Here is a 72,089-nt window from a genome sequence, read left to right as displayed (position 1 = left end):
TGCGGGCGGCACTGAATGCCAAAAAGGGAGCACTTCATGCATGTGTGTGTGCTCGTCGCATGGGCACAACGAGGAAGAGGAGTTGCTCGGGGGGCATACACATGCCATAAAATGTACTTCCAGGTTCTGATGCGTGCATGTGCGCTGGCCAGCAAGTCTTCCAGTTACTGATGCGTATGCACATGCATCAATCAGCTGGTCGGTGCACATGTGCATGCTGGAAAGCGGAAGACCAGCTTTTCGGTTTCCGGCACAGCTGCATGAACGAAGATCAGCTGATCATCATGTGTACATGTGCGGCAAAAACCCAGAAGAGGAACAGACGCTGCCGAGGGTGCCATCAGTTCGCCATCACGGGTCTAGTGGTTAAGGCACCAGATAGAAACTGGATTGTACTGTCACCAGAGACAGGAAAGTTAACTGGGTGACTTCGGGCCAGTAACTCTCAGCCCAACCCAACAATGGATTAACTTTTAACTCCCACATTCGTTTAACGACTGTTCACATAAAAGGTTGTAAAATTGGGTCCAGTCACCTGGTGGCCGTTTTTACAACCGTCACTACAGCAACCATAATTGCAGGGCTCAATTACACTTACAACTTGAGGATTACCTGTGCAGGCAGTTCTTAGCTTATGACCACAATTGAGCTTAAAATTCATGTTGCTAAGTGAGACAGTTAAAGGAACTGTTGTAACTGTCGAGGACTACCTGCCTTTCCATTTCGCACTGGTCTTCATCAAAATCAGGAACAGTCTTAAACCTTGAGCAAATGCTTCCTAGTTTAATTAAATGCATTACCATGTTTCCCTAAAAATAAGGCAGGGTCTTATTTTCTTTTGACCTCTGAAATAAGCGCTTGGCTTTATTTTCGGTGAGGCTTTATTATTTTTGAGGTGCAGGGGGCAGTGAGCGTGGTCACCTCATTGCTGTTGCTGTGTTGCAATATTTTGGGGGAGGTCTTATTTTCAGGGAAACAGGGTATTTCACAGAGGAGGTAAGAAATTATGGCATAGTCTGTCACTGACCAACTCCCATCTATTCCTGGAAGATGCTCCCTGTGGAGAGGCTGGATTAAAAGAGCCCAAAAAGTGAAATTTTGCTCTCTGTGAACTTTTCGTTTCTCGTGTATTTGTAGGCACATCTGGGGCTTCAACAGACGAAGATATGGAGGTGGATGCTGTCAGTGAAATCTTAGAAGATATTCCGGAACATGAAGAAGATTACTTGGACTTAACTTTGGAAGAAGAGGAAATTGTCATTAATGAGTACCTGTCCTATATAAGACACCTGCAGATCCCTTCCAAGTAGAAACAAGACTTTGGAAGGCTGCATCTCACTTACGCACTTCAGGGTCTTTTGGGCTAGATCAGGCAGAGTTAGTTGCTTTTAAGTCTCGTGGAACTCAAGAACTCAGCTCACTTAACTGGAACTAATTTAGTCTCGATCCAGAGCTTAAGGTTAGGTCGCTTTCTTATATTTTGCCAGATGCCTTAAGTAGCTGCATAGTTTTGAAACGTTGGCATGCAAAATAAGTCCATTTAACCGCAATCTGAAGCCACTCCTGGACAGTATTGTCAGTTGTAGAACAGAAATATTTACAGAAATATTTTTGTAGAACACTTCAGCATATATATATATATGTTGATGTAAAATTGATTTATTTAAATCATAGCTTGAATAAAATCCATTTTGCACCCCTTCACAGCAATAGAAGTTTTTTAAAAAACAGCCAATGATCTCAGTAGGGCAGCCCTTGAGTAGGATCCCATGAAGATTAGCCCTGATATTTTCTCATTAGAAATAAGGATTTGTGCGTAGAGCCGTTTTCAATGGAGTTTTTATTTCCTTCCTTTTTTAATACTATTGTAAACCTATTGTGTGTGGAATTGAAATACCTTCCTTTTCTAAACAGTCTTGCTAATACACTACTAACCAATAAAAAACACATTTATCACGGCTACAGTGTTTTTTAAAAGCTAAAAAATACTAGCAGGAACAAAGGTGGTCTTGAAAACGCAGAAAAGAATGAGTGTGCTTGTGAGAGGGGGTGTGGGAGAATATGTGTATTTTTTAGAATATAAGGTGCACCAAAATTTTGAAGAGGCAAACTTTTAAAAAAAAGTTTTGCACTCTGCAGACCTCCCAAAAACGGCCCGTTTCTCGCGAAAACAGGCCCATTTTTTTAAAAGGGTATGAATAGCCTTTAGGAGGCTTGTAGAGTGCTTCTGGAGGGGTGCCCCCCCAAAAAACAAATGAGCAAAAAATGGCTCGTTTTTCATGAAAACGAGCCTGTTTTTTGTCAAAAAAAGGGGGCATGCATAGCCTTTAGGAGGCTTATAGAGTGCTCTGGGGGGGGCAAGATTGAGCAAAAAAACAGCCCGTTTTTCTCTCATTTCTGCCCTCCCCAGCCCCCAGGAGCACTTTGGAAGTCTCCTAAATGCTATGCACGGCCATCTTGGTGAAGGGGGCGGGGTTTTGGGAGGCAAAAAATGCTGTATTCAGTCTATAAGACACACCCAGATTTTCAGCCTCTTTTTTTGAGGGAAAAAAGTACGTCTTATACTCTAAAAAATACGGTATGTGTCTGAGAGAGAGAAAATGTCTCTGAAATGTCTTTGTAGCAATTCTCAGTCATGGTTGTCCCAAAGGTGCTTTTTCAGGAGGCAACTGGACTTCCTTGTTTGTATTTCTTTTTCTTTTGAAGACGTTTCACTTCTCATCCAAGAAGCTTCTTTAGCTCTGACCGGATTCCATTCACCACCACCCAGTCAGAGCTGAAGAATCTTCTTGGATGAGAAGTGAAACATCTTCAAAAGAAAAAGAAATAAAAACCAGAAAGTCCAGTTGATGAAAACTCTCCTGAAAAAGAGTCATATTCATATGGCCTTCCCTTTCACTAGAACCTGACACCGGCTGGTGATTTGCCTCAACTTTGAAGCCCCGGGTTTACTAATGTCTGCGATCTTTAAAGAAAGTGACATTTATTTGTTTCTTTGTTTGTTTTGTCCCATGTTTGTTTTTATAAATAAGGCAGCAAACATATTTCCTGCTCCTATTTTCCCCAAGGCAACAAACACCCTGTGGAGGCTGAGAGGAACTGGCTGGCTTTGATGTCTGTGGTGGGACTAGAACTGGCGGTTTCCCCAGTTTTTAGCCCAATGCTTTAATCATTAGACAAAACTAATTCTCTTTTCCAGCTTCCTTTATTATTTTAAGCATCTACAGGAGGGCGAAAGACAAAATACACCATTATTAATACAAACTTGCAATTCACATACATGTGTGCACCATCAGAATTGGACCAGAATTTCCATGTAAGTAAGGCAGTTGTTAAGTGAATCAGACCCAATTTTACCAGCATTTCATCATGGGTGTTAAGAAGATTGGTTATTAAATGAATCATGGTATCATTAAGTGAATCCAGCTCCCCTGAGATTCACTTAATCTGGCTGGGATGGTTGCAAATGACAATCGTATGAACCTGGGTCACTGCAGCCATCCCAAATATATGCCAGTTGCCAAATTCCCAAATGTTGATGAGGTGGCCATGGGAATTCTGCAGCTGTCGTAAATGTGAGGAGTGGTCATAAGTCACCCTTTCCAGTGCTGTAACTTCAAATGGTTGCTAAACATAAGTTGAGGACTACCTGAAATTTAGGAAATAAAATATGATATGCATTCTTTGTCATGTATAAGATAATAAATAAAAATATGAGATTTCTGCATGTACCCAAGACAATAGGCTCCTTTTTGGAAAAAGGATGCCCCGTTACTGCCATTCGGATATCTTTTTTCATGTATGTTAATCAGGTGTGCAAAGATGTGAAACAAATGGGCAGTAGGATTTTCATGGTAAAGCGAACAGGTTTTCCTGGTCTGTATAAATACATATACATATAACATACATACATACATACATACATACATACATACACACACACACACACACACACACATACATACAGTAAAGGTAAAGGTTCCCCTTGCACATATATGCTAGTCGTTCCCGACTCTAGGGGGCGGTGCTCATCTCCGTTTCAAAAACGAAGAGCCAGCACTATCAAAGACATCTCCATGGTCATGTGGCCGGCATGACTAAACACTAAAGGTGCACGGAATGCTGTTACTTTCCCACCAAAGGTGGTCCCTATTTTTCTACTTGCATTTTTTACATGCTTTCGAACTGCTAGGTTGGCAAAAGCTGGGACAAGTAATGGGAGCTCACTCTGTTACGTGGCGCTAGGGATTCGAACCACTGAACTGCCAACCTTTCTGATTGACAAGCTCAGCCACTGAGCCACCCTACATAAGTGCAGTGAATTTAGATTATCTGCTTCTGTTCTACAGTGTTTAGTGGATATAGGCCTTCTCAATTGAAACTTTACAAGCGTGACTCTTAATATGTCAGCTTAGTTCTCTTGCATGTTGAAGAACCACTTTTGAGTGCGAGAAGAATCACACTTCTGTGGAGGAAAAAAATGAAAAATGGGATTCTTTTGAGTCTTGACCAAATGAAAACTAATAAAACAACGCAACCATTAGAGGGCAGACAAAGCTTGTCTACATTTTCAGATCTTCCAAAGCATCATATTTCCTAACTGAGGTTTCTTCCTTGCGTTATTGAATGGACCATCCTTAGAATTGTTTAGTCTGGAAAAGAAATGACTGGAGCATTAGTTGTCCACATGCACCAAAGCAACAGTCAAGTTTGCTCCCTGCTTTCCAGTCAAAATATTTTTTGAAGCTAACCGACTACAGGCCTAGACTTCGATGTGTGGCAGCGTTTCTTGCTTTTTTCAAGCGCTATCATCAGCAAAGCTAGTCCCAATTTGGTTCTGTGCTTCCTGTTTACAAGTACAAACCAACATCTGGAACACCAAACGTCACCACAATGGAGGGCTAGAGTTGCTCCCTATTAGTGTCATTGTTCTGCTTTGCAGCTGGCAGCTTACAGTAGCTTTTTTATTTTAACAGTGTGGGTCCAGCAGTCATAGGAATTCATGCCAGGGAGAAACAAACACTGAGATACGGCGGGAAAGAGGGAACAACTTAACCAGACCCCTGAGAATGAAGCTGTAAGTCATTCTGGAAGAGATTCCTGCAGACAGATCTCTAGATTTTTATGGACTTGGGACTGCAAGATCCAGAAGAGGTGCAAATGAATTCAGCCTTATATAAAATTGATCTGCCAAAAGTCAGAAGAGTCAGCAACAAATGGACGTCTAAAATGTGCGATTGAATCAGGGTAGATCTAAGGGGAGACATACAGTGTGTACCCACCTAATTTTAGGGGTTTTTACTAGAGATCCAGGCAGCTATTAACTTGCATTTATAAACACTGTATATTTCTCAGTTGCTTGGCCTTAGGAGGGAAAATCAATGTACAATGAATCCAGAAGCCCCATCTTCCAATGGGCATACAATTGACGGTTAATCTTAGGGGGTGGGAAATGTTTGAGGTCAGGTATGCACCCCTAATATTCATATCAAAATTATTCACATATTTGTCGGTGATCCAGTTTTGTTTTGCTTTTAAGAGTTTCTGAGTCAACTTTGGCAAGCTGGCAAATTCTTCATTTTTCAACTTCAGTCTCTCCCATGTTTCTCCATTTCAACAACTTTCTGAGGTGTAGACTTCAATTCCCAGATTTCCCTAGTCAGCTCCATAGAGCCATTTGGGTTTAATAGTACCAAATTGGAAAGGAAGAGGCTGTGAGTTCTAGTCCTGCCTTAGGCATGAAAGTGATTTGAGGCCAATCCCTCTCTCAGCCTAACCCATCTCACAGGGTTGTTCTGAGGAAAATAGGAGGATGAAGGAATATTAGGGCTGTTCATCACCTAGATATAATCATCATCATCATATGACTTACCTGTATCCAAAAAGTCATGGGAACATAAAGTTGAAAAAGTTACCAAAAATGAGAAGGTGAAGATCTTGTGGGACTTTTGAATACAGACGGATCGTCATTTGGAGCACAACACACCAGACATCACGGTTGTAGAGGGCCAAAACATACAATTTATTGACATTGCAGTACCAGGAGATGCCAGCGTCAAAGAAAAAGAACTAGAAAAAATAATGAAATATTGCGACCTGGCCATCGAAACTACACAGCTATGGATGAAGCATGTAACAGGGATACCCATTGTCATCGGGGCACTTGGCACCATGTCCAAGAATTTTACAAGATACATCAACAAATTGCAGCTTCCTGCAATAACTCCAGCAGAGCTGCAAAAAACTGCGCTACTCGGAACATCTTATATTTTAAGAAGGTCCTTGGTTGATACCTAGGACGCTGGCAGCAAACCGTATCAACCATTAGCACCAGTCACTGGTATTTGTAATGCATTTTTGAATGTTCAGTTGACTGTTTCATGTTCAATGAATAAACAACAACAACAACAATAATAATGGAATAATAAATAAAAATAAAAATCAGGAGTGATTACATTGATCTGATGCTCCCTTTTCTATGAGGAGAAATTCTCACACTGATTAACAGAGGTGGTAACTATTATATTAGCAAGGCCCAGATACAATCCATCACATATTTACAAAGTGATATATTGACGTCTGTATAGATTCACATTTGAAGACAAAGGTATGGGTTAGAAGGTGCTGTCACCTTCACCTTCTCATAGTAATTTTAAATAATTGGAAACTCACTTCCTTTCTCCCAGTTTAGGATTTTGTTACAATGTTGTGGTAGTTTTTTTCATACTATCATTTTGGGGACGGGACGCAGTGGCTCAGTGGCTAAGACGCTGAGCTTCTTGATGAGAAAGGTCAGCAGTTTGGTGGTTCGAATCCCTCGTGCTGCATAATGGGGTGAGGTCCTGTTACTTGTCCCAGCTTCTGCCAACCTAGCAGTTCGAAAGCACATAAAAATGCAAGTAGAAAAATAGGAACCACTTTTGGTGGGAAGGAAACAGTGTTCTGTGTGCCTTCGGGCGTATAGTCATGCCAGTCACATGATCACGGAGACGCCTTCGGACAGCGCTGGCTCTTTGGCTTTGAAATGAAGATGAGCACCGCCCCCTAGAGTCGAGAACTACGAGCACATATTTGCAAGGGGAACCTTTACCTATCATTTTGGTGAATTCTGAGTTTGAGTTTGATGAATGTTAATTACCTCAGAAAAGCCTTGCATTTCTTCTTTGAAAGTTGACGCCTAAAAACCTGCCACTCCAAGGAAAAATTCTGCTCAAGTGTTTGGAATTAGCAAAGAAAAGGTATTGACAGAAACATTAATCATGCACTCGGCTCAGAAACAGAAAATAATACACGAAAAAATCACCCATCCACCTCAGTCAAAGCAAGCATAAGAATTGTGTGAAGCTACCTCAGTTCTCCTTTTCATTGTGGCAAAGGAAATAACCCAAACAATGTCACTTTTGTTTTGCCAATCTTCATCTTCACTGTAATTTGTCAAAGCAAACGGAGAGCTTCGGGCTGAACTGAAATTCTTTAAGTCAAAACTAGGCTCTAAAGGGAAGAGAACAGATGAGATCTACTGTGATGGAAATTTCCCATTTTAACCATTGTGCATATCTTCAGGATTAGAAGTCCTGAAGAATACGGTTAGCCCTCCATAGTTACATCCACAATTGGAACAAGAATTTCTGTTGTTCAGGAAAATTACTTATTAAGTGCCCAATTTTACAACTATTTCTGCCATGTTTGACAAGTGAATCACATCTTCATTAAGCAAATCTGGCTTTCTCTGTTGACTTGGTGTCAGGCCTGAAATCCATCATTTCCTTTTTGAACTTTAGGCCCGCTACACTTTCTATTATTCTATTATGCATTTTCTATAGTGCTAAAATGGGTGGAGTGACATGTAGCCATAACAAAATTCTTTCCAGGAAGCCAAGGTCATCCTTTGTCTCTGCACCTGGCCAGAACTGGATGGGTGGAAGCTGCCAGTGTGGCAGTGGAAGATTGGACCATGTGATGGACTTGTGGGTGTGGGGGCAAGATCTTGAACTTTCAACTGGGTGGGAAAACCTGGAAGCTTTCAGATCCGGGCTTTCCCAGATGTGCCAACATGGCTTTCTTAATAAATTGGAACTTTGAGGAATCCTTTGCCTTGGACTCTGATTTACTTTTGGATGCTATTTGGAGCCCTGACACATGGCTTGTCAGGCATCCACTGGGAAGGGTCTATATGACAATTCGCCACAGGCAACTTGCTGCGGGACACTCATTACAATACAAGAGTTACACTGATATCAAAGAAATGGCGGAATAGAATCATTAAAGAAAGGATGGAAAAGGAGGGACAAAAAGAAATGTGAAAGACAAAAAAAATTACATGTGTGTTATTTTGAATAATTAAATTGAATTGTTAAATTGTCCTGTGGCAAATTGGCCGTGGCGAGTTGGTCACGGTGAAATATTCTATTCTGAACGGGAAAGTTCACAAACTATCGTAAATATATCCCAGTTACCAAGTGCCCAAATTCTGAATATGTAACCGGGGCTGCTACGACAGTTGCTCAATGTGAGGATTGGACACAAGTTACTTTTTTCAATGTCATAATCTCAAATGATTGCTAAATAAATTGTTTTAACTCAAGAACTACCTGTATTATAATCAGAAGACAGTAACTGAAGAACGGTTGCTGGAACTGGATATGTCTACTCTTATGAAAAGAAGGACTAGGGGAGACATGATAGCAGTGCTCCAATATCTCAGGGGTTGCCACAAAGAAGAGGGAGTCAAACTATTTTCCAAAGCAACTGAGGGTAGAACAAGAAGCAATGGGTGGAAACTAAACCTGGAGAGAAGCAACTTAGAACTAAGGAGAAATTTTTTGACAGTGAGAACAATTACTGTATTTTTCAGAATATAAGGTGCACCCTTTTCCCTCAAAAAAGAGGCTGAAAATCTGGGTGTGTCTTATACACTGAATACAGCATTTTTTTGTCTCCTAAAACCCCTCCTCCTTCACTAAAATGGCCGTGCATAGCCTTTAAGAGGCTTTCAGAGTGCTCCTGGGGGCTGGGGAGGGCAGAAATGAGTGAAAAACAGCCCATTTGTTGCTCAATTCTGCACACCCCCCGCCCCCGTTCCCAGGTACACTCTACAACCCTCCTAAAGGCTATACATGCCCTTTTTTTGGAAAAAAAAAAACCCGGCCTGTTTTCAGGAAAAACGGGCGGTTTTGGGGAGGTCTGCAGAGTGCAAAAACTTTTTTTTAATTTGCCTCTTCAACATCTTGGTGTGTCTTATACTCAGGTGCATCTTACACTCCAAAAATATGGTAATCAGTGAAACAATTTGCCTCCAGAAATTGTAAATGCTCCAACACTGGACATTTTAAAGAAGATGTTGGATATGCATTTGTCTGGTTTCCTGCCTAAGTAGGGGGTTGGACTAGAAGACCTCCATTGTCCCTTCCAACTCTGTTATTCTATTCTAACTGTGATCTATTCAAGCAAGATGGCTGATACTTTAACAGGCTTCATCAGGTAATTATGCACAACGGACTGGGCATTTCACCTCCCCCAATTAAGATTCATTTAAAATTACCCAAATTCTTGAGAGATCTTTCAAATCTTCTGTTTGAAGCCATCACACCCTTTAGCTCTCGTGTGATTTTGAAGAAGATTGCTGAAATCTCACAGACATTTGGCAATTATTTACATTTGGATGCCATCTTGACAAATCAGAAAAGTGTTGACACCTGCAGGTATTAACTGAGATCATTTGTGGTTTAGCAAAGATCTGGAAACCTCAAAAACGTTCCCCCTTACCATCTAAGCAACAATAGAATAGTTATTGTGACAAAGGTATTGAGAGGTATTCTTTCTCAGTTTCTTTTCATCAGCTAGCAAGCAAATTTCATTAATTTCCAAGTTTTGAAGAAGGTCGAGTATATAACACTGTAAAATGCAGCTTGGAAATAAATGACCCTCCTAAAGTTGCTGAACTTTAGTAGTAGAACTTTAGTAGGTAGTATGCCATATCAAGGTCTCTACTCATGGCGTAGACACAACTATATGGAATGCTAATATTATAGCAATGAGAAGACAAGTTAGGATGGCTATTCATCGATGGTCATTCAGATTCTTCTCCTCCTCCCCCTTCTCCTTTATATTCCTTCCCTTCATATCCCTCCCCCCTCTTCCTCCCCCCACTCCTCCTCCTCCTCCTCCTCCTCCTCCTCCTCCTCCTCCTCCTCCTCCTCCTCCTCTTCTTCTTCTTCTTCTTCTTCTTCTTCTTCTTCTTCTTCTTCTTGAATGACAAGAATTGTCATTTCTCTTCTCCCAACCTTGGCCTACCAATATCATATGTTTGAACTGTCCTTCTGAGAAGATGCTTTCCTGGCTAGAGATACAGCATGATCAATTAGCAACAATTTATTGTATTTTTTCCCAGTTTCAATAATGTAATTGGGACCCAAAAGATGTTTCTTTATTTCGCATTCACTGTGAGCAAAATCAGTCCAAACTAAACAACACCACATTCTCTTTAAAAGAATATTTATTTCCAATTTCTTTTATCCCCCGCCCCCCATGGACAGTGATAGGATTACAGTATGTAACAAAGACCCCACTCCAAAAGTACACAAATGATTAAAAATATTTGTTTCAGCTAAAACAAAATCCACAGTAACTATTATATACTTATGGCTCAGTGGTTATCTAAACAAATACCAGGAAGAGAGAAAAACTAGGATGAGTTTCATTCCCAGATACAAAAATTCAGTCAACCAGGAAATTTGAAGAATTCCAAAATTCTTCCCTCTTTCTTTTTCTGGGAAACGAATTGTTCTTCACAGTCGTTGCACAACTTCCATTCTCTACCTCAAAACCAAGAGAGAGCCATATTAATTCATTTTGAATTCTGGAACACATTCCTGCAAGGATTTTTAGCTCAAGAAAGTATCATCCAACCCATGTCAACTTCACTTCTGAAAGACTTCCATTTCTGCTCTCAGTCCTGTGGAAATTAGTTAAAAATGTTCCTTCTCCCAATAACTGCCCCCAACCTTTACATCTTATATCCAATGGAATCTAGATCAATATTTCTAAACCTTGTCAACTTTAAGAGGCGTGAATTTCAATTTCCAGGATTCCCCAGCCAGGAATTCTTCTCCAGACCACAAGCACATCTTCCTCAGAAGGAGAGCTTGAGTCAGAACTGAAAGTCCCTTTGAATCTATAAAAAAGAAAATGGTAAACTACAAGGCAAGGTCAATGAATAGCATCAACAGGAAGTCCTTAATGTGTAGGACACAACAGGCTGTTGCTTTGATATCGCTTGATACCCTGATGCCTTCAAACCAGGGGTGAAATTCAACCAATTCGGACCGGTTCAGGTAGGGATGATTTGACTCAGTTTGCCAAACTGGTAAAAACTACCCCTGGTTGGCCCTGCCCATGCCTGCTTGCTCGCAGCTCACCCTTTCCGGCCACTCGCTCCCCCCTTTCGGCTGCCCAAGGAAATCCAAGCAGAGTGGCATAGCAGGCAACGGTGTGTGCGTGCATAGCACAGCTCAAGTAATTTTCACTGCAAGAAGCCTGTACAGCTGCCCTCATTTTTTCAGCACAAGAAGCATCCAGATGCACCAAAAAAGAAGAAGAAAATGCTGCAAGCATCTCGCGACATGGGGTGTGTGTGAGATGCGGGCTGGCAGAGAGCCCAGCGGTGATGGCTTAGCCCTGGCTTTCCTTCCCTGGCCGCCAGCCGTAGGAGGAAGATAAAGATGTGTCACATGGCAAAGAGTGAACTTTGATAGATTAGGCCAGGCCTGGGCAGAAAATAGGTAGAATAGAAATTCAAATTGTTTTGCTACCAGATTCTGTGGACATGGCTTGGTGGGGAGAGTCATGTGACTGAGTGAGCGTGGGAGTGAGTGACATCGAGTTGGCCATGCCCACTCAGTCACAGGGCCATCCCCCCCAACCAAGCCACGCCCACAGAACCGGTAGGGGAAAATTTGAATGTCTCCACTGCTTCAAAGTATTTGCTTTGCTGCCGGATAGGTGCAGCTGAACCAAGCAGTTGACAGAGGAGACGAGTTGATTTGCTTTTAGAAACATCTCAAGATCTTATTTTGCACTTGGAACAATGGCCTGTTGAAAAACCTTTCTAAGCTGAACTGTAAATTTTGTCTTCTTCTTTTTTTTAAGAAAAAAAGTAGTTTTTAGTTTTTGTGAGTTTCTCACAAAAACATGTGGAAATGGATTCATTCTTGGTGTTTATCAAAATATCAAAAACAGTACTTTTTTTTGTATAAACCCACATAATACTTTAAAAACATCTTGGGTATTCAAGCCAATTCAGAGGGAGAGAAGGTTATAGGAAATCCTCAACTTATAACCATTCATTTAATGGCTTTTACAATAGCACTGGGGGGGGGAAAGGAACATAAGATCAGCCCTCACGACTGTCATAGTATCCCCAAAGTTTATGAACAGAAATTGAGTGTTTGGTAATCAGTATGTATTTATGACAGTTGTAGTTTCCTGGGTCATATGATGCCTATTTTGATCTTCTCATCCAACCTCTGACAAGCAAACGCTGAGGAGGTGGGACAGGAGCAGGAAGTCAGATTCATTTAATAGCTCCATCATTCATTTAACAACTGCAGTGATTTGTTAAACATGGCAAAAAAAAAGATTGTGAAATTGGTTGCAACTCACTTAACCATCCCCCTGCTTAGCAACAGAAATTCTGATCTCATTTGTAGTCATAAGTTGAGGACTGCCTGTAAATCTACCCTGACAGTTGCCAACTTGAAAATTGCTTTTGTTGGGCAGGTTCCTCTGAGAAAAATCATTATTTACAATAATTGTTCAAAAAGCTGAGTTATTTCTTTATCAAATGTAGTTTTGTCTGGCCAATCATGTTGACAAACCTGGAGTCCATTTATGCACTTCTCATGACTAACACTTGAAGTGGTACAAAGCAATTCCAGGGCAATGAAAATATAAACTTAAGAACCCATCACACAAGTGTTTGTCCTGCACAATTGTTTAAGCTTCCTCCAGTCTTCTGTGGAATCCTCAGCAGAGAATGATATCTTTAAAAAAATTTGCAAAAATAATATGCCTACTTGGGGAAGTAATGGAGAAAAAAGTGTATGCTAAGGAAAGTACGATACACAGTTGTGATGTTTTTAAATTATTGGTGAAAACTGGACAGAATAGAATAATGGTTGGAAGTGCAGGGCAGTGTTTTTCAACCTTGGCAACGTTAAGAGGTCTAGACTTCAACTCCCAGAATTCCCCAGCTGGTTCAGCTCAGCTGCCTGGGGAATTCTGGGAGTTGAAGTCCAGTCCCCTAACATTGCCAAGGTTGAGAAACACTGGCATAGAGCGCTGACAGAATGCCCTGTCGATCCAAAATAGATTTATGCTGATTACTAAGTAGTCAAATTCAGGATGCACCAGAGTCGTTTTGAAGTGAGAGGGGAAGATAGTTTTCTCAACTGTAAAACATGTTCAGCTGGATTCCAATTTAGCCTCAACAATCTGTAAAAATGGCACGTGTAAAGCAGCTACTCTTTTCTTATGTGTTTCTGGATGTATGTTTAGATGTCCCCTCCATCCAATTTGATACCTTCTGCATGCCTGTTTCTTAAAAATCTCTTTCCCTGTCCCTTCCAATAGCATTGATTGTTGGGAATTCCATCCCCAGGCCCTAGACCACACAATATGAACTGTGTCTGGGCACCGTCCTACAACCCTCATGCACAGAAGCAAAAAACAAGGTGGCGGTGCCTGTGGCACTGCCGAGAGAACTGGTTAAGGGGCGTGGCAGGCTGAGTTACTACCTACTCGATCGAACTGGTACGAACCGGTAAGAACCCACCTTTTCACTGGGGATGTATTGGATTCAAGAACGTGAGCAAGCATTGTTATAGCTCATTTTCCATTGGCATCAAGATAGAAATTTACATCCTATCAGGGAGACTCATATGCTAGTCTGTTACACCCTTGTCTGTCCTATTCTAGTCTGTCATCTTCTAGTCCAGTGATGGCGAACCTTTTTTGGCTCGCGTGCCAAAAGCGGGGGGAGCACGGGGGGGGGGGCGCTCCCTAACCCTAACCCTTCCCAGGCTCCAGAGGCTTTATAGGAGCCTAGGAAGGGTGAAAACAGCCTCCCCCCCCCAGGAAGCCCTCTGGAAGCTTCAGGAGCTTCCCTAAAGCCTCCAGAGCGCGAAAAACCGCCCCTACGAGCAAACCGGAAGTTCAGGAACGGTCTTCCGGTTTGCTCATAGGGGCGGTTTTAGCCCTCTGGAGCCTTCAGGGACCTTCAGGAGGCTTCCCTGAAGGCTCCGGAGGACGAAAAAGGACCCTATGAGCAAACCGGAAGTTCCCTGACAAACGGTTCCACATGCCACCTGTGGCACGCGTGCCATAGGTTCGCCATCATGGTTATAGTCTGTTTCTTCATGTGGAACCCAACCCTCAGGTAGATGCTTGGCAGTGCCAGCCAGTAAGAAAGCAAAATGTGGTTTGATAAGGTTGAGCTCCAATCGCTGGTTATGGTTATTTTCCTGGCTTGCTGCTCATGTTGCTTATCATCTCTACTTCTCACTCAAGTTCCATTGTTTCCCGCGGTCCGCCATTTTCCTGATGAAGCACACAGCCCACTTTGTTGTTGAAAAGGCGAGGCAGGCTGCCCTTGTGGAAATGCCTACCCTTCAAACGACGCTTGTTCCGTTTACAAATCTGCCGGATGTCCCAGATCCTCAGTGTGCCATCGTGGGAAGCTGTGTACAATAATTCATTGTGAATCTGGAACAACAGGGCCATACTTAGACTGCTTAGCATCGACAGTCACAACGCGAGACGGAAGCAAAGACAGAGCTCTCTCTTGCTTTCAAAGCAGAGGGGATTATGTGGAAATGTGGTTCAATCCAGTTTTGATCAATACGTATAACTCAAGAAAAAAAAAATCTAAAGTCATCCCAATTCCTCATGCAAAAGAAGGAACTAACATTATAAAAGTATGGGTGATTGTATTTTCCTTAGCACTTTTTAAAAAAACTGTAGGAGTTATTAAACAAAGTAAAAATGGAAAAGCAGGGGAAGAATTTATAAATAGTACTGCGGGGTCCTTGGTGCTCTCTGAGTTTGATGGTTTTCTTTTAGATACCCAACTAGATAACATCATCATTGCTGAGAGAGGGCTTTGCTCTCTGTTTACGTATAGGTAATTTCCCTCATCAGTGAGCAAACCTCTCTTCCTTCTCGCACTGATGATGTTACTGTTCTGACCTAGGCTTCCTAATACAGTAAAAAGCAGATGCTTAGTCCCAAAATCCTCTTTTTATTTCAAAGTCTGTGAAGTATGTTCTTTCACAGCCCGTAATGTCCCAAACAGTTGGAAAGAGTCCTACAGTAGGCTGCCAAAGTCTTTCGGGATAAGGCTGATAAGCGCCCTCTTTTATCTTCCTTGAAACACTGCCAAAGACTTAATTGGCAGTTAGCTTGGCAAGGCCACACGGAACAAAGAGTCAAAACGGAGCTTCAGAATGTAAACCGACCAGCATGAACAAAGTTGCTTCCTGCAAAGGCTCACGTGCCTTTGCTCCTCCTTTATGTCCAATGCGAGAGGCCAATCACCTACAAGCCTTACTTCCAAGTCATCCCTTCTGTCTTAACTGTCCTTGGCTTTTGGCAGATCTGCGCATGCGCTCACTGGGAACAGGCTCCCCCTGTTCCTCTGCCTCGCTGATGTCCGACTTTGGAGGTTCCGGAGGCAGCACCTAACTCTCTGGCCCCATCTCTGCCTCCAACACAGAGCCCTCGTCCGAGCCTTCCCCAGACTCCAGGATTGTCCCATGTTCCTCCCCGATCTCCCCATTGTCTGAGTCTGCTGCCAACTCCACAGGCCGCCTGTGGATCACAACCCTTACCTAGTTTGGTAATGAAATGTCTGCAAGAAAAATACCAAGCTCTGAGGACACCAAAATCTCCACAGTTCAATCCTAAAATACAAATAATCTCTTCTATTGATATATTTTTTGCAATAAACATTATTGATAAAAGGGCAATCTTTATGAGTATCTAAAATGAAATGGCCTTATGAATACTTCGGGCTGAATATTTCAGAATATGCAGAATATTTCAAATACAGGAACTGATTCATCCATAGTAAAATCAGAGAATTTGAAATGTTGACAGCTTACCTGAATGCAGTTAATAACCAACTTATGGCCGCGAAACACTCTTTGCAGAATGCCAGTCTTTGTATTAAAAGCTCGCGCACAAGCATCACCACTTCCCGTAAACACTGATGAGAAAATGTAAGGATGGGAGGCTTATTCAGATTATCTTATGTTATGCATCTCTTATAATATTTGTATCCCATTACATTATAGTCCCAAAGGAAAGGGAACAGCTGATGTGGCGCAGTGATGAGAACACAGTATTGCAGGCTAATTCTGCTGACTGCCAGGAGTTCGATTCTTACCACTTGAAGATTGACTCAACTTTTCATCCTTCTGAGGTTGGTAAAAGGAAGACCCAGATTCTTGTGGACAATGTCCTGACTCTGTAAACCGCTTAGAGGGGGCTGTAAATCACTGTGAAGCTGTATATAAGTGCTATTGTTATTGCTACTGCTATCAGCTTACTACAATAAAATGGAAAATAAATAAGGGAAACAAATACAATGCTGTAAATATAATATATAGCTCTGCCAAATACCAAAATTCGGGACAAATCATAATAAGATGCAAATGAGCTGGTGGAAACAAAAGTAGAGAACAAAATGGATGAAATATTAAGTCTTTTGGGCTACCTAAACTCAAATCTATATTATGAATAGGGCAAAATATAAGTCCCTATAAACAATATATATGAGACTATAGAGAGTTTTTTTGTTGTTGAAGTAATCCTCTGAAATAGACTACGAGGGACACACTTTGTAGGTATCAATGAAATTCCTGTGAAAGGAATTCTAAATCCATTTTGGGGGGATGAGTTCTGTGTTCATTTTAGTTGATTTTCATCCTTTATAACAGTGGGTCTCAACTTTCCTAATGCCGCGATCCTTTAATACAGTTCCTCATGTTGTGGTGACCCCCAATCATAAAATTATTTTCTGTTTTCCGTATTTTTTTGAAAATATGTTTTCGATGGTCTTAGGCGACCCCTGCGAAAGGGCTGTTCGACCCCCAAAAGGGTCCCGACCCACATGTTGAGAACCACTGCTTTATAAAGCTTATACTTGCCTGAATATATTTTAACTCCTGGAAATTTTAGTACTACCCCAACTTACAACTGTGACTGAGCCTGTAATTTTAGTCACAAGATGTGACCGTTGTAAAGCAGGTAACCACATGAATGTGCCTGATTTTACCACCTTTTTGTAGTAGTCATTAAGCAAATGGAGAGGGGATCGATGTCCCACTTCGAATACAGGTCAAAATTATCTTTTTCATGGTCTGTCGTAACGTAAATGGTTGCTAAGCAGCCACTTTTAGGTTAAGGACTACCTGTTTTGGAAATGTGCCTGTTTTTCAGACAACCATGCTTAGTTACTGTATACTGATTTACAACACCATACTATGAACTGAAACTATAATCAAGGAAATTGCTATTAATTGTAATTACAGTAATTCAATGTGGCATACAAAACTAATTAACCGTGTGCTGGAATTAGTATTTAAAGTCACTTTTTTTATTTTATTGCTAACATGAAAAGTCCAATAATGATGGTGTTAAGTGTCTAATAAATTCATTATATAGAAACAATTTAATAAGAAGAAAACAGGAATCAGTACTTTTTGCCACAGACAACCATAGAATTTCCTTTACATCAATAGAGTGATGGATGGGGGGAGAGCAAATCTGTATTTTAAATTCAAGGCAACTGTTCTGTTGCATTTAAATTCATTAATAACAAACCGAAACATTCATTCAGGGAACCTAATTTAACTGAAAATCTTGTCAGGGTTCCAAATAGCATCCAAAATTAAATCAGAGTCCAAGGCAAAGAATTGCTCAAAGTTCCAATTTATTAAGAGAGCCATGTTGGTGCATCTGGGAAAACCTGAATCTGAAAGCTTCCCGGTTTTCCCACCTAGTTGAAAGTTCAAGATCTTCCCCCCCCCCCACCCACCCACAAGCCCATCACATGGTCCAATCACCCACTGCCATACTGGCAGCTTCTACCCATCCAGTTCTGGTCAGGTGCAGAGGTGCAAAGACAAAGGATGACCTTGGCTTTCTAGAAATAATTTTGTTATGACTGCATATCATCTAACTCCGCACAATCCCCCTTCCCATTTTCCCACAATAGAAAATGCTTAGTAGAATAATAGAAAGTGTGGCAGGCCAAAGATCCAAAAGAAAAAATGGCTGCAGGCCTGACATATCTATTTGGAACATCGCATTATTGCAATCAATTGCAATCTATTAGGAACAGCAAGTTACTCCTGAAATGATTTATTAATAGAACCTCATTAGCAATATTGGGTGGACTATTTCACCAGATGAATCTTGCAGTTTAATTTTTGCTATTTATTGATGAGCAATTAACAATTAAAGGAGTTTTTAATAGTAAACAACAAATCTCTGTCAAATGTTTATGCCCTGCGCTACTCAAGATTTCATTTCTTAACATTAAAGTGCCCAAATAACTCCTCCCCCATCCAAAATAATTGTAAACCCTGAAGCTGACCGGACCGAAGCCATTTTGGAGCATCAGTGTTGCTACACTGGAGCTGAGAGATAAGGAGGGGGGAATAGAGATAGCTGGGGTTTAGTAGCCAAAGCAAAATAATTTCTCCTGGGAACCAAGGACATTCTCACACCTGCTCCGAGAGAGGAAGAGTGACATTACCAGGGAACTGGATGGCACCTTGATTGGACCTTGTGACTGATTGTTTTGAGAAAATGAAAAACTGTTACTTTTAATTCGGTGAAAACCGTAGGAACCTTCAGAGTCGGTTTTCACCAGAACTATGCCAATATGATTGTTTGTTTGTTTGTTTGTTTGTTTGTATTTATATGCCGCCCTTCTCCAAAAGGACTCAGGGCGGCGTACAACATTAAAAAAAACGCACACATCCCAAAAATAAAATAAATAAAATAAATACGTATCCAAAAAAAAAAAAAAAACCGAATTTAAAAGACAATACATTTAAAATAAGTTAAAATTACATCCAATTTACATCCAATAAAACTATTTTTGAGGAATCTACCTGCCTTGAAGTTTTGTTTACTGTGGGATTATTACTTGGAACCCTGACAATAATATGGGCAGGCCAATTGTCAGCCTTACCAGGTAGGTTTGACAGGAAACACAACCAGCTGAGCTAACCCTACTTTATTGTAAGGCTACACTGGCAGAATCTTGTTAGTCTGAAAGTACAAATCCCCCTTTTTCTTCTTCTTCACAGCCTGAGAAATTAAGATAGGTTCTTTCTGAGTATCGTTCTCTGCCATCATGCAGCTGTGGGCCGTTCCATCTGATCATATATATATATATATATATATATATATATATATATATATATATATATATATATATATATATATATATATATATATATATATATATATATATATCATACATACATACATACATATACATACACATACATACATACATATACATACACATACATACATACATCTGCCTAATATGTAATACAGCCCAGGTTCAAATCCCAGTAAGGGTATTGCTAGCTGATGAGAGCTAAATAGCTTGAAATGGATCCATACTAGTCTCCCTTTATTTATTTATCAGCACAAATACAACACACACACACACACACACACACACACGTGTGTGTGTGTGTGTGTTGTATTTGTGCTGATAAATAAATAAAGGGAGACTAGTATGGATCCATTTCAAGCTATTTATATATATGATTGCATCTATTCGGTTAGTTCCCTTTTCTATCACTTAGAGATCATTTATGGATCCTTAGAACAATCATATGTATCATAATGAATCATATTCACCAGTTAAGTCTGGAATTTCCTGATTACAAAGTTACCGTACTTTTCGGAGTATAAGATGTACCTTTTTCTCCCAAAAGAAAGAGTGAAAATTTGGGTAGGTCTTATACATTGAATACAGCATTTCTGGCCTCCTGAAATCCTGCCCCCTTCACAAAAATGGGTTTGGGAGGCCTGCAAAGCGCTCCTGGGGGCTGGGGAGGGCAAAAATGATTGAAAAACGGGCCGTTTCTTTTGCTCATTTTTGTCCCCTGACCCCCAGGAGCACTCTACAAGCCTCCTAAAGGCTATGCTTGCCCTTTTTTTGGCAAAAAAATGGGCTCATTTTTGCAAAAAATGGGCTATTTTTTGCTTGGCCCCCTGGAGCACTTTGCAGGCCTCTCAAGCTCTCTGCATACCCCATTTTTCACAAAAGAATGAGGCGTGCAGAGGGTTTAGGAGGTCTGCAGAGTGCAAAACTTTTTTTTTAATTTACCTCTTCAAAATCTTAGTGCGTCTTATACTCCTAAAAATACGGTAGTTGTTTTAAACAATAGAACAATTCATTTTCCAATCTAATGTCTTCCAAAAAGGGCATTTTTGCGTGGAATGTGATAGCTTCTCCCCCCACACCCCAATTCCATCTGAAAGATATCCTACTACTGAAAAGTATTCCAGGTTTGCTTGTCAAATCCAACAGACCAGCTGTTACCCTTAAAAGCCAGGCATCCCAAAAGCCAAAAGACAACTTAAAAACTTACAAGATTGGGAACGAAATTTTACAGCCACCATACTGTTCCAACTCTGATATCAATAAACCTTGAATTTATTTCCATCGTCTAATCTGGGTGGGGTAACTGAGTCATTCTTTCTGAACGCCTCCAAGGCCATTCGTAGACTGCTGTAATGAAGCCACTCAAAAGTTTGGCCCATGCTTTATTTCTTTCACTAAGAAATAGTGGCTAAAGATTTCTTTTTAAGATGTACTTCATGGTCAGTGTGCAGGTAGTTTTTGAGTTACAACCAGTGGTGGGATTCAGCCAGTTTGCACCTACTTGGGAGAACTGGTTGTTAACTTTCTAAGCAGTTCAGAGAACCGGTTGTTGGAAGAAATCTCCTTTTGTTTTTTTCCCACTTTACAGGACTAATCCTGTAAGGAAGGCAGGAAGGAAACATTCTGGTGTTGTTTCTAGCCTAATCTTTATTGCCCTGCTTACAGAAACTGCGTCTCCGGTTAACCCTTATCACATTGCAACAGCTAAGGCCAAGCGCCCATCGACATGAGTGACATTGAGTTGGCCATGCCCACAGTCACATGACCACCGAGCCACACCTACCCAGCTGGTCATTAGGGCAGAGAATCAGTTGTTAAATTATTTGAATCCCACCACTGCTTACAACCACCCATCTGAAGTCACAGGGGAATTGCAAAAAGAGACTAACTGCTGGTCCTCGTACTTAAGACCATCACACCATCCCCATGACCAAAATTAGGGCGTATTTATGATGGTTACAGCATTCTGGGGATCGTGTAACCTTTCCAGCTGGCTTCCAGCAGGTAAAGTCAATATGGGAAGCCAGCTTTGCTTAACGACTGCACAATTCATAACAACTGCAGTGATTCGCTTAACAACCATGGCAAAAATGGTTGTAAAATCAGCTCGGACTGCTTTAACTACTATCTTGTTTAGCAAAAGAAATTCTGGTTCCAATTGCAGTTGTAAGTCAATGAATATCTGTAAACGTATATATGCACATATGCCTGTGGAGGTAGAGCTTTAATCTTGTTGGAAGCCCGTAACGATAATTATATAAAATGGGTAGTTGTACAAATGTTTTAAATCAATGAAATAAAGGTACAGACAGTGCAGTCTCATAAACATTGGGACCAGTGGTGGGATTCAACCGGTGTAACAACTGGTTTGCTAACTGCTGTGCACACACACACACAGTGCATTTGAAAACAGCTCAAAAACGTACCTTCTATTGCAGTCCCAGTGAGTAAAACAGCTGAGGCGCAGCAATCTGCTCTGCCGCGCCTATCAGCTGGGCTTCAAACAAAGGAAATATGGGTCAGTATAGCGCAGGAGAGGGTGGGCGGGCCCACCTGATCGTTGGAGCGAACCAGTTCACTCTCAGTTGATCATCGGAGCTACCGGTTCACCCAAACCGGTCCGAATCTGCCTGATGGGGACTCTAAGTTTGATTTTTGAGTCCTTTGAAGTAGATCCAAGAAACTCCAAATTGCAAGCTTTTGGATTCCTGCAACTTTGACAGGAATTGAATCTTTATCATTTTTTGGCCCTAGTTCTACATCATATTGAATCTGGTTAATGAGAGATTGGTAGAACCCTAAAGGAGGTAATTGTCCATCAAGCTAACTTTATCCCCCCCCCCCAAATGTTCCCATATTCTATGGGGTTAAACCATTGTTTTCTGAACAGGGAGATTTCAAGATATGTGGACTTCCTCAACTCTCAGCATTTCCCAGCCAGCAGAAGTACCATACATCTTAAAATTTGCTAAGGATGCTAAAAAATGCTGGTTCTGATTGACTCATTTAGGAATGTTGTGAAAACCCCAAATCTGGCCAACTGTTTCTCCCAGGAGCATCAAAAAGAGCTGTACAGAAATTGCAGTTGAAGAAACTGGCCAATGACAAAGAATGAGATGGGTAGCTAAGTTTTGGAAATCACTTCCCTGGAGAAGATTGTAGCAGGGATTCTATATTCCCCAAATGGCAAATTTTGATCTCGTTAGTGTGATGATGAGATCCCCAAGCCACCAAGAAGATCTGCAATGGTTAATTAACAGAATAACAGATTTGGAAGGGTCCTTGAAGGTCTTCTAGTCCACCACCCTTGCTCAAGCAGGAGACCCTATACCAGTGGTCCTCAATCTTTCTGGTTTTGTTGACTGGTGGCAGTGGCAGCAAGCAGTGGAGAGGGGATGATTTCACACAAACAGCAGGAATGTGCACAAGCGCAAATAGAGTTTCACCTGCTCTCCTGCCGCTTGCACAGCCCATTTCCCAATAGGCCACAGCCAGGTACTGAGCCACAGCCCAGGGGCTAGGGACCCCTGCCCTTATAATTTTAGACAACCGATTGTAGAATCTGTTCTTAATGGTTGAAATCAGGGGTGGGATTCAGCCGGTTCGGGCGAACCAGATGTTAATTTTATATCCGGTTTGCTGAACCGGTAGTTCCAAGGATTGACTGGCCCCAACCATTTTGGATGCCAGGTAAGTGCAGGGCCCACGCAGAGGCTCTGGGAGAGCAAAAGACAGGTTCCCGGAGCCCAGGGGAGGTGATTTTCGCCCTCCTGGAGGCTCAAAAAAAGCCTCTGAAGTCTGGGGAGGGCGAAAACACCCCCCCCCCCCCGTGATGCAGGAGGCAGAATAGGCCATGCCCACCTTGGCCACACTCACCCATTAACCAGGCAGAGAAACAGTTGCTAAAAATTTTCAATCCCACCCCTGGTTGAAATGCATTGTACAAACTATTTAGCGGCAGGAACTGGGTATAGCTAGTCTAGAGAGAATGACTAGGGGTGTCACAATAGCAATTTTCCAATATTTGATGGGCTGCCACAGAGAAGAAGGGGTCAACCTATTCTGCAAAGCACCTAAAGTTAGGACAAGAAGCAATGGATGGGAGACGGCTTCTGGTTTCCGAAGGCAACGGATGCTGGGCGTCTGCTGTTCGCCTCTCTGGTGGGCTCCTTTTAGGAGCACAGGCGGTCTCGGAGGGACCACCTGCTGTAGGACAGCTTGCTGGAACCCCTGGAATCGGTGGCAGCCATGGGGGGTTTCCAGCCTCGCCTCAGGAGCCGGGGAGCGAGGGGGGTGCATAGCGCAGCAGTCGGCTGCCTGCATCTTCGCTGAATGGATTCCGGAAGGAAGTAATTAATTAGAAGTTGTGGCTGAAGTGCTGGAGGTGAGAAGTTCGCTCCAATCTCCTAATCCTGGTTAACTGATGAGCAGCAGCCTTTTGTAAGTTTGTGGATTCAATCTATTTGAAGTTGGAAGATTGGAGAGGGGTTCTTTCACCTCCCTCGGGTAAAGCGGCACTTGGACTATCTCTCAATCTCGGATGGAGAGAGAGAGTAAAAGTTGAATTAGTCACTTGTACTAACTATGTGAGAAAGATTTATATCACAACTGCAAGAGGTGATTGCTGAGCTGTTTTAAAAACTTTATGGAAACTTTTGATGTTCTGCTCCCTGGTCCCCTGTGAAAGAGGGAGCCAAGATGGCCTGCTTCCGTCTTTTTCTTCGCACTTATAAATGAAATTTGCCTTTTGAAACTACCTTTGAAGAAATTCCTGGCTTTATATTACTACTCCCCCCTGAAGGACTCCTGGAGCTCCTCCTGTTAAGTGGTCTTTCTGGATTTGGATTATTTGATTCTCTCTTTTTTGTGACTTTTTGGCTTGGAACTGTGATTGAGGATTAACTTTCACTTTTGGACTTGCCTTTCTTCTCGGACTCACCCAGCTGCACGCTCCACAGACGCCATTTCTTTTGCAAAAGATTTATAGTCATCTCTGAACTCAGACAAATGGGGCCCAGAAAACCACCTTCAGGCAAGGCAGCCTCGGAACCCACTTCCTCTACATCCAGCCCAACGACTCAACAGACAAAGGTTCCATCATTTTTACAACAAGAAGGGACTGGAGAGAGTTCAAAAGATTTATCTGTTACCCAAATGTTCCAGGCTCTTATGAAGGGACAAAATGAGTTGAAAAAAGAGGTGGCAGATTTTAAAGAACAGCTCAGAGGTGTACAGCAGCAAACAACAGAAAATGAACAAAGAATTGATGTGCTGGAGGAGGGTGAAGTCGGGCTGGGGGAGGAGGTTAAGGCAGTCCAGAAGGGGAATAGAGAATTGGAAAATTTCATGGTAAAGATAGAACTTGAAAGAATGTCTTTTTTTCTCAGATTCCAGAACCTACCGGACAGAAGATGAAGATCTTAAGGATATTATGAGTACAATCTTAGCAGAATATATTAAGAGAGATAAAGAACAGTTGTGGTGGGATATGGATCTGGTTTACAGGATTAACTCAGCATATGCCAGAACACATAATGTTCCAAGGGAAATACATGTTAAATTTCTTAGGAAGACCACAAGGGATAAGGTGCTAGGGGCCCAAAGGGGGGGACCACTAAAATATAAAGACAAAGAAATTACCATTCTTAAGCAAATTCCGAAAAAAATAAGAGATAAGAGGAGGAAGTATTCCTCCTTATCAAAGAAATTATATAATAAAGGAATTTGGTTTAGATGGTTATTGCCAGAAGGAATGTTGATCTTCTGGGAGGGAAACAGAATTAGAATTAACACAGTTGTGGAGGCAGAGGCCTTCATTAAAAAACATAGTGCACTCCTAGAGGACAAAAATATAAGAGGTAGTGAAAAAGATGACAATACACAAGATATGAAAGAGGGAGGGCAGTGGCTCCATCCGAAAACAGGGGGGAGGGAGCAATATTGAAAAGACTCAGGTCACAAAAATAAATGTATTTGAAATATCATTGTAATTGTTGATATATTAGAAAGTGGCAAAAGAGATGATTGAACACATGGTTGATACAATGTATAATAAGATGCTGTTTCTGCTTATCTTTTATCTTTTGTTTTTTCTCTTCTGTAAAAGTTGTGAGATTTGGAGAGATTTCTACCTCTAGCACGATGGAGCTGCCAAAATTTTTGTATATCCACCTACCCTTTCCTATAAATGTTTAAAAATCAATAAAATTCTTTTATAAAAACAAAACAAAAAACAAAAAAGAAGCAATGGATGGAAACTGGTCAAACAGAGAAGTAACCTTGAATTAAGGAGAAATTTCCTGACAGTGAGAACAATTAATCAGTGGAAATGGCTTGCCTCCAGATGTGGGTTTTCCATAGCTGGAGATTTTAAAGAAGAGATTGGATAGTCATTTGTCTGAAATGATATAGGGCCTCCTACTCAAGCAGGGGGGTTGGACTAGAAGACCTTAAAGTTCCCTTCCAAATCTGTTCTTTTGCATTCTGCATTCTATTTTGTATAAAAAAATAGGAAGACAGGGGTAAAAGGTAAGCTACATGTAATTTACTCATGAGAAAGATCTCTATCTCCCCACTTAAAAGCTCTATTTACAAATAACTCTGCCTTATGCTCTAACTCTGCCTTATGCTCCTGTCCATATAGCTAGAAAGCAGGGACGTGCGGTCAGGGGAGGCAGGGGAGGCAGAGCCTCACCTCTCATCATGAAATAATAATATATAATAATAATATATATTTCCTCCCATCCCTTTTACACAGCTCCCGCTAAGCTCCGGTAAGGAGAAGAGCCTTTGGGGAGTGAAGAGGAGGGAGGAGGAGGAGGTGCACGCGCGGGGCGGTGCCAGCTGGGCAGGAGGGTTCTCGGAAGCGCCAATAACCTTCCTGCCTCCGCTGTACTGAGGCAGCCTCAGCCTCCAGCACACGTGGTCCCATTCCCTGCCTTCCTGATGACGTCACCAGCCTCACCAGCCATAAACCTCACCGCACGTCACTGCTAGAAAGAGCAATTAAAATATGCCATAGATTTGAAAATATAGAACAGGGGTGTCCAGCCTTTAAGATTTGGTAAATCTTAAATTCTGGGAATTGAAGTCCACAAGTCTTAAAAATGCCAAGGTTGGACATCCCAGCAGTAGAGTTTACTATACAGTCGTCAAACATTTTCTCCATATTTTCAATGTACACCCGTTGATCACAAAGAGAATGCAGAACAGACCAAATATCAGTCAGGTTAAATGGACTATATATAGCATTGCTACATATCCACAATACAAATGGGTTGCTAGTGTCAACACAGACTGGGAAGGATATGAAATTGCTTGAAGCAAAAAAAAGACATATAAAAGATTTTAAAACCCCGTTTCCTCTTCTCACTGACAAATCAAGAAATCAAACCAGCTTTGCCAACTGCTGGGACGATTTTGTACCATCTGGAAGCATTTATTTATTTTTAAATGAACAACACTTCATCTGCTGTTCAAGAAAGGCAGAGAGTGACGGCATCCTGCCTTTTTCTGAAAATTTACCCGGGGACTACCAGAAACTGCTTACATTTCTGAATTGCTTTCCAGGAAGGGATGGGGTGCAGTTAACCAAGCATTGAGACAGTGGTAGGCCTTTAAGGAAGTCAGAGCAGAGAATGGACTTTCAATATGGTGAAAACGTAGAACCAAGGTGGAAAAATCCGGGTTTAATCCCACAAATTATTATAGAAGCTCTATAATGACTTTGGGCCAGTCCCTCTCTCAAGCCCATGAGCACCTGTGATGTAGTGGAGCAGATATTGGACAAAGAATGGGAGATCTGGATTATGTTTTCTCTTGTAGAAAACCAAGGAAATAACTTTGGAGAAGCAACACAACAGAAGCACGCTTTAAGGCCAAGATAGAAAATGTGAAGAAGATACGACTTGATCCTCCTTAATTCACTAGAGCAGTGATGGCGAACCTTTTTTGGCTCCTGTCCCAAAAGCAGTGGGGAGCACAGGGGGGTTGTGCTCCCCCCATAATGCTATGCATGCAACATCCCCCCCCCGCTTTTGCTGCAGTTTTTTCGACCTTCCCAGGCAACAGTGGCTTTCTAGGTGCCTGAGGAGGGCGAAAACAGCCTCCCCCCCCCAATGCCCTGAAGCCTCCAGAGGGTGAAAAACAGACCTATGGGGAACCCGGAAGTTTGGGAATGGTGACTTCCGGTTTGTCCGTAGGGCCGATTTTTGACCTCCAGCTTCCCTGAAGGCTCTGGAAGTCGAAAAACAGACCTACAGACAAACTGGAAGTCACTTCCGGTTTGCTCGTACGACCGGTTTTTGCCCTCTGGAGCCTTCAAGGAAGCCTCCTGAAGGCTGGCCAGCTGACCAGACAACTCCTTGCGTGCCCTGACAAATGATTCCCCATGCTACCCTCGCGCCATGGGTTCGCCATCACGGCACTAAAGCAGTGTCTCTCAATCTTGACAACTTGAAGATGTGTGGACTTCAGCTCCCAGAATATCCTATGAAGTATGAAGTATATAGCCAATATTGTTTCTGGGAGCTGAAGTCCATACATTGTCAAGTTGCCATGCTTGAGAGACACTGCAATAGAATATTAGAAGGAAGGAAAGGAAAGTTCAGTCCAGTATTTCAATATTTGCCTACTATCACCTACATCAGGGGTCGGCAACCCACAGCTCTGGAGCCGCATGTGACTCTTTCATCCCTCTGTTGCACCAACATAATTTTGAGAGGAGCTTTCAGTTGGGGGGAAAAGCATGGCGTGCCAGGAGGGACGGGTTTTCCAGTCGGCTCCACAATTGATAGGGCTTTCAGTTAGATCAGGTAGAGGATAAAGGACGCCATGTTAGGAGGAGACTCTACAGTGGGGGAACCGGATTTCCAATTGGCTCTAGAATTGAACCGGGGGAAGGGGGTCTTCCAGTTAGGATCTTTGGGGTTCTTTGAGTTTTTAAGTTGCCAACCCCTGACCTATCCATAAAGTGTAGTTTTAGCTAGACATTGTGGAGTCTGTTTCCTGTTCTAGTCTACCTGAAAAAGCTGATAACCTCTTCAGCCAAGGAAACTCTCTAGGTGTGATGAAAGATAAACCTGGCCAGGGGTGAAATCCAACAGGTTCTGACAGGTTCTGTAGAACCGGTAGTAGAAATTTTGAGTAGTTTGGAGAACCGGCAAATGCCATCTCTGGATGGCCCCAGAGTGGGGAGGGAATGGAGATTTTGCAATATCCTTCCCCCTGGAATGTGGAGCGAATGGGATTTTGCAGTATCCTTCTCCCTGGAGTGAGCAGGGAATGGGGAAATTTGCAGTATCCTTCCCCCTGGAGTGAGGAGGAAATGGAGATTTTGCAGTATCCTTCCCGTGGAGTGGGGAGGGAATGGAGATTTTGCAGTATCCTTCCCCTGCCACATCACGCCCATAGAATCAGTAGTAAAAAACATTTGAATTTCACCACTGGGTCCATGTTAAAGAAAAGGTTAAGAACACTGCTCTACCCTAAACTAGCTCTCTAGCATGGGGGAGGCTGCGGTATGGCCCTCTTCTTTCAGCTCAACCTATTTCAGAGGATGGTTATTGTTGTGGGAAGAATAACAGGACGATGGGGCTTTCGAAACGTAAATAGAACACACAAGTAAACAAACATTTGATGGCGTCAGTTGGAACTTACATATTCCAGCATGGTATTTCAAAGCACTGACAGTGTGTTTATGAGCCTTGTAGGTCCTTATCCTCTCTCCAGTGTCAGCCAACCAACACTTCACTGTTTTGTCGGTGCTACCTGAATACAAGCATCGATTCACAAGCTGAGACAGATAAAAGAAAGAACAGAAAGTTAACGAAGAAAGATCACGCGAAGTCACAGTTACCTTCCACCTGGCCTTTCTCTTCATAAACTGAAGGAGCTACATACAGTAACAGCAATGTTGAAAGGGTAATGTAGACCTTTGAAAGTACATTCTGTATGGAACTAAGTCCTAGTGACTTTCAGAAGAGCTCAAAAATTAGGTAGGAGAGATGTTTGCTTACTATTTGTCTAAGGTGAAGCTAGTCTTTAAAGCTAGTGAAGCAGTGCTCCATAGGAGCCATGGATTTATTTGGTCCAAATAATGTTTTTTTATTAATTGCATTTGATTAATTTTACAGCGTACAGTTCCAGGGACACTAACATTATTTGAAAAATTATTCAGTCCACAACCCATGTGAGCGATGAATTCTGTAAATAAACTAAGGAGAAATTTCCTTACAATGAGAACAATTAATGAATGGAACAACTTCCCTCCAGAAGTTATGAATGCTCCAACATTGGAAGTTTTAAAGAAAATGTTGGATAACCATTTGACTGAAGTGGTGTAAGGGGTTGACCGAAGCAGGGGGTTGGACTAGAAGACCTTCAAGGTCTCTTCCAACTCTGTTATTCTATTCTAACTTCATATTTATTCCCTCTTAATTTTATCAGCCAAAGATTCCTAAGTATATGCATAGTCCTTCTTTCTATCGTAGAATTCAAATCATACTTGGCTAGCTTCAGCAAGCACTCCATATTGTATGCCATCAAATATTAAAAGAATAACAGGGTTGGAAGGAACCTTGGAAGTCATCTAGTCTGACCCGCCCCCCCCCCAACCAAAACAGGAGAACCTACACCATTTCTGACAGATGCCAGTCCAGTCTCTTCTTGAAAGCCTCCAGGGGTGAAGCTCCCCCAATGAGGAAAATTTGTTCAGGCGTTCATAAAAATTTCGTTTAAAGCAAATTCAATTACTTTTTAGATTTTTTTCCTGTCAGTTATCTGTAGCAGTTCATGTACATTGCTTGGAACGTTTTCAAATGCTCCACTGAATTATTATTACAATAGTCATCATTACTATTGCCTGTCATTACTGAAAGATACACATGGGAAGATACAAAGATATGCTATATGATGTTGAATTAAGATGCCTAGACAGTCCCAGGCTGAGTGACTTTAAAAATATTAGAGAAGACCCTTGAATCAGACCAATGATCTTCTATTATAGGGGTGTCAAACTCAATGCCTGCGGGCCGGATCTAGCCCACAGGGTCCTTAGATCTGGTCCACATGGCCGCCCTGGATACAGGAAAGGACTGGGCCACGATGCCTCTACCAAGAAGGCCAGACGCAGCCCTTCCGACAGAGGTTGTATTCAGCCAGTTCCGACAGGTTCTGGAGAACTGGTAGCGGAAATTTTGAGTAGTTCGGAGAACCGGCAAATAGGATGGCCCAACCCCCAACTGCCTCCCAGCCTCCCATCTGATCTTCTTTTTGTTGTCCTGCCCAGGAGAACAGAGCTGGAAAGCAGGTTAGTGGGGTGGGGAGGGAACGGGGATTTTGCAGTATCCTTCCCCTGCCACGCCTACAAAGCCACGCCCAAAGAACCATTAGTTTAAAAATTTGAATCCCATGACTGCCTCCCAGGCCCCGTTTTCCCTGGCAAAGGGCTAGCAAAACAAACTAAAAGGGAAACAAAACAAAAGGAGAAATGTTTCCCCTTTTGCAATCGAGCATGCCAGAAGGAACAGGAAAGGAGAAAGAGAAAGAGGAAAGAAAAAGAAGGGAAGATGGGAAGAGAGCAAGGAAGCAAAAATAATGAAAGAGGGGAAGGAAGAAGAAAGGAGAATGAAGACGGAAGGAAAAAGAAGAGAAGGAAGGAAGGAAGGAAGGAAGGAGATTATAATGAGAGTGAGGGAAGTCCTGCCTTAGCACTTGGCCACCACAAGTGTCCCCAACAAGAGTGACCGAGCTGACCACGGCCATCATGGCCACACCCACCCTCCAGCATGTTGGCTGGAGAATTCTGGGAGTTGAATTCCTTACATCTTCAAGCTGCCAAAGTTGACATAATACAAACATTATGTATTACTGAGTTTGAAAAACACTGGTACATCTGAAATAAGAGGTGAAATAAGCACCATGATGGCAAAGTGGTTAGAATGCAGTATTGCAGGCTAATTCTGTTGACAGCCAGCAGTTTGAGTCTTACCGACTCAAGGTTGACTCAGTCTTCCATCCTTCTGAGGTGGGTAAAGTGAGGACCCAGATTGTTGAGGACAATATTCTGACTCTGTAAACCTCTTAGAGAGGGTTGTAAAGCATCATGAAGTGGTGTATAAGTTTAAATGCTATTGCTAGTTTTAGAACAATCTCTACTTGTACTTCTAATATAAATTTCTGGAATCTGGACTAAGGACAGATATTTCTGAATGGACCAGGAAAAACAATTCAATTCAGTCTAAAAAGTCTGAAGCAAGATCATCTATAAGTATTTACTTAATAACATTCAAAGGTAAAATAGGATCCGTTACAAAACTTTAGGACATTGTATATTTCATCATCAACATTTTCAATTTATTCTACCAATGCTTGTATATTGAAAACCTTCCCTCCTAGGCAATGTTTCTCAACTTTGATAACTTTAACACAGGCGGACTTCAGTTCCCAGAATTCCCCAGCCAGAACGCTGGTTGAGGAATTCTGGGAGTTGCAGTTCATATTTATTAAAGCTGCCAAGATAGAAAATCACTGCTCTGCAGAAAGTCTGCCTGGGTAAGGAATTGATTAACATTCCCTTTCACAAAGCTTACATGTTTTGCAAATCCATCACTCCATTCTCAAAAATCTCTTGAAGGAATGAACGCTTCTAAAAGTGACCCATTATTTTGATTTTTTTTAAAATGTCCATACAATCTCCCACAACATTCATTTGGCTAATGGAATGGAAAAACAACACAGCCTGAGGCTGAAAGTATCCTATATCACCAGACACATACCAAGTATATTACGAGAAAACCTATGCAGATTCTTTGCTGTGTTTATGTCAAAATAAAATAAAGTGGTCAATCAAGAAAAAACACACTCCATTTTTTTTCCTCTTTCATTAGAAAGACAAACTTTCTATCAACAAAAGTAAGGATTAATTTTCTAAGATTTAGAGGGGACAGGGGAAGTGGTAGCCAAAAAAAGAATCTTTTTAACAATAGTTTTTCCAAATATAGATAGTCCTCGACTTACAATAGTTTGTTTAGTGAAGTTTGAAGTTACAACAGCACTGGGAAAGGTGACTTATGACCTTTTTTCACCCTTACGACTGTTGCAGCATTCCCAAAGGTGATGTGATCAAAACCCAGACCGTGTCAACTGGCTCAAATTTATGACGGTTGCAGTGTCGCAGAATCATCTTTTGTGAGCTTCTGACAAGCAAAGTCAGTGGGGAGCTAGAGACACTTAACAATCATCTTATTAACTTAACAGCTGCAGAGATTAACTTAACAGCTGCAGAGATTCACTTAACAACTGTAGGAGGAAAAGTCATAAAGTGGGGCAAAACTCAGTTAACAAATGTCTCGCTTAGCAATATAAATTTTAGGCTGAGTCGTGGTTGTAAGACAAGGACTACCCTGTTTCCCCCCAAAATAAGACCTATCCAGAAAATAAGCCTACCACGTTTTTACATCTGTGTGTAATATAAGCCCTGCCCCTGTGCAGGTGGCAACCCATCCGTTTTGTCTGGTTACTGGTGGTGCTGTCGCCTTGAGGCAAGGCAGGAGGGAGTGGAGCTGCCTGTGTCCTACACCGCTTTACCTCAGGGCCCCTGCATGTCCCGACACATGCCTCACAGTGGCAGCACCAGCAACCATATTCACCAGGAGTCCACGCGGCCGCTGGCTCACTTCTTCTGCTTGCAGCTACAATGGACCAGGAGGCTGAGTAGTGTGCTGCAGAAGTGGATTACTGCCGGTTTTGCCCAGATTGCCAAACTGGTAGCAGCGGCAGTGGGAGGCTCCGCCCATCTGCCCTGGTGCTTCTGCGCATGCACAGAAGCATTGTGCACATGCGGGAGCAAGCCCGAACCAGTAGTAAAAGAATTAGCAACCCACCTCTGGTGTGCTGGTGCTGTAGCCATGAGGCAAGACAAGTGTTGAGGTGTGGGTGGCTTGGCTGTGAGATAAGCCAGCGACGGGCGCGTGGGACAGCTCCGCCCCTTCACCTTATGGCAGCAGCACTGACGCGCCACGCAGCCTCCTGCCCTGCCACAGGCAAGGCGAAGAAGTAGGCCTTCCTTACATAAGATGCGCACATCCAAAATAAGCCCTAGTGCATATTTTGGGGCCCAAGAGAAAATAAGATCTGGTCTTTTTTTTCAAGGAAACACAGGGTATCTATATATTCAGTTTTAACAATGATTTTTGTAAAGCATGGCCAGAGAGAGAGAAATCCAATTTATAATCTGAAGATGGCTTAGTTGGTCTCCTCAGCTGGATTTGAAAAAAACATTTTATTTGCTCTAGTTGGAGAATGATACTACAGAACATAGAAAGCAAGAACAATTGGACTAAGAGCCTGTTCCAAGTCTTGATAAAAAATTTTCCTGGAAAAAGCCAATGCTAATATTTTGCAGGTACGTCAGAGAAATATGGAACACTGCGGATTCCCAGAATAATTTATTTTTATTTAAGTGTTTATTTATTGAAATTATTTATATAGTAGTCTGTCTTCTAACCAAAATGCTTCCTTCATACCCACCAGCACAAAACAATTGTCTGTATTTAGAGTAATCTATTGCTGTGTTAATCACTATCAAGATCCATGGATTCTTTCCCCCAAAACTATCCATAGTTCTATGGGCAGCAATCCAGCCAACTGCTTTCTAGGTGCAGGTAGTCCTCAATTTACAACCATTCGCTTAGTGACCGTTCAAAACTCAAGTGAAAAAAAAAAACTAATGAACAGTTATCGCATTTGTGACTGTTACAGTGTCCCTGTGGTCACATGTTCAAAATTTGGACTTCTGATCAGCAAAGTCAACGAGTGAACCAGAATTTCTTCAATGACCATGTGCTTCACTTAATGACCACCTTAGTTAACAATGGAAATTCTGACCCCAATTGTGATTGTAAGTTGAAAACTACCTGTACCAAAGCATTACCATTTCTTAATTACCTTACATAGATATTAAATGCTTTCCTTGGAATCTATGATTTGGCTTCAGTGCAGATATTATAGTTCAACCAATAAATAATAATAACAATACCAAGAAATAAAAGGAAACACTGACATCTGTTGTTCCTACTTTTGCTCCCTAGAAATTCTCCATGTTTTGTTACTTATGAATATCCATCTCCATCATTAATTCCCCAAACAAGATTGCATCTAGCATCTTTCTAAAGCATGGTTTTCATAAACCATGGTTTCTTGAATATACCACAATATGTGGGTCCACAGATTCCAGTCATAAATCATGGGTCAGAAACCCATAATAGCTGAGCTTTTCTAGTGGGGTGATTCAAAACCCACTTTAGGGATAAGGGCAGTCAGATAGTTTCTTCTGTTCGCCATGGGATACGCTGGATTGTGAATCTACTCAGCTAGATATTTTATGGATTACAACTAGCCTCTTGTATCAGGAATATTTTTATCGTTTTTATTTTTTAGAAATATTTATGTTTTATGCTTTTAATGCTGTAAGCCAACTAGAATTGCTTTGAAATGAGATGAGTGGAAAATAAATTTAATAAATCAGACAGATACTGTAGATAGATGATAGATAGATAGATAGATAGATAGATAGATAGATAGATAGATAGATGATAGATGATAGATAGATAGATAGATAGATAGATAGATGATAGATAGATGATAAAGATAGAGATAAATGATATAGAGATAGATAGATGTGATATAGATGATAAACAGACCGACCATACACAGATGTGTAGTTCATATGTGTAGATAGATAGATGAATAGGATAGGATAGGATAGGAATAGGAATAGAATAGAAAGAGAGACAGTAAATCAGGGGTCGGCAATCTTAAATACTCAAAGAGCCACAAAAGTCCTAACTGGAAGCCCCCCGTTCAATTCTGGAGCCAACCAGCAGTCTGGTTCCCCCATCATAGAGTCTCCTCCTAGCGAGGCGTCCTTTTCCCTCTACCTATCCTAACCGAAAGCCCTATCCATTGCGGAGCTGACTGGCGACAGGGAGCCACAGCAGAGGGATGAAAGAGCCACATGCGGCTCCAGAGCCGTGGGTTGCCGACCCCTGCAATAGATAGATAAACAGACATAGATAGATTTGTTAGGATGATGTTGTTTTGTTAAGAATCCTTTTCCAACTCTGTATGCCCAGCTCTTCTGTTGTTCCTTTTTCAAACCAGCTTCCTGTCCTGCATTTTTTTTTTCCTTCCCCAAAAAATATCAATTGCACAAATACTGCAAACTTCAATACCACCTTTGGAAGAAATGCAACCTCTCTTACCTCAAGGCAAATGATGGACCCTTGATGCTCTTTGAAGACTCTCAACTGTTCCCCTGTCACAATGTTCCAAGTACGGATGGTGTAATCAGTGCTTCCCGAAAAGAGCTCCCTATTTGGAGCATCAAGTATAAGGCATAAGACAGCCCCAGTGTGTCCCAGCAGGGTCTGGTGGCAGCGCCCAGTGGACACCCACCAAACCTTGACAGTGCAGTCCGTGCTCCCCGTCACCAGGAAGTCTTGGCTCAGCTCTTCCACCTCTTCCACCTCTTCCTCCAACTCCTCCTCCTCAAGGACATCCTTCGAAGAGTAGAGCGCCAGGGCCAGGACGCAGTTGCGGTGGCCCCGAAACTCCTGGATCAGTTTTTCCTTATCCACACTCCAGCAGCGGGCAGTCCTGTCATAGGATCCGCTGAAGAGGTAATCCTTGAAAACGAGGATTCTGTTGGGAGAAAAAAGCCACTCACCAAATTTCTCATCCTGGCTTAACAAAATAACATGCATGCTATTTGTGCAGAAAGTTCACTTCGGAAGGCAGTGGTGGGTTCCGGATCCTGGTGCAACCGGTACGGTGCAAAGGTGCCCGGCATCCACCACATGAACGTGCGCAGCATGTGCATGCGTATTTACCAACTGCGACGTTTCGCGATGCCTCCACGACGCTCCAGTTGCTTAGTGGAGCGTTGCGCAGGCGCCGTATGCTCCGTGCGCATGTGCGTAAGCCCCGAAGAGCTCAAATACAGGTAAGGACGGTAGGCGGGCAGGCGGGACCTCCAGATCACCATACTGGAATGGTACCCGGTGCTCCTGACAGGCACCGGTATGCCCGTACTGGGGCGTACAGGTCGTAACCCACCACTGTTCGAAGGTTATGTTTTTCTACTATAGTAGTCTCTCAACTTACGATCACGGCTGAGATCAGAATTCCCATTGCTAAGTATGACAATTGTTAAATGAATTGCATCCAATTTTATGGCCCTTTCGGCCACGGTTATTAAGGAAACCACATGGTCGTTAAACAAATACGGCTTCCACTATTGACTTTGTTAGTTGAAAACTTCCTGAGAAGGTTGCAAAAGGAAACTTTTCTTTGTCATTCCTCTTTCCCTTCCTCCTTCCCTATCCCTTCCCAGCTAGCAGAGGGCTGAAAAAGGCTGTCAAAGCCAAAAACGGAGCATGGGGGATGCATGCAGCCTCCCCAGCTCTGTTTTCGCTGGCCGAGTCACCATGGGCCAGTTCTTTGCTGTTCCCACAGCGGTCCCGTGGGCCAGATCTAAGCATCCCACAGGCCGGATCCAGCCCCTGGGCCTCAAGTTTGACACCTCTGATCAGTGACGTGCAGTCAGGTGAGGCAAGTAAGGCACAGCCTCACCACTCTCAGCATGAAAAAAAAAAAGTAAAAGTAAAAAGCTGAGCTACTTGCTGCCTCACCGTGGATGACTCTGCTTAACCTCACTGGTGCTCTCCCTCCCCAAGTGTAGTGACTTCCTCCCCAGGCCCCCATTCATTTCTCTCTCTCACACACACACAGCTGGATAAAACTATATAAAAATCTAGCCCAGCTTCACTGATTACAAGTTTGAAAAGGCAACGTGGCTCCACCTGCAATCAAACTACACTTGGGGAGGGAGAGCACAAGTGAGCACTGAGGAGACCACAGGAGGAGGCAGGAAGCCAGGCAAAGAGCCATGCTGTAGTACACACACTTCCCCCCAGCCTCTTTCTTTTGGAAACCTCGGATCAGCTCCCCTCCGGCTTCTCTGCCTCTCCTCTCACCCCAGCCTGCCAGCAGGAGGTGGTGGGTGGGCTTTATTGTGTTCCAGGCATTTCCCACCCAGACAGCAGGCTGCATTTGCAATGGTGGAGGTGTTTGGGAAAGGCAGCAGGGGAATGGGGGGGGGGGGATGGCAGAGGAGCTGCTTTCAAGCCACTGGAAAAGATATCCAATCCAACTTTTGTGGGTGTGGGGGGTTTGTTTGAGAGTGAGTGAGAGAGGGAAGGGGTAGGAGAGATAATCCAATCCAACTTCTGTGTGTGTGTGTGTGCGTGTGTGTGTGTGTTTGAAAGAGGGGGAAGAAGGGAGAGAGGGAGGAAGGAGGGGAAGGAGAAGAAAGAGAAAAAGAAAGAAGGAGCAAAGGAGAAAAACAAATGCTGTCGCTTTAAATTGGAACTGAGCATGCCTGGCTGTGGAATTCTGGGAGTTGAAGTCCACAAGTCTAAAAATATTTGAAACCCAGCACTGTATCAGTGCCTCACCATTCATAAACCTCACCGCACGTCACTGCCTCTGATGTAGAGACTGGAAGAGAGAGAGAGGGAGGGAGGGAGGGAGAGAGCAAGTGAGTGAGTCTAGGAAACATGAAATAATCACCCTTAATATGTACCTATTCACAATGGATGTGTGTCCACGATAAATAGTGAGGCATCTTCCGGTCATCATGTCCCATTTTCTGATAGTGTGATCTGCACTGCAGGTGAAAGCAACCTCATTTTCTAAGTGGCAAAAGGTGATGTAGCTTTCATGGCCTAGAATGAATGAATAAACACACAGACAGATAGACAGATCAAACGTATTGCTATCGTTTCAATGGTGGATAATGTATGTAGGGTTGAACTGTTGGGTATCGCAACAGAGTAGGCTAGAATAGAATGGAATATAAAAAATAGAAAATAGAATAGAATTAAGAATATGGAATATAGAATAGAATAGAATAGAATAGAATAGAATAGAATAGAACAGAACAGAACAGAACGGAATATGGAATATGAAAAATATAAAATAGAATAGAATTAAAAATATTGAATAGAATAGAGAATAGAACAGAATAGAGAATAGAGAATAGAATATTAAATATGAAAAATATAAAATAGAATTAAAAATATTGAATAGAATAGAGAATAGAATAGAATAGAGAATAGAATAGAGAATAGAAAAAATAGAGAATAGAATAGAGAATAGAATAGAATAGAACAGAACAGAACAGAACAGAATAGAATTCCTTATTGGCCAAGTGTGACTGGACACACAAGGAATTTGCCTTTGGTGCATATATGCTCTCAATGTACATAAAGAAAAATAAATAGCAAACAAGCTAATAAACCCAGAAATGAAACATCTGCAGCATAACAATCAAGCACATTAAAATGTCTTTACATTGTAAAAACTTATAGATGATTTCCAGAGTATGCAGTGTTTCTCAACCTTGACACTTTAAGAAGAGTGGACCAACTCCCAGAATTACCCAGCCAGCCATCCTGGCTAGGGAATTCTGGGAGTTGAAGTCCTCCTGTCTTAAAGTGGCCAAGCTTGAGAAACACTGTAAAGGAAAAAATTGGGGTGGGAGAATAGATTCCTCCTCTGCAACTTCACCCCCATTTAAATTCTACTTCAGGATTTTAGTCAGGAAAAGCTTCAGATTGCCTGCCACCGTAGCCTGACATGTCTCTCTGCCTGCAACATCTATTTTAAAAGCAGGAGAGGCAAGGACTATCTCGCTTCTGGGCTGAGGATCGTCCCCCCAGGGCAGAATCATGAGACATAGGAGGGGGTAAAAAAGAGTATATTCGTGCATGTGATTAAGTGCGTGGGCATGTAAACAAAAGTCTAAAGCAGCCACACACTGCGCTGTTTCTATGACACTATTGACCCAGCTATATGGCATCCATACTTATTTGTTAGATTTTTATCTCACCTTTATTACTTTATAAATAACTAAAAGGCTGCAAACATTCACAATATTCCTTCCTCTTCCTCTTTTTCCCACAATAACAACCCTGTGAGGTGGGTTGGCCTGAGAGAAAGGGACTGGCCAGAAGTCACCAAGCAGCCTTTCATGCCTAAAGCGGGACTAGAACTCACAAGCTCCTTGTGATTGGCCCAAAGTCACCCAGCTGGCTTTCATGCCTAAATCGGAATTAGAACTCACCGTCTCCTTGTGATTGGCCCAAAGTCACTCAGATGGCTTTAATGACTTAGGCGGGATTAGAACTCACAGTCTCCTGGTGATTGGCCCAAAGTCACTCAACTGGCTTTAATGACTTAGGCGAGATTAGAACTCACAGTCTCCTGGTGATTGGCCCAAAGTCACCCAGCTGGTTTTCATGACTAAGGCGGAATTAGAACTCACAGTCTCCTGGTGATTGGCCCAAAGTCATCCAGCTGGTTTTCATGACTAAGGCGGGATTAGAACTCACTGTCTCCTTGTGATTGGCCCAGAGTCACTCAGCTGGCTTTAATGACTAAGACAGGACTAGAACTCACAGTCTCCTGGTGACTGGCCCAAAGTCACCTAGCTGGTTTTCATGCCTAAAGCGAAACAATCTGGTTTCTAGGCCACAATCTTAATCCTCACACCAAATTGATCTCCATATCCATCTTTTCCATACATCTGGTCAATTTGGAAGAGTTTATGTGCCAGAGGTAGATGGACTTGATTACAGGCAGTTCTCAACTTACAACCACAACTGATCCCAACATTTCTGTTGCTAAGCAAGACAGTGTTTAAATGGGTTTTGACCCATGAAAAATGACCTTTTTAGCCTTAGTTGTTAGTTGTGAAGCATTTCAGTTCTTAAGTTAGTAACACAATTTTTCTGTGGCTAACACAAAACTTTGCTTGTCAGAAGATCGTAAAAGGTGACCTCAGTTCATTGCAACTGTCATAAGTACCTGCCAATTGCCAAATACCTGGATTTTAATCACATGAGGATGCAGTATGTATGAAAAATAGTCAAGCCACTTTTTTCATTCATTTCCATTTTACCTTTACCTACAGTCACTAAGTGTATGGTTGTAAGTTGAGGATGCCAAGGGACAGAGTGGCTCAGTGGCTAAGACGCTGAGCTTGTCGGCAGTTCGGCAGTTCGAATTCCTAGTGCCACATAACTGAGTGAGCTCCCGTTACTTGTTCCAGCTTCTGCCAACCTAGCAGTTTGAAAGCATGTAGAAAAATAGGAACCACCTTTGGTGGGAAGATAACAGCGTTCTCTGCACCTTCGGTGTTGAGGATTACCTGCATAGCAGCAATGGGTGTACTGTTGGGAGACTGAACAGCTAGACTGGGGGACGAGTCATTTTGGAGAAGATCATCAAAAGCCAACATCAACTTCCTGGCATGTCGGTCAATCAACCAACTGCAAAGATCCAGCTCCCTTATAGTTTTATATAGCAAAATCTAATAATATTAGACAAGGTGGGAAGAAAGAGAAAAGGATGGCCAGCAGCCACATGGACAGATTATATTCCAACAGAAACGGGTCCACCATTGGAAGTTTTGAAGGACCAGATTGGAGATAATTCACCTGGAGAACGCCCATCTCTCTGGTTGCTGAGGATCAATATTGACTAGATCGCGGGTGTCAAACTTGCATCGTCATGGCGGCGTCATGTGACGTATCGGGACTTCCCCCCTTTCACTAAAACCAGGCAGGGGCGGGGCTAGGATGTGACGCAACTGGCCTGCAGGTCACAAGTTTGACACCCCTGGACTAGATGGTCCATAATCAATTTATATCCTGGAACCAAAGGACAAATTTTGGACCAAAAGACCTCCAAAGTCCCTCCCAACTCTATTATTCTGTCATTCTGTCATTCTACCTACCTTGAAAGTGGGCCTGACATTGGTTGTTGGCAGTGCTCCAGAGTCGTGCCGTCCCATCCTCACTGCCCGTTAGCAGCCACTGCCCGTCTGGACTTAGGCTGATCCAGTTGATGCCTCCTTGGTGGTCTGTGCAGATTTTGAGGGCTGAAGAGCTGCTCCCCATTCTGCCACAGGGCAGTGGCTGGGATGGGGACACCCATCAAATCCAGATCATCTTAAGACCAGGAGAAAGCCTTACGAAGACAAAAGAACATTAAAACCGATTAAGCCATCTTTTGGGGTTAAAAAAATCAGCAAAAGAGCCATTGCTTTCTATTTCTAACACATAACATTCAAATGATACATTTTCCTAAATTACTCAGGCACACAACTGTATTTCCTTAGCCAGAAGTGCACATTCATCAAACAAAGCACATGCTACTCCATAGTATACCATGAAGCTGACCTTGAAAAAAAATGTCAGCAGGCTTCTGCTGATTCAGAACATTGAAGGAAGGAATATTGACCAAAACCTACTGAAATGCTGACATCGTTTCTCAATTTTCTAACAGAAAATGAGGGTTTTGTTTGTTCGTCTTGTGCGTGAGAGAAGCAAAAAATATAGGAAGTTCTCGATTTAGTATAATTCTAGCTGTTGGTTACTTTTATTATTCAAAATAATCCTGGGCCAGTACAAATGAATCTGTCCATGATTTAAAATCTACAAATGAGAACAGACTCTGGGTCCATACGGGTAATCCTTGACTTATGTTAATTTGCTTATGAATGTTCGAAGTTATGACGGAACACCCCCCCCCCAATACTTTCCAAAGTTCTGATGTCCAACCAACACCTCCTGTACATGTTTTTGTTGCTCAGCAAGTATCCTGCTTTCACAATACTGTGATTTTTTTCAGAAACTAGTGTTTCCTTCCAGTACCTAGCAAAACACACCTTGATTCACAACATTGATTCACTCACCAATCACAATATCTGCTTAACAACCACTCTCTTCATTTTACGACCACAGTTTTCACTTAATGACTACCACACAAAAGGTCGTAAAATCGGATCCGGTCACATGATGCACTGCTCTGTGACAATAATGACTTGCAGGACTCAAATACAGTTGTACTTCAAGGACTACCTGTGTATCTTTCAAAAAATAAGTATGTTTGTTTACCAGGGAAAAATGTTTTCCTTACTTTAGGAATTTAATTCCCTACCTCAGCAATGGCGAACCTTTCTCCTCAGTTCTAAGTTGCTTCTCTCCTTGATTAGTTTCCACCCATTGCTTCTTGTCCTGCCTTCAGGTGCCTTGGAGAATAGCTTGACTCCCTCTTCTTTGTAGCAACCCCTGAGATATTGGAACACTGCTATCATGTCTCCCCTAGTCCTTCTTTCTCTTAAGCTAACCATACCCAGTTCCTGCAACCGTTCTTCATATGTTTTAATCTCCAGTCCCCTAATCCTCTTTGTTGCTCTTCTCTGCACTCTTTCTGGAGTCAATAAGCATACATCAGGGCAAGAATATATATTTTTCAGTTCACAGATCTATTCTGGTAATCCAAAGGTAAACACATGTCTGGTGTTGGGAGATCTGTAAAAATATCGCCCTGCTAAATTTAAGCAAGAGACCCCATCCAAAATTGTGCAAGGCATCCTGATCATAAGCCAACGTCTGAAATAGGGAAAGGAATGGTAGGATTTAATAAAAGTTTATACAGGTAGTTCTCTAGTTAATATGGTAGTTGAGCCTGGCAATTAAAGTCGTATCAACCATAAAACAACTCACTCTTTTTTACCACCTTATTTGCAGCAGTCGTTAAGCAAATGCACTGTTCCCTATTGGGAGTTTTTCTTCTTCTTGGAACTGGAAGTAAATGCCAGTTTGCAACAAAATCGTTATAAATCGCGATCATGTGTTGTAAACTGCTTGTTTTTATAAAGTTTTTAAAATGTCTTTTTAAATATAGATAATTTTTAGATGCTTTTTGTTTTAGCTTTGTTGTACGTTGTCCAGAGTCCGTTGATCAGCCCGTTGAGCATCTACGGGGAATTGGACAAACAAATAAATGAAATAAGAGAACTAAACTCCAGAATTGCAAAACATCTGGGGCAATTCCCATACCATTATTGTAACTGAAAGGTGATACCCCATTCACCTCTGGATTAACTCTTCAGTTGTGTAAACATTTCTTCCCAAAATAGCAAGAAATATTCCAATAAAATAACATGAAGTATTAGGCACCTACAGTTCACAGGAAGCACAATTTATGAAGCAGCTACAATTCACAGGAAGTCAGCAAATGGTCAATGTGGGTTTTTAAGATGATACGAATGAGATTACCTATTACAGGACCTGGACAATATCTGCTTTTGTCATCCTAAAAGCTTACAGAGATCTTGCATTAAGCAGTTTTATACTGCTTCACCCAAGCAGCTTTTTAAAAAAATCTCCACAATGACACCCCCCTATAGAAGAATCATCAAAAATTATTATACAATCTGCTGATTACAGATAGTCCTCAGTTTATGACAAAATTGAGAGCAGAATCTCCACTGATAATCAAGGCAAATGAATTACCATCACTTTTATGAGCTTTTTTTTTGCTATGGTTGTTAAGCAGATCACTGCAGTTGTTAAGTGAATCGTCCAGTTAAGTAAATTTCCCCTACGGAGTTTGCTTGTTGGAAGCCAGCTGGGAAGGTTGCAAATGGAAATCCCATGACCCCAGGACACTGAAACAGTTGTAAGTACATGCCAGTTGCCAACTGCTCAAATGCTGGTCACTTGACTATGGGGATGCTATTCTAAATGCAAGGACCAGTTGTTAGTAACTTTTTCCAGTGTCGTCACTAAATGAAGGGTTGTAAATCAAGGACTATGAATCCCACTCTCTATATCCAGGGGAAGCACTTTCATAATCCTGGGGTCAGCACCAAGAAGGTTTGTCTTGTACACATAGTCCTTGAGTTACAAGAGTTCATTACAACCGTGACTGTTCAAAGTTACAACATCCCTGAAAAAAATGACTCTTATTTCCGTTTTTCACATTTACAACCATTGCAACTTCCCCATGGCCACATGATCAAAACAGAGCAACTGACTCATATTTATGACGGCTGCAGTGTCCCGGGTTCATTTGGTCACCTTTTGCGACTTTCTGATGAGAGAAGTCAACGGGGAAGCTAAGATTCACTTAACGATTAAATCATTTTTCCAAGATGCCTAAGAAAAAAAGGAAACCAAAAGAATTCTCTGAGAGACATTCAGATATTTTCAGCCTCTCCAAAGAAGAGAAGAAAAACATTTTGCAGAGATTTATAACTGGACGCAACCGGGCTGGATGGAAAATCTGCTATGGGAGAAAGATCTCAACATGATGGGACTACTCCGGGAGATAACAATCTACAACCGAGGTTAGTAGAGTATCTCCCTGATTATGCATGCTCCCGAAATATTAGAGATTTTGAAACGCTGGGTGCAAGGCCAAAGCTCTTGCGGCCACAGGAATTTCACTCCCACACACAAGGAGAAATGTATGATTCTCCCCAAACTTCTGAGCAAGATATGGAAAGCTATCGTAATCAAATAGAATTCTTTGAAAATGAGCTATTTCAAGCCAAAAGGGCTTATTCCATGTTCATGTCAGAGAAGAGAGATTCCCATGCTTTTCAAATTTCTGAAAACGCCATCTTGCCTTCTTCTCCAAAGCCTAAGACACACACCCTGGTGGATATTGTTTCAGGCAAATCAGAACAGAGAGATGTGCACACGTCACAATTGCCACGTAATCTTCTTTGTTCTCCAATTCCACATGCCATGCAGGCAGAAATATTACAGCCAAGAAATGTGGCTGCAGCACCATCTCCTGGCAGAAATAATTTAATGCAACAGACTCCAGAGGCAGAGGTAGAGGCAGAAGACAAGGTCGTCGTGGTCCAAGGCATGATCCACAAGCTCCACTCGTCACATTGGCCTTAACCAACGATCCACAACCTGATCCAGAGTACGACAGACGTCTTTTGTGGACTTTGGACAGTGGCACAGCTTTACACGTTACTTACAGAAAGGAACTTTTCACAGAGATGCACGAGCCTGAATCTGATCTTCGGGAACTGTACTCCTTCTCCAACCACCCTTGTAAGGTCATGGGAAAAGGAACTGTTTATGTTGAAGAGCTCGATACATTCATCCCTGATGTTTATTACATATCTTCAGCAACCAGTAATTTGCTTAGTCAGTGTCACTTATTTAGAGTGTTAAAGTTCCAGGTTCACCACCTCGAGAAAGCAAGTTACATAGTTAAAGATGGAGATATTGTTGCTGAAACCATGCTAATTGGTGGTGTTTATTACTTAAAGCCAAAGCCTAAACCGCAAGCACAGGCAAGTATGCAAACTCCAAAAAGGGAAAGCACAGGCCCAGAGAGAGTTGGTTCAGAGAGAGATCCTGTTGCTACTCCAAAGGCTCCTAAAGCCAACAAACAGAAAATAAAGAAGCAGGTTGCTCAGAGCAAGCCTGAGGTTCCTCATGAACTGCTAATGTTGAAAATTCACTAACTGGTAAACCTTTGCATTCCAGGTGTATCCACAAGTGGCATAGAAGATTGGGGCACACCAGTTTCCGTGTTCTTAGAAAAATGCCGGAGTTCGCAAAAGGTTTGGATCTAAAGGGGTGTAAGGTGTTTTTGGATTGTGCAGTTTGCAGGAAAGCAAAATCCAAAGCAGCAACCATTCCCAAACACGCTACACGCCTGTCAACACGCATTTTTGATTTGGTACACACTGACATAGTAGGTCCTTTTCCACCAACAATTGGTGGTAGAAAGTATTTTCTGACAATTGTTGATAATCATTCTAGATATGGATTTGTATATCCTATGAAAGAGAAATCTGAAACCTTTCAGATCTTTAAAGACTTTGCAGCATTTGTTTCTACCCAATACCAAGTTCGCATCGCCAGAATCCAGAGTGACCGTGGTGCAGAATTCATGTCTCAGCGTTTCCAGGACTGGATGCGTAAGAATGGAATTCTTCATCAGACATCCGCTCCATACACACTGGCTCATTACGATCTTTAAAGCGCTCCATGGCTCAGGACCTAGTTACTTGCGGGATCGTATTCTGCCCCATACATCCCTACGACCCATCCGCTCGCACAGAGAGGGACTTCTCCAGGTGCCGTCCACCAGACAGTGCCATGGGGCGGCGCCTAGGAGCAGAGCCTTCTCTGTGGCGGGCCCAGCCCTGTGGAATGACCTCCCCCCGGATATTAGGACCACTACTGACCTCCGCTCCTTCCGTGTCAAGCTCAAGACCCACCTTTTCCAAATAGCTGGCCTGGCTCAACCATAACTTCGTAACGCTCCTGATGGGTTTTTTAATTTAGTAATTTTATTTAAGGGGATTTTAAATTGTGTTTTAATTGTCTTTCACTTATAAGTCAACTCTCCTCCATGCACATATGTATATGTCTCTGTTCTTTTTGTATATATGTTTGTCTTATATGTATTTTTATCCGTTTTGATTGTACGCCGCCCCGAGTCCTTCGGGAGAGGGTTGCGGCTAATCAAATAAAATTATTATTATTATTATTATTATTATTATTATTATTATTATTATTATTATTATTATCATAACAGAGTTGCAGAACGAAGACAAGGGGTTCTACAAACCATGATGCGTTGTCTCCTAGAAGACACCAATCTCAGTAACATATACTGGGGTGAAGCTATCAAATATGCAAATTACATTGTCAACCATACTTGGAGCAGTGTAATAAATCAAACTCCTTTCTACATGATGTATGGCTATGAGCCTGATCTCAAGAACCTCCATATTTTTGGTTCATACGCTATGGTGAACATTCCCTTAGCTCAAAGAAGAAAAGGAGGTCCAGTAGCAAAGAGACTGAGATTTATGGGTATTGATGATAATTCACAATGGAGCAAATTTATTGACCCTAAACATGTAATTGTGATTTCACAATCTGCTAATTTTGAGGAAGATATTGACTGGTCCAGGATTCATTCCAATGATCCTGGAGTTTATTTTCCTAGAGATGATGTTGCAGATGCCACACAGCCTGATGACCAAGATTCACAGGCAGATATTCCTTCTATCAGTTCTTCACAACCTGATGTTCTCTCTTCGCAAGCCACAGATGCTGATGCTAGCGACGAATGTGAGGACGAGGATGAAGAAGAAGAAGAATGGACTATTGTTCCGAGACGTTCCAAGAGGGTCACAAAAGGAATCCCTCCACAACGATATTCGTGGCAACTGACAAAAACACCCTTGCCTTTGATTTGCAATGTTACACTTCCTCCTGATACATTCACACAAATCAAGCTTCCTGATTCAGAGCAAGACAAATGGTATGAAGCAATGCAGGATGAAATGGACAGTTTAAAGAAACTGAATGTGTTTACACCTGCCAAACCTCCAGCAAACGAAAAAGTCATTGGCACTCAATGGGTCTACAGAATCAAGAAGAAACCGAATGGTGAGTCATTGTACAAGGCTAGACTTGTAGCTCAGGGTTTCGCTCAATGTTATCCTGAGGACTACACAAACACTTACTCACCAACAGTCAGAACTGAAAGTGTAAAAATTGCTTTAACCACTGCAACTATTCTTGGTTTAGAAGTTTTCCAGTTTGATGTGGATACGGCTTATCTACATGCTGACCTAGATGAAGAGATCTACGCGAGAGGACCTCCAGGATTCCAACAGCAAGAAGGGGATACCTGGTTCCTAAACAAAAGTCTTTATGGTCTGAAACAGTCAGGTTTGATGTGGTACTTATGTCTTACTGACAAACTAAATTCAATGGGCTTTATTAAGTCGAAGACTGATGAGTGCGTGTTCACAAAAAGATCTAACAATGCATATGAGATAATTCTTGTTTATGTTGATGACATTGTTTACATTGGTCCAAATAAGAAAATGAGTGAGATTTTTGCTAAAAGTTTGCAGAGATACTTCACATTGAAATCTTTAGGTCATATTAGCACTTATTTAGGTGTTCAGGTTGACGAAACACAGAAGGGGTTTAGTCTTTCACAAGAAGAGAAAATTGACCACATTCTGCATCATTGCAACATGAAGAATGCTAACACAACAAAGACACCCATGCAAACAGATTTTCACAACTTAACACATGAACCAAGTCCTGAGTTCGAAGATCAAACACTTTATCGTTCAGTCATTGGGTCACTGTTGTACATTAGTAGTTGGACCAGACCCGACATTGCACTTAGTGTTAATCTCTTAACACATACTGATTATGCAGAATTATGTTGTTATGCAGATTCTGATTGGGCAAGTGATAAGAAATCACGCAAAAGTACTTCAGGTTACATGATGTTCCTGAATGGATGTCCTGTTTACTGGCAAGTGAGAAAACAGAGTTTTGTTTCATGTTCATCTACTGAAGCTGAATATGCTTGTGTTTCGGATGCATGTAATTCTCTAACATGGTTTGATGCTTTCATCACAGATATCTGGACACGTCCGATTCGACCAATCACCGTGATGGAAGATAATGAATCAGTGGTTTATATTTCTGAGTCACATTTCACAGGTTCTAGGTCCAGACACATTGACATTCGTTATCAAAGCACAAATCAAGTAGTTAAACAAGGTTTTGTTAAATTGCAATATGTATCTACACATGATCAAATTACTGACGTGCTCAACAAACTGCTTCCAGCAGCTCAACACGGGTGTCTGCGGAAGAAGATGCCTTATTTGATGATTTGATGAAATCAGCTCAACTAGCAAAAGAAGGGGTGTCACTGCATTAATTGGTTTGCTAGCTGCACTGAAAATTTACTGCGCAGGTCACAGTTCTTATCTGCAAGTGATTTAGTACGCATGCTCCTTCACATTCCTTTACTTTCTCTTCTGATCTTCTGTTCGCTTGCCAGGAGGCAGGCACATAGCTTTGTCAAGATGTGATTAATTCAGTTAGCAAGTTTTGTATTTTTATTTTCTTTTATATTAAAAATGTTTTTATTAGAACATGCTTCGGGTTTATTTTCGCTTATTCAAAAGTATGCTACAAGGAATGCCAAGATCCTCACCTCCTTAATTCAGGACGAAATTCACACCCTAACAGATGGTTTGGGCGCATAGTGGGTTTTCAATGCTGTTGTAATGCCGCCCAGGGAACTGCTTGGAGTGGGGTTGGCTCCAACAGGTTCTTTGCAGTTTCAAAAACCTCTCAGGTGTGCATGGCCATTTTTGTACAGAGGGCAATTCGAGTTTGCCGCTCAAAATGGCCGCTCGATGCCACGCAGAGAGCTCCGGGCGGGATCTACTTGCTGGATTCGCTGTTCTTCTTCTTCGCCTATTTGCCTTCCTATCCCACCTTCGTCGCCAGTATTAGATTGGGTATTGAGATTGGGCAGAGACAGGCTTGTGGTAACAGCAGCTCTTTATTAACAGTAGAACAGTATGTACAATCCAGCAACTGATTGGTTTAACAGCAGCCCTTTTATAGGAAGCTATCAGTTCTCTCAACCAATAGGATTCAATCTCTGTTCCCGCCGGAACAGAGGACCTTGGTGGAAACCATGGTAGTTAGAGTGAATATATAAGTCTAACATATTGTGTCACAACCCCTGATATGCCCAAATACGGGAGGGAGCATACTGCTTCCATTTTCTATCGGGTCACCCTAGGAGCCATCCAGGCAGAAAGCCATTTTTTTAATGTTGCCTTGTTACATTTGTGTTGCATTTGTGCTGATAAATAAATTGTCCTAGAAATAGATCTATACTAGGCTCCCTTTATTTATTTATCAGCACAAATGCAACACAAATGTAACAAGGCAACATTAAAAAATGGCTTTCTGCCTGAATGGCTCCTAGGGTGAGCCGATAGACAGAAAAGGGAAACAGTATGCTCCCCCCCCCCCATATTTGGGCATACCAGGGGTTGTGACACAATATATATGTGCAGTACTACTGTATCTTCATTTTATATGTCAAAATGGGTTTGTGGCTCCCGGTGGTCTGTTTTTTTTCTGTGGGAGAAGGGTCCAAATGGCTCTTTGAGTGTATAAGGTTGCCGACCCCTGAATGAGTGTAACGTGTGAATATTAACAATTCATTTTGTTCCTGGAAGTTAGAGGCATATCAGGAAAACATAAGGGTCGACTCATGTTTGTGAACTCATACTGGACTGCACTGCTATACCAAAGTTTTGGTGTTGCATTTCATTGTTTTGCATGGCACTTAGTTACAAGCACATGAAAAATAAATCAACTAATTTTGTCCTCTTTATCACCGGATATTGTAAAGCGCCATTTCTCAAGCTTAGCAACTTTTAAATGTTTGGGTTCCCTAGGCAGCGATTTTGAGAATTGAAATCCAGACATCTTAGAAGCTGCTGAGGTTGAAAAATGCTTCTCTAGAGCCCAAATTATATTTATTTTATCACAGAGACTAGAATACCAAGGCAATCGCATGCATGACACATCATTGCAGAAATTACACCCATGATGACATTTGGATCATTTTCATACAGTATCACTTGCCCCTGGTCTTCTCCATGAACACCAATGAACCACAAACATTGGTTTAGCAACTGTTTCAAATTATGACAGTGTTGAAAAAAGTTACTTAGGACGTCCACATACTTATTACCATCTCTTTAAGGTCATGTGATGGCAATTATGGTGCTTGGTAACCTGTATGTATTTAAGACGATAGCATGGTCCCAGAGTCTTTTGAACAATATTTGTGACTGCCCAGCAACCAAGTCAATGGGGGAAGCTGGATCCACTTAATGACCGTGGCAGAAAAATTGGGCAAGGGGGAGTCACTTAATAACTGCATCACTTAGAGATGGAATTCCGGTCCCAATTCTGGTTGTAAGTTGAGAACTAGTTGTAGCTTAATATTCCACAGCTACAAGAACTCCCTGACTTACAACAGTTCACTTAGTGATCATTTGAAATTACAACGGCACTGAAAAAGGTGACTTATGCCCATTTTTCACACTTACCATCAATGCAGCATCCCCCAATGGTCATGTGATCAAAATTCAGATGCTTGGCTACTGGGTCGTATTTATTACGGTTGCAGTATCCTGGGGCCATGTGATCCTCTTCTGACAAGCAGTCAATGGGAAATGGATTCATTTAACAAACATGTTACTAACTGAACAATTGTAGTGATTTGCTTAACAACTGTAACAAGAATGGTCATAAAATGGGGCAAAACTCACTTAACAAATGTCTCACTTAGCAATGGACATTTTGGGCTCGATTGTGATTGTAAGTCGTGTACTGCCTAAACTTCCATGAAATGGGTGGGATTCATAGCTTAATATAATCTAGGTCAGGGGTGTCAAACTCTTGGCTGTGGGCAGGATGCATCAGGCGCTGGCCACGCCCACGCCAGGTTTAGCGAAGGGGGAGAAAAGGAGCGATACGTCGCGTGATGCTGCAAGTTTTACACCCCTGATCCAAGTCATAAGGAAGAAAAATACGTAGACCCCTTGCTATCCATGGTTGCAGTGAAAGGATAAGCAAGGATGTCCATTAGAAACAATAGTTATGTACATTATCCATACAGCAGGCTACTTCACGCAGAGCAAACTCCCTTAGGGCTGAATTCATAAACTCCATTGACATGTGATTTGCTTACTTTTGGCTTAGCCGTGGTATTTGTAAATCATGGTTTATGATTTAATAGGTTGGGCCAAGACAGCCATTAAGAGTTCTCAAGAGATCTGTAAGAAACCCCAAAAGGTCAGCGTGACCCCGATCTAATTCTGCTGGATGTAGTATGTGCTACAAACAATACAACAATTCTTGGAAGGAACAGAATTGATTATAGTAAATGGAATTAGACAGATTATTCTGCTCTTCTTAATTTGCTTATTGCATTAGACTGGTCTTGGCTGACTGCAAAAAGCTAATTGTAGGTAGCCTTTGAACTCTGGTGCTGGAGAAGGCGATCCAACAGGTCAGTCCTAGAGGAGGTCAACCCTGACTGCTCTTTAGAAGCCAAATCCTGAAGGTGAAACTCAAATAGTTTGGCCACCTAATGAGAAGCAAGGACTAACTGGAGAAGAGCCTCATGCTGGGAAAGATGGAGGGCAAAAGAAGAAGGGGACGACAGAGAATGAGGTGGCTGGCTGGAATTACCGAAGCAGTCAGTGTGAGCTTAAATGGACTCCAGAGGATGATAGAGGACAGGAAGGCCTGGAGTAACGTTGTCCATGGGGTCGCGATGGGTTGGACACGACTTAGCAACTAACAACAACAAGCTGGTCTTCAATTTATGATCACAATTAAGGCCAGAATGTCTTGCTGTACATGGCGGTTGTTTAGTCAGACGTGCCTAATTCTTCTTTCTTTCTTTTTTTTGCAACGGTGGTTAAACAAATCACTGCAGCTAGTAAGTGAATTATGTGGTTGTTAAGTGAATCTGCTTTCATCCATTGACTTTGCTTATCAGAAGCCAGCTGGGAAAGGTCACGTCATTGCAAGCACTGTAAATATATACCAAGTGCCCAAATTTTGATCACATGATCCTGTGGGATGCTAAAAACATGGTAAGTTGAAAGACCAATTGTAAACCATTATTTTTCAATGCCATTGTGACTTTGAACAGTCACTAAACAAATCTGTAGAATTATGTAGGATCAGACTAGGTTATTAATTGGATGAGGGACCACGAGGAGATCTCAGAGTTGCAGGCTATTTTTTTTTATTTCATTTCATTTCATTTATTAAAAAAAAACATTTATATAGGCACCCATCTTATATCCAACTCTGGTCAGCTCCTACTTGGCTGGGAAGCTTAAACATATAGTAAAATATAGTAAAGCAACAGTAACACACTTGGGGATTGTTCCTAAGAAAATTTCATTTTATAAAATCATCACGAGTGGAAGTGAACTGAAAGAAGATGTTAGAGGAGAATAAAAACTCCTACATGGTTCAGCAAAGGTGTCCAACCCTGGCAATTTTAAGACTTGCTGACTTCAATCCACAGAATATCTACGCAACTTTCAAAGGCTTGTGTGGAATTTTGGTGATTAAAGTCCACAAGTCTTAAATGTTGGCAAGGCTGCACACCTCTAGAGTTTTATTTTAAAAGGAAAACACCTTTTTCAGGGTGTGATTTTTAATGGGAGGGAAGAGTTCCTAGCAGCCCATGTTAACACCCCCAACCCAGCCCTTCCCAAGTTCAATGTGGCTTCCTCTTACAAACCGGGCATCGGGTTTAAATCGAACCTCCCCTCCCCACCCTCATGGAAGTGTGCATGGAGCCTTCCTTCCATGGTTCTCCGCCAAATAGATACGAGGGGGCTTCAATACCCTGACATCTGGACTACACCAGATCTGGGAAAGCGAAATCCAAGCTCAACTTGGGGCCGAGATGGTCATCGCATTGGGGGAGGGAAGGGGGAAAGACGAGAAGAGGAGGAGGAGGCAGCCTTTCCCCCTTTCACGGCTCGCCCCCTGCCCACATTTGGCGATGTAGCCGAGCGCGAAGCCCTCTCCGACTTTGCGCCGCGGTTTCCCTAACGTCCACCGGCGACTGGCTGGGCTGTAGCTGACCCCGCTTTCTCTCCAGCTCCACCCCACCCCCGGGCAGCCTCGGCTCGCTGCTTTCTCAACCCTAGAGGCGCCTTCCGCCCCCTCCCCTTGCCTCCCCGCGGCGGAGCAACGCCCCCAACCCAACCCCCGGCGATTTCGCCCGCTTCCTCTCCAGACGCGCAGCGTGCATTCCCAAAGACGCCCCCTCGCTTTGTTTCTTTTCTTTCCTTCCCCCACCGGGAGAAGACCCGGACGCCCACTCCCCCAGATTTCTATCTTCCAGGCTCGCCATCCCCTTAGGACTCCTTCCTCCACATCTCAAACTCCCCCCTCTTCGCGCATTCTCCCGCCACCTTCCCTCTTCATTTTCGCTGACCAAGACGCGCCGCCGCCGCCTGGCGCTCCCCTGGCACGTAACCGTTTCCACACGCGCGTACCTCCCTCTTACCCCATCCGCCGTATCTCCCACGCGCGCAAAACATCCACACGACATTGTGAGACTGCACTCTGGAGTGCGCGCGTAAGGAACCCGCAGCCATACACATGCACAATTTTTCTTCTTAAGAACTCACCAGCCTTGGTGAGAGTTTGCTACCAGGAGGAAGCTTCGTCTTGATCTGGAATGCACGTATACATTTTGCCACATTTTCCCTCCTTTTCAGATTTAAATGAAATGGCAGTGCTCTCTTATCTCTCTCCCCCCTCCATTAACTCACAAGAGTATTTTCCCTACTTTTGAACCCCTTCAATTTTCCAATGATGATATAGTTTGCAAAGACACCCACCATTGGTTGTGGGCTTCAGATCCTACCCACCCCCACCCCCCCGTTGGGAGTATGCTCCCAACTGCTCCACAGCCTTAACTTCCTGGGAGGGGGAGGGCAGGATCCAATTTACAAATGACCCCCCCCTTCAGCCTTCAACATAATATCTACGCGATTTGTCCTTTTAAATGCAAATTTGCACAAGCGCACCCCAAAACATAAAATATTAGAAGGTACAGCAATTTTCATGTTACAAAATTATTAATATTTAGGGAAGTGGGGGGGGAGGGAGGAGAGAAAATCCTGGAAAACTCAAATTCCAGAAAAGAATTCCAGCATAAGAGTGATGAAACTCACTTCCTGGCTGATTATGATAAGAAGCAAGAAAATGCTGCTTGGAATGAAGGAAAGAAAAAAGGAAGGTACCTTGTTAGGATGGTTTTTGTCCCCAGCTTCTGAAATTCTCCAATCCTAACTGTCTAGAAGTTTGTTTGCATTCTCCAAAAGATGATGAGAATGATCTTAAATCAGAATGTAGTTTAATTTGTTCGGCTGGCTGCTATTGCATCCCAGATGGGTGAAAATCCTGGATTTTTATGCTTTCTTGTTTAAAAAGTCTTCCTGCCTTTGTCTCCAGCTCTTAGCCACTCTGGTTGTGTTTGAAAGAGTTCCATCTGAATTCCCCACCCACCTCCATCTCTTTCGCTCTCTTCCCCCCAAACCTTTTTCCGCTGTTCCTTACATTCATACCATTAGTTGTGCAAAGCATAACTTCTCCGTTTATTCACGCTCTGCAGGGGATCAAATACCACCCCTCCGATTTTCTACACGGTCCTAAAGAAAGCAGAATTACAGCACAGAAACTCAGAAGGCCCTGACCAATGCAGCTTTCTGAAAAGGCCAAAACTGTAGACCTGCGATTTCCCCCAGGACCCTCAAAGGACGAGATGGGACAGCGAAACTGGAAGAGTGAGGGGCTGGCAGAAACCGTGAGATGTGAGGTGATAAATGATGCAACACTTCTATATTTATTAATAACATCAACATTATAATAATAACATATTTATTAATAAGATCGACACACCACCTCACTCTGAGTGTCAAGGCGAATTCCAGGTAGCCCTTGACCTTCAAACCCAATTGACCCCTCAAATTTCTATTGTTAAGCAAGGCTGTTGTTAAGTGAGCTGTGCCTGACTCTACAACCCTTTTTGCTGCTGCTGTTAAGCAAATCACTACAGTTTTTAAGTGAACGGTTGTTAAGCGAACCTGGCTTTCATTGTTGGCTCTGCTTATTGGAATCTGGTTGGGAACACCGCAAAGGGAGATCACAGAGAGCCTGGGACTGTAATTGTCATGATTTCGTGCCAGTTGCCAAGTGCCTGAATTTTGATGACAGGGCCAGGGGTGTGTCGGTGTGTGCTGCAACAGTCACGAGTGTGAAAACCGGCTATACGTCATTTTGTTGCAGGGATGATGCAACTTCAAATTGTCACTGAATGAATGGCTGTATGTCGAGGACAATCTGTGTAAGAGATCTCCATAGGAAGAGGCCAAAAAAATGAAGGTGGCCTCCAAAACAAAGCAACCGAAGACCCATCTTTTTTTCTGCAAATGTTGTGGTGCATGTGGGAATGGAGTGGGACTTTGGCTGGAGAGCTGTGGCCCTCCCCGTTTTGTTCTTTGACCTCCTCCAAACACGGTTGGAGGGAAACAAATCTCTGCTTTAACTTCGTTCCCATCACAGCAACCTTGTGTGGTAGATTGAACCCAGATTCACCAAATGAGTTTCTATGGGTAAGAGTGAATTTGAATCTGGCTTCACACACAAATCATGCTCAGGCATGAACTGTGGTTTGCAAGGAATGCTGGTGAAGATCAGCAAACACAACTTTGGTTTATGGTGGTCCAGTCTTGCCCCAACAATCTGGGTCCTCGTTTTACCAACCACAGAAGGATGGAAGGCTGAGGCAATCTTGAGCCGGTCAGGATTGAACTGCTGGCAGTGGGAATGCAGAGTTAGCCTGTAATACTGCATTCTAACCACTGAGAGGGAGAGAGGGAAGGAAGGAATGGAGGGAGGAAAGGAAGGAAGGAGGGAGAGGAAGGGAGAGGAGAAAGGGAGAGAAGGAACAGCAATACCACTTAGATTTATATACTGCTTCGTAGTGCTTTGCAGTCCTCTCTAAGGGGTTTACAGAGTCAGCATATTGCAAAAATTATGGGAGGTTAAATTCAGAAGGGATTAAGTCAGTGACAGATTATTTCACCAATTGATTTAGTAGTGATGCTGAACCCAGGAATCTGAAACATGTTGTTGTTGTTAGTTGCGAAGTCATGTCTGATCAATTTTGACAACATTCCTCCAGACCTTCCTGTCTTCTACCATCCTCCGGAGTCCATTGAAGCTCATGCCTATTGCTTTGGTGACTTCATCCAACCACCTCATTCTCTGTCGTTCCCTTCTTCTTTTGCCCTCAGTCTTTCCCAGCATGAGGCTCTTCTCCAGTGAGTCCTTCCTTCTCATTAGGTGGCCACAGTACTTGAGCTTCCTCTTCAGGATCTGGTCTTCTAAAGAGCAGTCAGGGTTGATCTCCTCTGGGACTGACCAGTTTGATCATCTTGCAGTCCAAGGGACTCTCAGGAGTCTTCTTCAGCACCCGAGTTCAAAGGCCTCCATTCTTTGGTGCTCAGCCTTTCTTATAGTCCAACCTTCACAGCTATACATTTCAACTGGGAAAACCATAGCCTTGACTGTACGCACTTTTGTTGGAAAGGTGATGTCTCTGCTTTTTAGTATGCTGTCTAGTTTTGCCATAGCTCTCCTCCCTAGGAGCAAGCATCTCTTAATTTCTTGGATGCAGCCCCCATCTGCGGTGATCTTGGAGCCCATATATATAGCACTAAAACAGTGATGGTGAACCTTTTTTGGCTCGCGTGCCACAAGTGGGGGGAGCGCAGGGGGATCGTGTGCGTGCGTGCTGCACACATAATGCAATGCGCGACCCCCAGTGCGCATGCGCGCACAAAAGGTGCTTCCCCACCCCATTTTTACATGCTTTTTTCCCCTCCCCAGGCTCCAGAGGCTTTATAGGAGCCTGGGGAGGGCGAAAAGAGCCTCCCCCACCCCCCCGGAGCCCTCTGGAGGCTTCAGGGATCGTCCAGAGGCTTCCCTGAACGGAACGCTTAAAACGACCCTCCCTGCAAACCGGAAGTCACTTCCGGTTTGCTCGGAGGGTCGTTTTAAGCGTTCAGAAGGCTTCAGGGAAGCCTCCGGATGGTCCCTGAAGCCTCCGGAGGGTCTCCGGGGGGGGCGGGGACGCTCTTTTTGCCCTCCCCAGGCTCCTATAAAACCTCTGGAGCCTGGGGAGGGCGAAAAATGGCTTTTAAAAGTGGTGAACTCAGCATGCCTCGCGTGCCCTGACAAATGGCTCCGCATGCCACAGGTTCGCCATCACTGCACTAAAACTAAAATGAATAAATCCAGGATGAAAATATTTGAAGAATCTCTAGGGGGCAGCAATGATCATTTCATTATGTCTTTGCTGCCACCTAATGATCTGGAGTTTGATGGCCCATATTTATATTTATAGTCCTTGTTTTTGACCACAATCCAGACAAGCAAGGAAGACAGTGAATCACACTCGATTTTACAGCCTTTTTTGGCCATGGTTGTTCAGCAAATGACTGCATTTATTAAGTGAATCATATGTTGTTAAGTGAATCTGGGTTCCTCTATTGATTTTGCTTGTCAGAAGCCAGAAAGGAAAGTCACAAATGGTGATCACCTGAGCCCAGGATGCTGCAACCATTTCAAATGCCAATTGCCGAGTGCTGGAATTTTGATCACAGAACTGTGTGCATGCTGCAAAGGTCATAAATGTGGGGATTATTCATGTTACTTTTTTCAGCGCCATTGTAACTTCAATTGGTTTTCACTCAAGAAGTGCCTATGGAAACCCTACATTAAGCCATTATTTGCTTTATTGTAGGTTTTTTTTCAATCAAACTACCTTACTCTTATATCTGTAGTAGTCTGAGTGATACATTTAAAGCTTTGCTTGGTGCTGTAGTCACTCACACATGGCAGCAGGAATCAGCTGAAAGATGTCAAGCTAAGTTAGTGCACAGGACTAGTTAAAGGCACATGTCCTTGGTTAGCTTCCCTTAGGGACCCTGCTATAGTTCTAACAATATCTGCTAAAAAGGCTGACGGTGTTGTGGCCCGCCAGCAGCCAGCAGAGCCGACAAAGATTCGGACAGTGAGGAGGTTGGGGAGGAACATGGGCCATTCCTGGAGTCTGGGGAAGGCTTGATGAGGGCTCTGGGTCGGAGGCAGAGAGAGGGCCAGGGCCCTATGCCAGTTATCAGATGCCTTCAGAGAAAGACATCAGTCAGGCAGATACAATACAATACAATACAATAGTAGAGTTGGAAGGGACCTTGGAGGTCTTCTAGTCCAACCCCCTGCCTAGGCAGGAAACCCTATACCGTTTCAGACAAATAGCTATCCAACATCTTCTTAAAGACTTCCAGATGAAAAGCTGGAGCTAAAGAACAGGGGTCAACCTGGGACTAAGGCCACAAGTGGATGATGAATGACCCCTCCCAGAGAAAATAAAAGAGGAGCGAAAGGAGAGGGGAGTTTGCAGGGGACAATTAGTTCGCTTCATTGGTTTGTGACTCTTCGAGACTCCTTGCCAAGTTTTGCAGGTATCGGCCTGGCAGCTCTCCAAGCCAGATAAGGTCTGTGACTGGAAATCCACCCTTGAAAGACTTTGCTGGATGTGAATGAGCAGAATTCACCGTAAATTAATAAAAGGGTTTTTTGTCGGGACAAGGAGTTGGCTTCATGTTCTCAGAAAGCCTTTGTCAGAATAACCAGGACCTTAGTCCTATTTGGGTGATGTCCTCAAAGTAGGTCAAGAACTTGAATCAACAGCCTGGATAGTAGAATCAAACCTTTCCCTAGTCTTTATTTGCACCATGCCCATAAACCAGGCAATGCTTCGACTGTACTGTCAACCCCTGCCCCATTTTTCTCTCTTATGAAAAATGCAGGGCCAGGAGAATATGGCAGTGATGTTAGATCCATCCCTCTTATGGCAGATCAGGACTGCATCCAGTCAGTGAGTCAGGAAAAGTGTGTCATAGATTCATGCATCCTGGCAGTGATGCGTTATAATGTATTTCACAAGAGGCAGAAATTTTGGGACAGGCGATTTCTTTCAGCCTCCCTGAAGTCTGGTGGTTTCCTATCACTGATAGCTCCTTGTGTCAATATCTTTCCAATAAGGTGTCTCCCAAATGTTTTCAGACTACAACTCCCAAGACAGCCACTTTGGAATAACATTTAATGTACTGGCCTAGAAACCAGGAGACAGTGAGTTCTAATCAGCGGTGCGTTTCACTTATTTTTACCATCAGTTCACCGTGCATAGACACGCTTGGTTCATACACGCACCACTTCCATGCATGTACCCCGCCTTCCACACATGCACCCAGCCTCAAAAACATGGCTAAATAGGATGGCATAGAGCCAGGGTGGCTGCGATTTCTGCTACCGGATTGCCCAAACCAGTCCGAACCGGCTACCTCTGGTTCTAATCCAGTTTTAGGCGTGAAAGCCAGCTGTTGACCAATCACCAGGAGACTGTGAGTTAAAGTTCCATCTTAGGCATGAAAGAGCCTGGGCCAATCACTAGGAGACAGCGAGCTCTAGTCCTGCCTTAGGCATGAAGGTGGCTGCTTGACTTTGGGCCAATCAGTTTTTCCTAGCCTAATCCATCTCACAAGGGCTGTTTTACGGGGAAAAGAGGAGGAGGAAGAGGAAGTGCTATGTACGATTGCCATCTTGATTTACTTAAAATCTGAGAACTATTGTCCCTGAACAACATCTGGAAGGCACTAGGATGAGGAAGGGAGATTGATAGGATGAGGACAGAAGCTGAGCACATCTGGGCAAACGTCACCTAGGCTGGTTCATTAGCAGAGCCATTGTTTATTGTTGACAGAGTGAAAGCTTAAATAAACCAAGCTAAGTCCTTTTCTGTGGCATTGCCTACTACACCATGGAGCATCACATCCCTCCAAATCAAGTCAGCTTTGATATGGTAGTTGGGAATGTAATGGCACCTGTGCCTTAAGTACCCTATTAATACCATTAAATGCCACTGTATTTTTATTGTTATTGGTTATTTTTCATTGAGTTTTCGTTGAGTTTTAATTTAGGCCCCAGTTGGGTCCCCCATTTCTGTTGCCAAGAGAGACATTTGTTAAGTGAATTTTGTCCCATTTTACGACCTTTCTTGCCACGATGGTTAAATGGGTGGTGCAGCTGTTAAATTTGTAACATGATTGTTAATTGAATCTGGCTTCCCCATTGACCTTTGTATGTCAGAAGGTTGCAAAAGGGGATCACACATGTCACCCTCGGACACTATAGCCGTCATCAATAAAATCCAGTTGCCAAGCATCCTAATTTTGATCGTGTGATCAATGGGGATATAGCTTTTGTTCACATCAAGTACTGGGTTCATAGCTTGTAATTACCAGATATCAAAAGCTACTGATGCTCATTTAAACAAACAAAGAGTTCCCATATTTCTTTAATTATTGACTACCAAAGGCTTCAGATGACACCCTCCTTCTCTCTGGACAGTCAACAGTATTAAAAGTGGCTTTATATTTGAATTTCGGAGCGAATCGAGAGCACTCTGTCAGATTTGGCTTCCTTCTACTTGTTTGTATTCAGACTCCTATAACAAATTTCAGTTGTACTTGGAATAAAATGAAAGGAAATCCAGAAGTGCCATTTGATCCTGTACTGTTTTCTTTTCAGAATGCAAATAGCTTTGGTTTAAAAAAAAGATTTATATTTAACAAGTAAACATCTGTATTAGTTTTTATAAAGAGAAGAGAAAAGCTAATGTTGATTCTGTTGGAATACACATATTGTAAGCACACACACTCACAAAATATGTATATACACACAATATGTATACACACTGTGTGTGTGTGTGTATGCATGTACGTATATGTATGTATGTATATTTTTACTACAATATTTTGTTGTAGTAAATCAAGGCTTTAAGACTCTTAAGCAGATCAAACCAACATGAGAGCAAATCATGCAATTAACCTTTTTTAGGAGATTAATGCTATCAGGTCATCCAGCTGCCTAGGAAATTTAAACCCACACATCTGGAGGTCAATCCTGTTGAGGTGGATCTTCCCATAATTCTCATTTCTTTGCAGTTTGCTTTTAGAAAGATATATGTTGCCAATAAAGGAGAATATTTGTAGGTCCAGGTTGAAATGAGGGGTCCTTGGTGCTCTCTGAGCTTGCTTGTTTTCTTGCAAACATCTCAATACCCAAACATGGGAAGATCATCAGGACTAGCACTGATGATGTTACCTAGTTTGGGTAATGAATCGTCTGCAGGAAAATCAGCAAGCTCAGAGAGTATCAAGTACACCTCAGTGCAGGGGTGGGTTCCGGCAGAGACTACTACTGGTTCACTTTGCGCATGCGCAGAAGCAAAAAACAAGATGGCACTGTGTATGGCGCTGCCAGCAGAACCAGGTTGGGGGAATTCCAGTGACCCAGTGACCCAGACCGCCAAACCATTACCGTTTTGGCCAAGCCGGTAGGAACCCACCACTGCCTGAGAGATACAAGAATTGAACAACTATAGACATGGAAGCTGTTGGAGCCTCCATACACGGGAACTACGGTTTGTACCTTTTCATGATGCTGAAGGTGAATGAAAGAAAAGATTGTGGCTTTTCTGTCCTTCTTGTCCAACCTTTTAGTCACAGAGCTGGGGAGCATGCAATAAACAGAGAATTTCTCATGCTTTCATCACACAGCAAGCCTTAGGAAATTCCTATGAACTTCAGAGAATATTCCTATCTGCAATAATGTTAAAAAGAAGTTTCAATACTGGTAAAGGTAAAAGTAAAGGTTCCCCTCACGCATATGTGCTAGTCGTTCCTGACTCTAGGGGGTGGTGCTTATCTGCGTTTCAAAGCCAAAGAGCCAGCACTGTCCGAAGACATCTCCGTAGTCATGTGGCCGGCATGACTCAACACTGAAGGTGCATGGAACGCTGTTACCTTCCCACCAAAGGTGGTCCCTATTTTTCTACTTTCATCTTTACATGCTTTCGAACGGCTAGGTTGGCAGTAGCTGGAACATGTAACGGGAGCTCCCTCTGTTACGCAGCGCTAGGGATTCAAACTGCCGAATTGCCCTTCTGATTGACAAGCTCAGTGTCTTAGCCACTGTGTCCCTTCTCAATATTGGTAGGACAGATTTTATTTGCCGGTTCCTACACCATTTTGAAACCCTCCTGAGTGAAACCCGGTTAGGTGACTAGCCCACTAACTCACCCTTTCATCTTGGGTAAGGAAAACTTCCTCGACAAACAATGATTTTATGATACATCTACATCTCCAGCACCTGTTACCAATTAATTTTACCCCCATGATTCCATTTTTATGTACACTAAGCCGGAATTACTGCGGCTGCGGGAATCCCCTTTCTCGCAGGTTTGGCCTCCAGCCCTTTCAAGGGCCCACCTTGAGGACGGGTTTATTAACCCTGAGAGGTGGAGGAAGCGTAAATTAAGGGGTTTTTTAGTAAAATATTTTTTAAGAATTTGTAGGGATTCTGGGGTTGGGGGGTGGGAGGAGGTCAGGAGTGATGACAGAGCCAGGTCACTAGGTGTGGTCGCGAGCGGAAGGAGTGGAAGGGAGGAGGAGGGGGAGGATACCGTTCCTATACAGGGCTCTTTGATTCCAACGGTCGTAGGGAGGGGCAGATGCGAGGACAGAAGAACTTGTAGTCGGTTGGGAGACCGTGGGTGCTGGTTACACCCGGTCGCTTGTACCAACCCCCGCGTTCTAGGTGGTCAGGAGTTGCAGACCCAGGGCCTGAGGCTGTTGTTATGCAATGCGAGATCCGTTGTTAATAAGGCCCCCCTCATTCACGACCTAATTGCGGAGGGGGAGCCGGACCTCGCGGGAATAACGGAGACCTGGTTGGGCCACGAGGGAGGTTTACCCCTCGTGGAAATGTGCCCACCAGGCTACCGAGCATTTCACCAGCCTAGGGCCCAGGGAAGGGGCGGTGGGGTGGCAGCAATTATTCGGGAGGATTTGGAGCTGAGGGAATCTACTGTGCCACAGACGTCCGGATGTGAATCCCTTCTTGTGAAATGGGGCCCTGGGAGACAGTTGGGCCTGCTGATAGTATACCTGGCTCCTCACTATACATCAGCGGCCCTGCCTGAACTCCTCGAGCTGATCGCATCGGTGGCGGTTGAGACCCCCAAACTTTTAGTGATGGGGGATTTTAACCTGCCATCGATGGGAGAAGCATCAGAGGGGGTTCGGGAGTTCATGGCTTCCATGACAGCCATGGACCTGACTCAATTGATTCAGGGCCCGACACACGAGGGAGGTCACACCCTGGACCTTGTTTTTGTCTCTGGCCAGTGGTTGAGTGATCTGGGAGGAGGGGATTTAACCATCACTCCCCTGTCATGGTCAGATCACTCACTCCTTTGTCTTGACTTCCCTGGTGCTACCTCCCGCTGCGGGGAGGCGGAACCGGAAAGCATTAGATGGTTCCGCCCCAGGCGCCTGATGGAACCGGATAGGTTCCAGACGGAGCTTGGGCCACCACCTGTAACCCTGACCCGCCCCCGGGTAGAGGACCTGGTGGTCGCGTGGAATAATGCGACTAACGGGGCCTTGAACCGGGTGGCGCCTTTGCGGCCTCTCCGGCGGCAACGATCCACCCTGGCCCCTTGGTTTACTGAGGAGCTAAGGGTGATGAAATGCCGCAAGAGACGCCTAGAGAGTCGTTGGAGATCCTCCCGTTCCGAATTTGATCGAACACAGGCACGAGCCCATTTAAGGACGTACCTTGTGGCATTGAGAGTGGCCAAACGCCAATATTGTGCCACTCTCATTGCATCCGCAGAGAACCGCCCTGCCGCCCTGTTTCGGGTGTCCCGCTCCCTCTTGTTTCAGAGGCCTCGGGAGGCCCCTCTACAGGGCAGAGCAGAGGAATTTGGGAAATACCTGCAGGATAAAATCGCTCAAATCCGGAAGGATTGGGTCCCTGTCAGTGGTTCAATGGAGACGTCCATGGCGAGTCTTGAGGAATCGACCTGGGAGGAGTTTGACTTGGTTGCCATCGAGGATTTGGACAGAATGCGTGGACGACTGCGACCCACCACATGTTTATTGGACCCGTGCCCCTCCTGGCTTGTACTGGCATCCTGGGAGGTTACACGAGACTGGCTCCTGGGCCTAGTGAACGCTTCGTTGAGCGAGGGGTCTCTCCCGGCCGCCTTGAAAGAGGCGGTGGTGAGACCCTTGCTCAAGAAGCCTTCCCTGGACCCTCTGGAGCTGGCCAATTATCGTCCTGTCTCCAACCTTCCCTTTTTGGCGAAGGTTGTAGAGAGTGTGGTGGCTTACCAGTTTCCACGACATCTGGAGGAAAATGATTATCTAGACCCGCGCCAGTCTGGCTTCCGCCCCGGTCACAGCACGGAGACGGCCTTGGTCGTGTTGGTGGATGATCTCTGGAGGGCCAGAGATAGAGGTTGCTCCTCTATCCTGGTCCTATTAGACCTCTCGGCGGCTTTTGATACCATCGACCATGGTATCCTGCTGCGCCGGCTGGAGGGGTTGGGGGTCCGGGGCACCGTTTTGCGGTGGTTCGGCTCCTACCTTTCTGGCCGGACGCAGCGTGTGTTGGCAGGGGAGGAGAGGTCGACCCTACGCCCCCTTACTTGTGGGGTACCACAGGGGTCGGTCCTCTCGCCACTCCTGTTCAACACATATATGAAGCCGCTGGGTGAGATCATCCGTGGTTTCGGGGTGGGATATCATCTGTACGCTGATGATACTCAGCTGTACTTTTCCACCCTGAACCACCCCAACGAGACCGTCGAAGTGATGTCCCGGTGTGTGGAAGCCGTACGGGTCTGGATGGATGACAACTGACTCAAACTCAACCCCTCCAAGACGGAGTGGCTGTGGGTACCAGCTCCCCGTTTCAGCCAATTAATTCCATCATTGGCCATCGGGGGCATCCAACTCGCCCCCGTGGAGCGGGCGCGCAATTTGGGCGTCCTCCTGGATGCCCGGCTGTCCATGGATGACCATGTGACAGCCGTGGCAAGGGGGGCGTTCCACCAGGTTCGCCTGGTGCGCCAATTGCGCCCCCTACTGGACCGGGACGCCTTATGCACGGTCACTCATGCGCTGGTGACGTCTCGCTTGGACTACTGTAACGCTCTCTACATGGGGCTTCCCTTGAAATGCACCCGGAGGCTACAATTGGTCCAGAACGCAGCCGCGCGGGTAATTATGGGGAGTACTAGATACTCCCATGTGACACCGTTCCTGCGCGAGCTGCACTGGCTTCCTGTGGTCTATCGGGTGCGTTTCAAGGTTTTGATAACGATCTTCAAAGCGCTCCATGGCTCAGGACCTAGTTACTTGCGGGATCGTATTCTGCCCCATACATCCCTGCGACCAATCCGCTCGCACAGAGAGGGTCTCCTCCAGGTGCCGTCCACCAGGCAGTGTCAGGGGGCGGCGCCTAGGAGTAGAGCCTTCTCTGTGGTGGGCCCAGCCCTGTGGAATGACCTCCCCCCAGATATTAGGAATACCTCTGACCTCCGCTCCTTTCGTGTAAAGCTCAAGACCCACCTATTTCAAGTAGCTGGCCTGGCTCAACTTTGATCCCACTATATCGCTCCTGACGGGTTTTTTATTTGGGGTATTTTAATTGTATCTAATTATTTAGGGGTTTTTAAATATTGTGTTTTTAAGTGTTTTTATTCATCAGCTCACCTCCTCCTTGTATATGTATATGTATATGTCTTGGTATACGTTTTTGTTATATGTATGTTTGTCTACATATTTATTTCCAATGTTTTATTGTACGCCGCCCCGAGTCCTTCGGGAGAGGGTGCGGCTAAGAAATAAATATTTATTATTATTATTATTGCACCTCTTTGCTCATTTTCAACTATGCTGTTATTTGTTAGATCGGCCTCCCCTGATCTTAGCATCCTTCAGAAGTGTAGACTTCAGAATTTCATAGTTAGGATAGTCAGAGCTGAGAATTCTGGGAATCAAACCAGTAGTGGGGTTCAATTTTTTTTACTACTGGTTCTGTGGGTGTGGCTTGATGGGCGTGGTAGGGGAAGGATACTGCAAAAATCCCCATTCCCTCCCGATCAGCTGCGACTCGGGTGGCAGAGAATAGATGGGGACTTGGTCCAGTCAAGGTGGTATTTACTGGTTCTCCGAACGGCTGGCTTAGCTAGAAAGAGTCAGGGAAGGATTTGGCAAAGTCCCACCATGCTGAATAGCAACACACCAAACCATAATGTAGCCATCTATATTCTCATGTAGTTGCTGCAAAACATAATCTGCTTTGGAATATGGATGTTGTGGAAACCCCAGTAGAATATTAGTTGCATTCTAAACATGCAGAACTTTGATTTCATGGTTCTGGCCATCGTTTTGACTTTTTTTAACCCTGGCTAACAACACACTCCTGAAGAATTAAGCAGCAGCAAAAGGAAAAAAGGAATTCCATAAAGCATCAGTTATGATTTTTATATCAGAAAGAATATTGGGCCCTCCCTTGGCTTAAGCAACTTTCCATCTTCTCTGAATTTTTAGAATAAATTCATAGAGGAGCACAAAATTCTTTTTGACAAATATTTACTTGCTATCTTTTCTCGTGGCATAACATTTTCTTTGTCACATTTGAAAGGAGCTTTTTTACCCTTGTTCCTAAGTGGGGGAAGGAACTAAATCTGCATTTTGTATATATTCAGTTGACTTTCTTAAAAGTCCACAAAGAATATGCCTATCTTCTGATTTGAAATCACAGTTCTCCCATGGCTTACCCTTTGTACCAATAAATAAGTTACCCTAAGACAGATATTTTCCTATTGACATTCATCCCTACACATTTCCAGATTGAGATCCCAAGCACAGAGCAATGGCGGCTTTAAATTAAAATATATTTTTACTCACAAAGTCCCATCTTAATTCTTCCTATTTACATCACTCCCTAACACAAGGAATACGGGAAGGAAATAATTTAATGTCACTATTCCAGCTAAAGGTTTTACCTTTGCATTATCAACCCAATTAAGGCAAGAGCTGCGTTAAATTGGACATTAGTGCACTCTTTCAGAGGTACACAGTTTTTCTCTGCTGTTAATAAATTCTGGGCTAAGTACATTTCTGTTTCATTAATAAATGTAGTGTTGATGTTCTTATTTTAAGATGTCTTAAATATTAACTGCTCTAACACACAAAAGGGAAGCAATTCCTTTTAGCATAATAAAAGAATTGTGCTGTTTTGCAGCTTGGCCATGCCATCCAAAACCTATGGCAATGTTTTTTTTAAATTGAGCTCAAGTTTTAACACTCTAGAGATATAATTTTGATTCAAACTAATAACCTTCCTGTGAACCAAGCTATTTGATGTTTGAAATAAAGGGTCAAGAAAATACCATATTTTTCAGATTATAAAATGCACCGGAGTATAAGACGCACCATGATTTTGAAGAGGTAAATTTTTTTAAAAGGTTTTTGCACTATGCAGGCCTCCCAAACCCTCTGCATGCCTCATTTTTTGCAAAAAAGAAAAAAAGGGGCGGGACGTGCAGAGCTTTGGGAAACTCTTAAGAGTGCTTCGGGGGGCCAAAAACGGCCCCCTCTAACCCCCAGGAGCATTTTGCAAGCCTCCCAAACCCTCTGCATATCCATTTTTCCAAAAGAGGCAGGGTTTCGGGAGGCCAAAAAATTCTGTATTCAGTGTATAAGACACACCCAGATTTTCAGCCTCTTTTTTACAATAATACAATAGCAGAGTTGGAAGGGACCTTGGAGGTCTTCTAGTCCAACCCCCTGCCAAGCAGGAAACCCTATACCATTTCAGACAAATAGCTATCCAACATCTTCTTACAGACTTCCAGTGTTGGAGCATTCACAACTTCTGGAGGCAAACTGTTCACTGATTAATTGTTCTAACTGTCAGGAAGTTTCTCCTCAGTTCTAAGTTGCTTCTCTCCTTCATTAGTTTCCACCCATTGCTTCTTGTTCTACCCTCAGGTGCCTTGGAGAATAGTTTGACTCCCTCTTCTTTGTGGCAGCCCCTGAGATATTGGAAGACTGCTATCATGTCTCCCCTAGTCCTTCTTTTCATTAAACTAGACATACCCAGTTCCTGCAACCGTTCTTCATATGTTTTAGTCTTCAATCCCCTAATCATCTTTGTTGCTCTTCTCTGCACTCTTTCTAGAGTCTCCACATCTTTTCTACATCGTGGTGACCAAAACTGGATGCAGTATTCCAAGTGTGGCCTTACCAAGGCATTATAAAGTGGTATTAACACTTCACGTGATCTTGATTCTATCCCTCTGTTGATGCAGCCTAGAACTGTGTTGGCTTTTTTGGCAGCTGCTGCACACTGCTGGCTCATATTTAAATGGTTGTCCACTAGGACTCCAAGATCCCTTTCACAGTTACTACTGAGCAAGGTACCTTGCCTAAATGTAGAACCTTACTCTTTTCACCATTGAATTTCATTTTATTAGATAGTGCCCAATGTTCAAGTTTGTCAAGATCCTTCTGTATCTTAAGCCTGTCTTCTGGAATGTTGGCTATTCCTGCCAGCTTTGTGTCATCTGCAAATTTGATGAGTTCCCCATTCATTCCCTCATCCAAATCATTGATGAAGATGTTGAAGAGTACTGGGCCTAAAACAGAGCCTTGGGGTACTCCACTGCATACTTCCCTCCATGTAGATGCAGTTCCATTGAGGACTACATGTTGAGTGCGGTTGGTCAGCCAGTTACGAATCCATCTGGTGGTGATGCTGTCCAACCCACATTCTTGGACATTTTAAGGAAAAAAAGATGTGTCTTATACTCCGAAAAATACGGTAGGCTATGAAAGGTTTACAGGTAGTCCTCACTTGCTGACTGCAATTGGAAATGGCAACCGTCACTAAGTAGATGCAACTGTAATGTAAACAATCACAGGACCACACCTGATTTATGATACTGGTTCATCAATTCTGGATGTGGTCATTAAGCAAACCAACGTGAGTTGTTAAGCACAAAATCTTTGTGACCTCAACGTGCAATTTCCTGCCACGTTTTCCATGGCCTTCGATTGTCGGAAGCTGGAAATAATGGTTGTAAAGGGTAATCATGTGACCATGGATGCTACAGCTGTCCTAAATATGTGTTGTTTGCCAAGTTCCTAAATTGCAATCACATGAGTGCAGGGACACTGCAACAACCCATCTTCCAAGTGTTTGCGTAAGTATCCTTATGCAACATTGTCATAACTTTGAACAGTTGCTGAAAGAACGGTTGGTAAATAGAAATAACACTAGCATTTCGACTTGTATACCGCTTCACAGTACTTTAACCTGCAATACTGCATTGTAACCACTGTGCCACCATGGCTCTTGAGGATTATATATGTTACGGTGAAAGACCGAAATCTGGTGAATGTCGACATTCACCGGTGAAAGACCGAATATTTCATTACATTGTTTTACATTCGGACCTTCACCGGTGAATGTCGACATTCACATAGTCGCTTGGTGTATGTCCGAAAATACCCTTATCCTCTCGACACCCTTACCCTAATCCCCTTACCCTAATACCTCGGCTCCTCGCTTCCTTTTAAGCGCCTTCTATTTGCGGAGTTTTTTTTTAAACCTGCGATCCTGCGCGGTTAGAACGAGTAGTTTCCAGGACCACGAATTTATTTATTTGTGGAACACTTCCTTTTGCAATGACAGTGCAATTTCTTGAACGGAAATCTCATTCATGGGAAGTAACTTTTCTTTTCTTTTCTTTTCATTGCAAAAGGAAGTGTTCCACAAATAAATAAATTCGCGGTCCTGGAAACTACTCGTTCTAACCGCGCAGGATCGCAGGTTTAAAAAAAAAAACTCCGCGAATAGAAGACGCTTAAAAGGAAGCGAGGAGCCGAGGTATTAGGGTAAGGGGATTAGGGTAAGGGTGTCGAGAGGATAAGGGTATTTTCGGACATACACCAAGCGACTATGTGAATGTCGACATAAAAAAAAAACTCCGCGAATAGAAGACGCTTAAAAGGAAGCGAGGAGCCGAGGTATTAGGGTAAGGGGATTAGGGTAAGGGTGTCGAGAGGATAAGGGTATTTTCGGACATACACCAAGCGACTATGTGAATGTCGACATTCACCGGTGAAGGTCCGAATGTAAAACAATGTAATGAAATATTCGGTCTTTCACCAGTGAATGTCGACATTCACCAGATTTCGGTCTTTCACCGTAACATATATACTTTATTCATTAAACATGAAACTCGGCCAACTGAACATTCAAAAATGCATTACAAATACCATTGACTGGTGCTAATGGTTGATACGGTTTGCTGCCAGTGTCTTAGGTATCAACCAAGTACCTTCTTAAAATATAAGATGTTCCGAATAGCACAGTTTTTTGCAGTTCCGCTGATATTATTGCAGGAAGCTAAAATTTGTTGATGTATCTTGTAAAATTCTTGGACATGAGTTGTTGTTGTTGTTATTAATCTGAAAGGCAAAAGGGAAGCAGTATGCTCCCTCCAATATTTGGGCATACCAAGTGCTTTGACAAAACACCTAATCATTCCCCTGGCTCAGCTGATAAGGAAGGAGAGCTTGTGGCCTAGAGGTTAATATAATTGCCTAACATGTAAAATAGCCCAAGTTCAAATCCCAGTAAGGGTATGGCTAGCTGATGAGAGCTAAATAGCTTGTAATAGATCTATACTACTCTCCCTTCATTTATTTATCAGCAAAAAATGTAATACACACACACATAGATCTATACATACATACATATATGTAAGGTGGCTAGGGAATTCTGAGAGTTAATGCCCATACCTCTTCAAGTTTGCAAGCTGCCTGGGGAATTCTGGAAAGTGACATCCACACCTTGTAAAGTTGCGAAGATCGAGAAATATGGATGTAGAACAGTGATGGTGAACCTTTTTCTTATGGCATGCCAAAATTGTGCTATCCCATGCACACACTTTCCCACACCAATTCAATCCCACCCACCCACCTGCATATGCACGCATGATCCCTCCTTCCATGCATGCAAGCATGACCCCTCCCCAGCCTCCGGAAACTTTCCTGAAGGTGGGGAAGGGGAAAATAGCCTCCGCCGGCCCTTCGGAAGGCCGAAAATCAGCTGACTGCTGGCGTGCCAGAAAATATGGCTCCGTGTGCCATAGATTCGCCATCATGGATCTAGAAGAACTCTGAAGAATTTCCAGGCCCTTAAACCCTTGCTGACCATCAGAAGCAGACCAGTCTCTGTTCCCAGGATCCTCACAGTGTAAAAAC

The 72,089-nt window shown here is 43.1% G+C and overlaps 2 protein-coding genes across 2 annotated transcripts in view; one reads left to right on the top strand and one right to left on the bottom strand.

Annotated features, from left to right (window-relative positions):
* Positions 1-1,958, top strand: part of NUB1 (negative regulator of ubiquitin like proteins 1) — a 19,356-nt gene extending 17,398 nt beyond the window's left edge. The window contains exon 15 of the mRNA XM_081970166.1: positions 1,138-1,958. Within this exon, the coding sequence (XP_081826292.1) occupies positions 1,138-1,310 (173 nt within the window). The 3' untranslated portion in view covers positions 1,311-1,958. The remainder of the gene's footprint in view (positions 1-1,137) is intronic.
* A 12,598-nt stretch (positions 1,959-14,556) lies between these two features.
* On the bottom strand, positions 14,557-54,471 carry WDR86 (WD repeat domain 86; the record flags this gene model as incomplete). Its single annotated transcript, XM_081970677.1, has 7 exons — positions 54,453-54,471; positions 41,334-41,566; positions 38,118-38,259; positions 35,737-36,175; positions 29,132-29,267; positions 16,158-16,261; positions 14,557-14,760 (listed from the first exon to the last, which is right to left on the bottom strand). The coding sequence occupies exons 2-7, from the start codon at positions 41,494-41,496 to the stop codon at positions 14,557-14,559; spliced, it is 1,188 nt and encodes a 395-aa protein (XP_081826803.1). The 5' UTR covers positions 41,497-41,566; positions 54,453-54,471.
* Between the last annotated feature and the right edge of the window lie 17,618 nt (positions 54,472-72,089).

The sequence above is a fragment of the Natrix helvetica genome (genome assembly GCF_964273705.1).
Source record: "Natrix helvetica genome assembly, chromosome: Z".
Taxonomy (NCBI): Eukaryota; Metazoa; Chordata; class Lepidosauria; order Squamata; family Natricidae; genus Natrix; species Natrix helvetica.
The sequence above is the reverse complement of the archived record's forward strand: the minus strand, read 5'-3'. Positions and strand labels throughout refer to the sequence as shown.